This window comes from Solanum lycopersicum, chromosome 11, assembly GCF_036512215.1.
Source record: "Solanum lycopersicum chromosome 11, SLM_r2.1".
NCBI classification, from domain to species: domain Eukaryota; kingdom Viridiplantae; phylum Streptophyta; class Magnoliopsida; order Solanales; family Solanaceae; genus Solanum; species Solanum lycopersicum.
The window spans coordinates 15923414-15995502 of NC_090810.1; the positions used below are offsets into that span (position 1 = coordinate 15923414).

A 72089-nucleotide genomic window follows, 5' to 3' on the forward strand; every position below is an offset into this window, starting at 1 on the left:
TAAATATTTAGTAGTGTAACTAATACTTATTATACTTATTTTAGCATGATTTAGTACTTTTAAATTATGATTATTTTCATTATGACTTTATAATATTTATTTTATATGATGATTTCATAATTATTTTTTATTGAATATTCTTGTGTCATCAATACTCATCTCATATTCTGTGTTATTTTTTAAGAAACACCTTATATAATTGTATTTTGGTTGGACTAAAGAAATATTTAGAGCACGAGTTGATTATATATTTGTATGCGAACTTTACCAAAAAATCCAAAAATCAGAAGAAAAAAAAAACCCAAAATTTATTAGTTTGATTTGATTTATAGTTTTAAAAATTCTGCACAATTGTTTGGTATTTGAAAAATCCGAAAAAAAATTGAATTTTATTAGCTTAGTTTAGTTTATAAATTTAAAAATTCTACACGAATGGTTTGACTTGATATTTGAAAAACCCGAACCAATCCGATCATGTACACTTCTAGTCTGAACCATTCAGATTCAGACATTCATTAAGTGCAAATAAATTAGGCGTTAGTAGTCTATGATGCTTACCAGTATATAATGTTTTTACTTGTGCTACTCTTGCACTTTCTTTTTTCAGATCTAAGGGTGAGCTATTCCTATTCATGCCACTGATCATCTCATAACTAATGACTACTTTCTTCGAACATTGTTATTTATTTATCTAGTTTTATGACTATTCTCTGACACTTCGGTAAGAATCTTGTCTATGACGTTCGAATTTTAGAGATGGTATAGTTTAAACTTCGATACTTCTTATCTATTATATTTGCAACTATTATTTCTTCCTTTAACGCTTTAGATAATATGATTAATTATCTAGTTATAACATGCTTTAGTTAGTAAGATATGGTTAGCCCACCAAAAGTTAGTGTGAGTGCCGATGTATGCTGAGGGCGTGCTCAAACAAACCCAGTTTAAAATCTTCAATGGAGAAATGTGGTATAACATTATACTCGAGAGGCCATGAAAATTGTGTCTTCCACTTACCATCAAGTAATGGAAATTCCAAGGCCAGATTACTACACTAATACTCAAATTATGTGTCATAATGTGAACTTTTGAATACCAACTATTATAAAATTAGTTGCTAAAGGGAAGTAGAGGGTCTTTTCAAGGGAAGAAATAAACCTTGATAATGAGGAATGAATTACATAGGATAGCATAATTTGATACAACCTTTTTAATAGTAGCGTTATAGATAGAGAATTGTACTAAAAAATTCTAACAGAATAAGCTGCGTGTATCTCTAACAGCTTGATTTACCCTTACAAATAGTAACAAGAGAAAAATCAGAATGGTGCTGATACATACTTTCTCAACTACAGCATTGATTTTCAAAAAAATCAGTATTAGTGGCCTCCTCATAGCAACTCTATGGCAGCTTTTCTGAACGTCGCAGCAAATTAAAAATGGTGAGAAAATCACTCTTCTGATCCTTTGAGCTCAACCATAATATTCATGTATCCTCTACAACAGTACTCAAACTTCAGAAATCTTAATTTTATTTTCTTCAATCACAGAGACAGGTGTTTAAAAAGATATTCAACATGACTACATAAAAGTGGCCCTTTTATGTTTTAAGTTAATGTCAGTATTGTGGTGAGAGGTTTAGGCATGACCCCAACCTGTATATTAACAATATGAGAGTAACAACTTGTTCTGTCTCAAACATCTAATATCTAAATCAAAAATATTCTTCTTAATTTTTGATTCTGGAGTTCATTTATCCCCCACTATACACTTGAGTTGGGTGAAGGACAACAATCATCATAGTTCCCCAAGAATGGACAGATTCACTTCTACAGCATGATGGAATGAAGAGTTTAGATACATCAAGTAGTCTGCACTTCTAAGGATCGCATCCAGACAGAATGCCAAGGGGTAAATATAGATCGTACTTCAAATTTAAAAGTAGAAGGTTAGACATTCAAGGTTTTAAAGAGAGAATAAAAGAATGATGGGACTCCTTTATGGTGGCAGGTAAGGCTGATTTTACTCTTAAAAGAAACTGAATTCTTTAAAGCAAAGCAGGTCGAGTGTGATACCAACAACTTTGGCAGTCTAGAGAGAAGAAATCAAGAGTTACGAACGAAATGCTTAAGTAGGATAAAATACAGGAACAACTTACTAAAGAGGATTTGATCTGAAATGTTAATGTATTTATGGAAATTGAAGATGTACATAAATGTGATGAGATAGTATGGAGACAGAGATCTAGGAATCTTCAGCTGAAATAAGGTGACAAAGACACTAAGGGGTCATTTGGTAGAGTACAGAGATCTAGGAATCTTCAGCTGAAATAAGGTTGACAAAGACACTAAGGGGTCATTTGATAGAGTGTATAAGAATAATGCAAAACATGGTGTATTAGTAATGTTTGTATTAGTTATGATGAGATTTTTTATGCAATGCTCGGTTTGGTGTACTAAAAAGATTATACATTGCATAATTTTTGTTCAAAAAATATTTGTTTACAAAAATATCCTCCATAAATATAATGGAAAGGATGTAAAAGAAAATTGAGGGACAATTGTGTCTTTTAGCAATATGCTAATGCATGCATTAAAATCCATTGCATTACTAATGCATAGAACTCCATGGTATTAGTAATATGCTAATGCATGCATTAGAATCCATTGCACTACTAATGCATAGAACTCCATGGTATTAATAATACTCTTCAATACACAATAAATTGTATTACTAATACAAGCATTAGTTATGCATACGTTAGAAAAGTGTACTAAACAAGGTACTAGTAATAAGACCAAATTAATGCAAGCATTGTTTTCTCCAATACACTCTACCAAATGACCCCTAAGTTATTCAAATCAATGACTAATGCTATCGGAGATATAATATGATTGATAAGTTGGATATTGATGGAGAAACAGAGGAAGATCCAGACGCCATCAGAAGAGGGATCTTAACATTCTATCAGTACTTGTAGACTGAGAATGAAAAACAGAGACAAAGGTTCAACATGAACAAATGCATGTCCAAACAATCAGTAAAGAGGAAGACAGCTAATTACAAGGTCCTTTCAAGGAACAGGAAGTCGCGGAGACCATTAAAATCTGTGTAAATGATAAAGCCTGGGCTTTGTCAGTTACATTAGTTTCTATCGAACATACTGGCCAATAAAAGCATCATGAAGGCAGTGAAGTACACTCACAGACAAGGTACTTTTGAAATGAGCATAAACACCAAGTTGTACATCGAAAAAAATGTATGATGATTGTGTGAATTTGGGATTTTCTAATCAATGTTCTAAATGATATGGAATTCAGTAGGAAATGCCTAAAATGGATGTTCTTCGGTATCAGCATGGTCAGATACTCAATTTTGATTAATGGTTTTCTTGCGGGCTTCAGATGAGGATGTTGAGATGGATGTGCAGACATACTAGGAGCGAAAAGATTAAGAATGAGGTTATTCGGGAGAAGATAGGAGCCTGTGGCAGACAAAATGAGGAAAGTGAGACTGAGATGATTTGGGCATGTGCAAAGGAGGTGTGTAATGCCCTATTGAGGAGGCGTGAGAGACTGGTTGTAGGAGGTACCCACAGAGGTATGACGTAGGCCGATGAAGTATTGGGGAGAGGTGATTACATAGGATATGGTTCAACTTTATATTACCACGGACATGACTCTAAATAGGGAGTTGCGTATTAGGGCAGAAGGTTAGTAGGGGCGAAAGTGTTGTCTTGTTGTGCATAGGTTTAGACTTGTTAGTGCCCGGCATAGTGCTAGTCGTACCCTAGTAGTTCTTGCCATATGTCATGTATCCTATTTGGATTATCACACTATTTTGTTGTTGTTATTGTTCCTTTCTGCTAGATTTTACACTGCTTCTTCTTATTAACGGCTATGCTTTCTTTATTGTTTCCTTCTTATTTTACTTGGGTTTGATACAGTTGAGCCGAACGTCTTTTGAAAACAACCTTTCTACCTCCTCGTGGTAGTGGTAAGGTTCGCATACACTCTATCCTCCCACGCCCACTTAGTATGATTTCACTAGGTATATGATGTTAATTTTCCTATGAGCTTCTTTTCTTAAAAGAATGTGAAGGACAGCCAGTCATAGTGGATGGATAAGAGGCTTTAAAGTGGCTAGCATTGGGTTCAACAATACAGAAATACCCTACTTTTTACAGCATGATAATACACTAGTTTATTCTATTGGGGAGCACATAAGGCATTTAACGTTCACTATTAACTATATTTGAAGACTTACTGTGGCCAAAAAGTAAAATGGAGGAAGAGTATTATGTTCTCTGTGAATCAAATGCCCAATATTTCAATACTTCCTAGCATACAAGAATGTCAAGTTGGAAGCTGACTAAATAGAAACTTAAGGCATTTAGGTGAGAAGAAAATTGGCAAGGGGTGATAGCAAGATGGGAAAGAAGATTCGCAAGATTATGATAGTCACTATTCCTGTTACCAGCTAGTGTAGAGAAGATTAGATGCCCTATGAAGATACTCTGTCTGTCATATGGAGCTCTATTACTATTCGCCAGAATAAAAAAGATTGGTGATCAAGAATCTGAAGTAGCTGTAGCAGCATTTTGATGGAATGGCTATTGAGCGACAATAATAGAAGAACAAGCACTAGTCAGAGAAGTTATCACTAATCTGGGGGAAGAACATTTTGAGGCTAGGGGTAGCAGAGGGGGATTCTGATCATGTGGGATAAAAGGGAGTGGGCAGGGCAATGGTGGAGGTGATTGGTCAACTGATCTATTGTGATTTTTTAATTTTTTTGGGTATAAAACAGGGGATCTAACCTGGTACATCACTATCGTGTATGCAGATTGCAACAGGGTGACAGGAAGAGAGTTGTGGAGTGAGCTAGCAGTTACTAGAAGCAGATGTGAGGGACCATGGGTGGTGTATGGGGACTTTAATGTAACCACGTTTGTAGCAGAGAGAGTCAATGTTTGAATTCTGTAAGAGCGTAGACCTGGAGCTGGTAGATCCCCCTTCATTTGGAGGACCATTTACATGAAGGAGGGGGGAAATCACAACAGTGCATCTAGGACTGACAGGTTCCTCTATTTAGCAGATTGGGAGGACAACTTTCTCAAGTCACGCAAATTTTTGTGCAATGAAACTAGGGAGTTTTGCATTGCAAATTCATTGCCCAATAGTGGAATATGTATTTCAGTCTAACAAAGACTGTATGGACAAGGAATGAGCATACAACGGACCTCATGTACTGTTGGATTTGAAGAGGGGGAGGCAAAAGAGCTGATGGAGGACAATACATTCATGCGTTTGGTGGACAATTTGGAAAGAGAGGAATGAAAGATGTTTCAAAAATAAGATTAAGTCCATCCATGGAGTCAAATGTAATAGCTTAGAGACTTTACTGTCTGGTTATAGAAAATTGCATTGAGGAAATAGAAGTGTTGAATGATCTCCTAGGAGCACCGTAAAGCTAGATCTTACTATATCGTAACTTTTTTTGAGGGTGGCCAGCAGTCCCTAATTGCTGAGTTATACAAGAGCACTAATTATCAAACAAAAGAAAAAAGAAAAAAGAAAAAAGAGAAGTCATCACTATTCTCCATATGGCGTGGGAGTATAGAGGAATGTCAAAAATTTGTAGCCCTCTTTTATCACATATTGATATTAAAGTGGGTAATGGTGGGAGGGTATCCTTTGGAATAACAACTGATTAAGGCATGGTATCTTGAAAAAACAGTTTCCGTTACATACTCAACAATGTACAACAGCTAGAGACTACTTTGGGCTCCTACAAAGAACTTGGCTGGAACTTAAACTTTTGAAGAAGGTAATGACTAGAAAATAGGCCGGGGTGCAGATTTTTTGAAAGCACAAGAGCATTTTTACGGTTTAAACAACTATGAAGATAAAGTAAATTTGTGTTTCAGGATGTCTCTCTATGCCTCTCTTACCTCTGATGATCAACAAGCACTCTCTTGACTTAGAAGATGAAAGGAGGACAAACTACCAAAAGTTACATGTTTCTCTTGAATAGTAGTCAAAGAATCATGCTTGCCACATGAGAATTGTAGAAAAGGCGCTTCCACCTTTTGTTCCAGATGATACTTGTGTGGAGGTAAACTAGAGATAGTAAGGGTGCGCTCAGTATGGACGAAAATATTTTCCAATTATACAATGTTTGATTGGTGAATATTTTTGGATGATATTTTTTCTAGGAAAACAAGTTCCTTAAAAATGAGGAAAATGACTTCCCTAGTGAAAGTAAGTAAATTAAGTCCCACAAGTAGCATTCCACATAGGTTGTGTCCGCACACCCTCCAACGCACCTCATCTTCACCCCCGCTCCCTGTAACCCCCATCTCACCACCCCACCCCCACCACCCATAGTGTTTGTTTAAATTATATACAAATATTTTTAGGATAATATTTTTTGCTTACGTACCAAACACAAAAAAAAATAAGTAATAACCTCACTGATTTTCCTAGAAGCTTTTTCCTTCACACCGAACATACCCTATATCATCTTGTCCCTACATCGCCCTAATATGGATATTTGGTGTGTGGTGTGTGTGCGTGGAGGGGGGGGGGGGGGGGCTGAGTAAGTAGAGGAGACAAAACAAGCGGTGGAATCTCACTCTTGTGGTGAACTTTTTGGAGATAGAGGAATGCAATATGCTTTCAAGACAAAGTCATCTCTCTGCTGAATATCAAGATTAAGCCAAACATGTTCCACATTTTTATGTAAAAAGGGAATTGTAAATGAAGTTGAATCATTGAAAGATCTAATAGGGACTAATGCTTTGTACTATGTAATACCCTCTATATATTGCAGAACCTTTGAGCTAAAGCAATAACATACCTTTTCAACAAGGAAAAGAAAAGAAATGGATTGTACAGGGTTTGTGGCACAGACAGCCTAGTTTCTACACTACCATGACTGCTTTGAGACTACAAAAATGGAAAATGTCAAGTGATTTCCAGTTAGGAAAAAAGTATATCATATAGATTAAGGGTCAGTCATGCTAGAATGCTTAAACATACAAGTTGATTCATGAAGTATTTCAGAGGATACTTTAGGTTCTCTTTTACTTATACACTCATGATGGTACCAATTCTCCCAGGACAAGTACATCACTAAGACTCTTACGAGTCAATGGACATTTTAAGAGTTGTCAACAAAAGCCAAAAGATACCTACTGCATGTAGAGCATCACGCCCAGTTGCTCACACTTGACCAGGGTTGATAGAAGGTGCTCTTTCAAAATATAATGAAGATAGTTGACCCACTTACCTAGACAAGACAATAAAAGAAAATCTTCAAGCCAAAATTAGGTTGACAAGCAATATTGCCCTATCACAAAGATGTGAGATAAAGAAACTTCAGTTAAACGAGAACAAATATTGTCCTGATTGAGATAACCATTCAAATATCAATGTCATATAAATCGTCTGATTTCTATACTACTTGTCAATAAACAAGAACCATCAGTTGAATAGAAAATGAAATTGATATCAATTTCTAGTTTTTGTCACTCCGTAATCTTTTGAAAAGTCATTGTGCAACAATAGATCTCCAGCAATTCAAAGTAAACAAGCAGTAACATGCTTGACAAGAGCATGAAAAAGAATCAAAGATATTTTTAAGGAACTGAATAAACCTCTTTGCTCTGCAGCCATTGTCTCCACTGTAGGGATTTCTCTTCAGCTTCTACTTTTCATGTATAAATCATACATCTCGGGCATCTTTTCCCTGAAAGGAAGTACACATTTCTTTTGAAAATCTGATTCAGAAAATGACACAGCAGTGTAAAGACATAGCCTCCCTTTTAGCAGCTGGTTTTCTTTAAGAAATTTCAAGATTTCATTCCTTGGCACGATCCTCTTCTCCATGCTAAACTTTAAAAGCGGTGCACGAGAAGCCAGATAATTAGGTTCATACCCCAATTCGTTCATGAAAAACTTCAATGTAGTCTTTATCTTAGCTTCTGATGAAGCCAAACAGTAAGGAAGCTTTTGCACCATTAGGCAGATATCAGAATCAGACCATCCAAAACTGCGAAAAATATCTAATTTCCTTTCTAATTTAGATTCATCAAGCAACACAAGTACTTCAACGCCATGAAGAAACATCCCTGAAGTGAGAGGCATATGAAAATCATTTACTAGTCGATGTACTGCTCTCTCAAACCACTCAGGACGATTGAGGAGAAACCTAGGATGCCTGTGAAAAGCCTTGAGAATATGAGGCGTTGTAAAGCCAAAATTTTGCAACAATGATATATTGGGTGGCATAACTTTAGGAAGATTGTAGGAAAACAACCTAGGCTCTTTTATAAGAATCATAGCAACATGATGATGAGTAGGCAATAAATCTCTTAGATAAACAAGATTAGGCTGTATAATAGTATCTAAACCTCTTGTCAAAAAATTGCTTCTTCTCATAAATGTAGCAAGTTGAGGTACAGACAAGCCAAGTCCTTGTAAAACCTTGATCTTGGGTTTGAGATTTTCATCAACACGACAAAACAACAATTGAGGAGAAGAAGAAACAAGAGTTTTGATCTGTGATTTGTTCATACCCATTTCATCAAGGAGATCAAATAACAAATGCGGGTCATAGTGTCTGTGTTTAGTACGAGATAGCTTGGCGCTTGTAGAAATGGCTTCTTTTGTTGAGAAGTCAAGTGAGTTTACCAGGAACTCCGCCAATACATTAGCAGGTGCCGCCGCCGCCGCTGCAACTGTGGAATAAAGGCAGGAAAAAAGATGCTTTTGTGCGCCATTGCAACTAATTCTAAACATCAAAACAAGCACCACTTGTTATTTGTCGGCAGTATCCTTACTTCCCCTCTGCTGCTTCACCCGCCTTAGTAGAATGTAGATGAGTCTTTAGATTAGGGCTGGGCGTGTGGCCGTCCAGCTCAGTTTGTAAAATTGTTTTTCCATTTGCAGTCAGGTGATTATTTTTTTTTCGTCTATCTGTTTGGTTCAGCTTAAAAGCTGGTCAAATTGACTTAAAAGCTGGTTTTTGACTTATATAATTGTTTGGCAATACTTAAAATAACTTATTTTAAGTTAAAAAAACTTATTTTAAGCAAAAAGTTAAAAGGTGGGGTAGGGGTGTTTTATTTTTTTAAGCTTATAAGCTGTTTTAAGTTGATCACATTTTTTTCTTTTTGCCCTTATATTTTTATACAATCTCCAAATTACCCATATAACCCTAACATTTCTTTCTTCCATTTTTCCCTTTTCACGTTTGACATAGCAAATTCAGCACTTTTATCCAAACGCATAACTGCTTATTTTAAAAATAAGTTTCAGCACTTTCAAAAGTACTTTTTTAAAGCTGCTTTTATTAAGCTCATCCAAACGGGCCCTTAGAGTTTGACTATAGTGAATTTGTATCTATGCGGGTCATAAGTTATATTAGTTTTATTATGTTTGATTCAAGTTGTCTTAGGTATAAAAGTAACATATCTAATATCATGTTTGATTAGTAAGAATTTAATTGTTATATAAAAGTTATTCATATAGTAATTTATATGGTGTTTTGTTGCATTTTTTGTAGTCATACATAATTAATATCAATATAACTAATGAGAGAATCTATTAAAAAGTTATGCAAGATAAAATGTGGAATAGTTATGTGTGTATTAGTTATATATATATATATATATATATATATATATATATATATATATATTACAATGATAAATGACTGATACTGATTTATTTTATTCTTTTAATAGGAAACTTTACTGTTTTCTATTATATATAGATTACTTTTATTTCTTTTTACATATTTACAATTTTTATTAATTTAAGCAAATATAAATACTTTTAAATATAAAAATTTTAGTTATATATTTTTTAATTGTAGATATGCTAATCAAATATTAGCATTATATATTATTCGTTATATTCTACATTTTATTAGCATATATTATTATTTTGTAATTAATATATATTAATAATCTACAGCAAGTTTAATATTCAATAGTTAATAATTCATGTATTGTAATCTCTACATAACTAAATAAAAACTTACATAACTAATATCCGCATAGCTAATACCCACATAATTAAACTCAACATAACTAATATCTGCATAATTATGCCCTGCATAACTAATAATATCTACATAACTAATACCTCCATAACTTATACCTCCATAATTCTAACTAGTAACCAGACGACCCTTAGAGTCCCTATCAATGACAACTCAAGACCAAACATAAGTCTTTGGTAAAGAAAGGAACATTCTCATTTGAAAAAAGTTTGATTTAACATAAATTATTTTTTATGTTGTAAACATATGGATGTCACAATATTGTATATAAATAGTGTGAGCAAAAGTGTGATTTTTGTATGCAGCTTGTGCCAAGAGATGGATGACTTGTGTCTGCCATCCACTACCTCGTGCACATTGCCTATAAAAGGGGCATTGCACTTCATTTGAAAAGAACAACGAATGAAGAAATATACAGTACTTTACTCTCTCCATTTTTCTCCTTTTTAGTTTGTTAATTTTGGTTAGTTACTTTATAATACGTTATTAACACGAATTTCTGTCAATTTAAGTAAAGACTTTAAAAGCTTGAAGGTATAAATTTTCCTTTCTTAGATAATGTCGAATCTATTTAAATTTGAATTTCTTGTTTTAGACATATCGAAAAAAAAACTATCTATCATGGGTACTCAATCCAGAAATTCATCTTGATGTGATGGGTCTAGAAGACACCATACAAGAAAATAATCAGACATCGAATCAAAATCGTGCTAAGGTAATGATATTTCTCCGTCATCACCTTGATGAAGGTTTGAAAATGGAATATCTAACTGTTAAAGATCCTCTGGTGTTGCGGAACAATTTAAATCATAAATACGATCACCTGAAGTTGGTCGTCCCTCCACAGACACGTTATGACTGGAACCATTTTACACTTCAAGATTTTAAATCTATTAGTGAGTATAACTCTTCCGTGTTTTAAATTATCTCATAATTAAAATTATTCGGAGAACATAACACTCACCATGATATGCTAGAGAAAAACTTTTTCCACTTTTCCTGCCTCGAGTGTGCTCCTGCAACAACAATACCAAGAAATGGAATTTGAAAAATATCTAGAATTAGCTTCACATCTCGTTGTTGTTGAACAACATAATGACTTACTTACGAAAAACCATGAAAGTCGACCTACTGGCTCTATGCCATTTTCTGAAGTAAATACGATAAATTTTCACCAATCTAGGCGTGAAAAAGGTTGTGGCTCAAGTCATGGCCATGGTTGAGGAAGAAATTTCAATCATGGTGATCTTCATGCATTAAATAATAACCTTAACCAACAGTAATGTAAATAGAAATATAAAAAGCATGAAGTGGTATAAAAGAACAATTCAAGCCACACATGTTATCGATGTGGTGGAAAAGGGCATTGTTTACGAACCTTTCGTACACCAAGGCACCTAGTTGAGCTATATCAAGCTTCCCTCAAGGATGTGAAAAATAAAGCCAACTTTATCTCGAAAGATACAGTGAAATCATGCATCTAGATGTAGCGAATTTCTTTGACAATCTCGAAGGAAAAATAAATCACCTAATAAGTGATGGATCTGTAATAATGTATATATATTTTTTCTCTCCGTCGTTTGTATGAACTAGTATGAATATGTTTTCCTTGACTTGTAAATAACTAAAAGATTGTGCAATTTTTTTGTTTAGTAATAATATTATAATGTTTACTTCGTTTATATATTTTATCTTAAAGAGTATATGGATGCCTCTCAAATTTTGATCAATGATCAATCATGAAGATTTTTTTGTGTAATTGATAGTGAAACAACGGACACCATATTCAAAGATGAGAAATACTTCTCCTACTTGCTTAGAAGAAAAGAAAATGTTACTACAATTTCTGATAATTCAAACTTAATAGAAAGCTCCGGAAGAGATACTATATTTCTGCCTAAGGGTACAAAACTTGTTATAGAAGATGCATTGCTCTCTTCCAAATCCCTAAGAAACCTTTTAAATTTTACTGATATTCACCGAAATGGATATCACGTTGAGACAATAAATGAAATGAATGTTGAATACCTTGGTATTACCTAGATTGTCTCAGACTAGAAATATGTGTTGGAGAAATTCTCAACTTTATCTCCTAGCTTGTTTTATGCAAAAATAAGTACAATTGAAACTCTATCGTAAACCAGAAGTTTACTGACTTGAAAATTTTTGTGCTTTGGCATAACTGAATAGGTCATCCTAGATCAATAATGATGAGATGAATCATTGAAAACTCAAATGGACATCCATTAAGAAACCTGAAGATTCTTACGTGTGATAAGTTTTCATGTGTTGTTTGTTGTCAAGGGAAGTTGATTACTAAGTCATCACCAATGAAGGTTAACATTGAATTCCCTCAATTTTAAGAACGTATACATGAGATACATGTGGACCTATTCACTCATCTAGTGAGTTGTTTAGATATATGATCCTAATAGACGTATCTTCGAGATAGTCTCATGCCTCTTATCATCTCGTAACCAGGCTTTTGCAAAATTATTGGCACTAATGATACGATTAAGAACGCTATTTTCAGATTATCCCATTAAGGCAATTCGGCTTGATAATGCTCGCAAATTCACATCCCAAGCTTTTGATGCTTATTGCTTATCAGTAGGGATAAAAGTTGAATATCTTGTAGCTCGTGTTCATACTCAAAATGGCCTTGCTGATTCATTTATTAAGCGCTTACAATTGATACCAAGACATATACTCATGAAAACTGAGTTGCCCACTACTATTTAGGGTCATGCTATCTTACTTGCATCATCACTTGTTCATCTCAGGCCGACTCATTATAATAAATACTCTCCGTCACAATTAGTATTGGTTATGTTTAACCAAATATTGCTCATCTACAAACTTTTGATATGTTGTATGTGCTAGTAGCACCACCTCAGTGTACTAAGTTTGACCCCCAAAGAAGGTTAGACATATATGTTGAATTTTGATTCACCCTCCATAATGTGCTATCATGAGCCGTCGACAGAAGATTTATTAACTGCAAGATTTGCAGATTATCAATTTGATGAAACAAAATTTTCGCAATTAGAGGGAGAGAAAAAGAAACTTAAAAGTAAAATTGCATGGAAAGTTTTACCATTATCTCATTTTGATCCACGCTCCCCTGTGTGTGATCAAGGATCCCAAAGATCATCTATCTGCAAAACATAACAAATTAATTGCCAGACGCATTTACTGATATGAAAAGGATAAAAAAATTCACATATTCTTGTTGTTAATGTGCCTATCCGAATTGACGTCCCAAAAGGACCATCTACAAGTGTCATGACTTGTGAATCACAAACACCCAACATGGTAGACCATTGGGTTCAAAGGATAAAAATCCTAATAAAAAAAATGACACTACAAAAAAATCTCATGAAGAGATTCAAGCTCTGATTAATCATGATACTCCTGGAGAGATCAGTGAACCTGAGACTCAAGTGAATGAAGAACATTCAATAAGTTCTAAATGCGATGGGATAAGTTTAGATCGATCAAAAATTATAGTGGATAATGTTTTCACATATAATGTTGAACTTAACATTATGCAACACAATGAGGATCTTGAACCTCTATCTGTCGAAGAATGTCAACAAAGATGTGATTGTCCAAAATGACAAGAGGCAATTCAATCAGAATTGAATTCACTTGCTAAACATGAGGTTTTTAGACCATTAGTCCAAACGCCTAGTGATGTTAAATAAATTAGCTATAAATACGTCTTTGTACGAAAAAGAAAAGAGAGATGATTCTCTTTGTCGACTATGAAGAAACATATTCACCGGTTATAGATGCAATAACTTTTCGATATCTCATCATTTTAGTTGTACATGAAAATCTTGAAATTCATCTTATAGTTGTAGTTACAACTTACCTTTACGGTTCACTTGATAATGAAATTTATATGAACGGTCCAGAAGGACTTAATATACCTGAATCATATAGTTAAGAATATCGAGAAATGTTGTTTAATCATATTACATCATTCATTATATGACTTGAAACAATCAGGGCACAAGTGATATAATTGCCTCACTAGTACTTTATAAAACAAGATTATATAAACGATGTCATTTATTCTTGTATTTTTGTTCAGAAAATACCATCGGGATTTGTTAGTCTTGCTATTTATGTTGATTACATTTATCTCATTGAAAATCCATAAGAGATTTTTAAAGTCAATTATATATCTAAAGAGAGAATTTGAGATGAAAGACATCGGAAAGACAAAACTTTATCTTGGTCTACAAATTGAACATTTAGCAGACGGAGTCTTCATCCATCAATCTGCCTATACTGAGAAAATTATGTTGATGATATTAATCTCATTGGAAATCCAGAAGAGGTCCAAAAGTCAATTGAATATCTAAACAAAGAATTTGAGATGAAAGACCTCGGAAAGACAAAACTTATCTTGATCTACAAATTGAACATTTAGCAGACGGAGTCTTCATCCATCAATCTGCCTATACTGAAATTTTTTTGAAATTATATTACATGTACAAAGCACATCCATTAGGTACTCCAATGATTGTTCGATCACTTGAAGTGAGTAAAGATCTATTCCGACATCAAGAAGAGAATGAGGAACCTTTTGATCCTGAAGTACCATATCTTAGTGCAATTGGTTCACTTATGTATCTTGTTAATGCTACGAGACCTGGCATAGCATTTTTTGTTAATTTATTAGCAAGGTATAGTTCTTTTCAAACAAGAAAGACATAGCAATGGAGTTAAACATATATTACGATATTTAAAGGGGACTAGTGATTCGGGACTATTTTATACTAACAAAGATATTACAAATCTTATTGGTCATGCAGATGCAGGTTATTTATCTGACCCACAGAAATCTCGATCTCAAACAAGCTATCTACTCATATACAAAGGTATTGCTATATCATGGAAATCTACGAAGCAGTCCACTGTCGCTACCTCTTCGAATTATGCTAAGATAGTCATTTATGAAGAAAGTAGAGAATGTGTATGATTGATTTCAGTGATACATTTCATCAAAGAAAGATGTGGTTTGAAAAGTTCTCACGGTGCTCTTTGAAGATAATGTTGCATGCATAACTCAATTAAGAGAAGGCTTCACAAAAGGAGATAGAATGGAACATATTTCACCATAATTATTCTTCACTCGTGATCTCCAGAAGAATGGTGATGTTGACGTACAAAAATTTCGTTCAAGTGATAATCCAACAAATTTATTCTACCAGCATCAACTCTTGAGAAAATGGTACACAAAATTGGAATGTGAAAACTTAACAATATAAATCGTTGTCTTCATCAGGGAGAGTATAATACACATTGCACTCTTTTTTCCTGAGTCTAGGTTTTGTTCCATTGAGTTTTCCTAGCAATATTTTTAATGAGGCAACAAAAAAATGCGTATTTAAAGATATAGGTACTCATTTTCCCTTCCGTAAAATTCCTTTATTTAGGCGTAGACATCCAAGGGAGAGTGTTATAAATATGTAGATGTCACAATATTGTATATGGATAGTATGTGCAAAAGTGTTATTTTTGTATGCTGCTTGTTCCAAGAGATGGATGGTTGTCTTCCATCCACTACCTCGTGCACATTACCTATAAAAAGGGCATTGCACTTCATTTGAAAAGAACAACGAATAAAGAAATAAATACAGTACTTTACTCTCTCAGTTATTCTCCATTTTAGTTTATTAACTTTTGTTAGTTACTTTATAACATTTTATAATTTAGTTCCTTTTATTTATATTTGATTATTCGATTTGGTCATATATGGACTTTTATAAAACAACTTCCCAAATTCAATTTCAATTTTCGCACCTAACTTAAGTAATTCCTATTATTTCTCTCTTATGTATGAATAACTAATTTCAATTTTCTTTTCAGTCGAAGTTCAAGTGTTGTTACACTTAGGAGCATCATTTGAAGATCGAGGGAGAAAACAACAAATTGAGAGTATCGAATCATAATTTCATATTATCAAACCGGCTCTAGGAATCCAAAATCATTTGCAAAAGGAAACAATCAAAACGCTCTAAATAAAAAGCATTACGTTTGTTGATGAATTAGAACTAATCAATAGGCATCCTTCTTCTAAAATAATTCATTAATATCTTACAATTTTCAACAATAAAATATTCAAGTAATTTTATGAGTGGAGTGTAGGAAAGGTAATAAAAGGTAAGAGAAAAATTTAAAAAAAACAAATTTTTATGTTGTCAATCTCGGTTACATGCTTGAACCAAATAGCCTTGAAGTGAACCTCCTTAGTGATATCAATGAACATGTTATTAATTATCATAAACCTGAACTTTTAGAGGACCATTTTCTCTTTAAATTGGGATGTAAAATTTTTTGGCTTTGTGGCCTAGCTTAACAAGAATCTCACAACAAGGGGTAGCGATGTTCCTCTTTCATAATCCCGTAAAAGATACTACCGGCGTGAATTTGGATTTTCTCCTCCATTGTTGGTGGTTCTTCTTCATGGTGAAGGTATTTGCACCATAGTGCATGCCCAAAATAAGCTTTCCATAAAGTGGAGCATTATTGTCAATGGCTAACATCATATATACCTGAGTATACATCATATAAAGTCAACATCTAGTGGAGTAATAACAAATTATGTCATGAGTTCATCTAGTAGTCTCAACAAATAAAACAAGAAAAACAAATCAAGGGCATAAATCAAACAATTGTAAGTGTGGCTTCTCTCAATAACAACCATCATATGTGAGTGAATAAACATATCATGTTCATTACTAACATTCACAACATCAAATTAGGAAAACATCAGGATTACTAAAAGTACCTGCCACGTTGACCATCTCTTCACTCTCCTGTTCTTCATTCAAGAACTTACGTATTTTATGATATTGATCAGGAATGTAGTTTGATTTCACAGCTAGTGCCTCTAGGTTATTTCTAACATAAGTAAAGTCAGGTGTATCATATGATTTATTTCGTTCATTGTTCTCTCCAAAAGCATCATACCTCATCTTCAGGGTATTGTCACACCCAATCCTACACCTTGGGCGTAGACGGCACCTCGAGAATCATTGTTGGCCTCGATCAAACCCTTGCCTAGCTTACTTACTCAGCGAAAGACTTAAACACAAGATATAAAACTCATGAAAATAACTTAAAGGTAATAACTTAGCAAAAATGGCAACTCATGTCTTAAACGTTTACAACTGAAATGAATAAGACTAAAGAACTAATACTATCTTTCTATGAAGCCTCTAAAACGATGAGGGATGTTGGGACAGGACCCCCAATCATCCTAAAAACTGAAAACTAGAAAGCAAGTGATAAAAGATATCCTCTGGAATGCAAGGAAGCTCACCAATTGACTATTAGGTGCTCATAGGATCAATGGTGCACTAGATACCGATCCTAATTACCGGTCTCTACATCATAACACGATGCAGGCCCACTTACATCAATGCATTGAATGTACGAGTAGGCAAGTTGGAATGCTAAATAATATATAGGATGAAAGGAAAATCTGAAGAACTTACCTGGCTTAACTCAACTCTACAAGACTAAACTCATCACAATATGAAGAAATTTAAAACAAATGCAATATAAGGAAAAGTTGTTTAAACTATGTTGTCAATTGTGTATGTATGAAAAGATAACAATATAACTATAAGATGTATGTAAAAATACAAATAACCGTGTATATGAAACACATTTAACTTCTGTGGGAGTTTCTCGAATTGACAACCATAACTTAAGAGCTATAGTAATGATACAATGTTTTGCATCACGCTGTTAGGGCCGTCCTATACCTTGCCATCAGTTCAGAACCTGAACTTCTTAGTGAATCCAGTTGAATATGCTAAAAAGCACTAAAGAAATCATCCAAAAAGTATGATCCTTTTCTACCCATGATGGCTATATTGTTTTGTGGGAGCTATGAGTTGTCTGAATTGTCCCTCATATTGGTGCTCAATACTACTCCCAAAATATTATTATATTAGATCTTATGTTTTAAAAACATACTTCCATCTGTGATTTGATATTAGTTCTCAAAAACCTATCTCCAAATCTACCTCGGAAATCAAAGTTTCCACTCTTGCTTCATTTTAAAAGCGATTATATTCTGAAAACTAGCTTAAAGGCTCTTTGGAAATCTTATTTTCTATTCTTATTGAAATGTTAAAATATTTAAAACTCTTTGGGAATACTTCGTACCCGTAGACTATTTTGACGAAAATGAACTTTGCTCTTTACCTTTTACTCTTTACTCAACCTGATCTTTAAGTCTCAAAACAATGTTAAAAGCATTTGCGAAAGACTTCTTGAAAAGATCCTAAGGACTTCCTAGACTTGGCACTTAACTATCCTTGAATTTGAAGTTATGGAGTCAAGGTTGTAATTCATGCTTCTGGATAATTTCCATATGTTTAGGTATCATTTAGAGTAGTTAGAATCATTAGAAAGTGTTAATACACTTTAGAAAGTCTTAAACAGACCAAATACCAAAAACTAGGTGCGCATTCGATACGCGCCGTGCTAGCCTAAAAGTTCAAAGGCCCTATTCGGGCGCACTGCAGGCGCGTCGTCCAGGACCTCTGGTGCAGATGGGCACGCCACGCTTGACCCTCTCCATGTATGCCTGATGAACTTTTACTCTTGTTTTCTGACCTTAAATTGTTTTAATTCAATTTCTTTTCTCAAATTCACTTTAGATTCATGTACCCACATCATATACACAAGTGTGTAACCCAATGAACTCAAGAAACAACATGTTTACATCAAGAAATACATAAATCTCAACTCATGTTCAAGAACGAAAGCAATTAAAGAACAACCATCAAGAACATTCAAATTTCAATCTTTTAGACTAAATTCACGCTGAATCAAATATGCTTGGCACGTGGGTGAACAAATCCAATGTTATGTAAATCTCAAATATCATTTAGGGATCACCCCCGATAAAATCTACAAGTTAAACTTTAATGATCTTGGTGAATCTTGATTGCCTTTCTCCTTTCTCCTCTTCTTGTCTCTTCTCTCAAAAACTCTAACTCTATTGGTAAAAGTGTAAACTGATCTAATTTAGCTTAGACCCCTAACATAATTACTAAAAATTAAACAAATTAATACGCAAACTAGGCCTTCAAAATCCAGATTGGACTTTCTTATTCCAATGACCCAACTTCCAAAGGGGGTAACTCATTGATAGAACTCGGAATCAGACAAATTCGGCAGCTTTGGAGATATCATCCAGTATATTTTCAACCATATCTTGATCACCCCTAACTCATCATGAGTTCGAAGTTACAATTATTTGAAGTTGACTAAAAACTCACTTTTTCTAACTTAAGTAAACTTTCAGATTTTTAACTACTTCCAAAGATGATTTTTTTGAGTTCTTAGCTTCTTCATATATTATTTCGAGTTCCTATATTATTTCGAGTTTAGATATGTTACAATATCTCCCATTAGGAACATTCATCCTCGAATGAGATTAATCCATCTAGTTATGGATGGTAAAATCAAGTTCAAATACCCAACAAGCAAATGTAGCAACGAACATGCCCACTCATAAGTTTACGAGTACTAAGAAGAGAATTAGTACCTTAGTCTGCATTTTCTCTGGATTCAAAGAGATGAGTATATATATTCATCATATACTCTTCAGCTTCCCAAGTAGCTTCTTTGACAAATTGGTTCCTCAAAAGGACTTTGACTAATGCAACCTCCTTTATTCTCAATGTGCAAACTCGGTGATCTAGAATCTAAACCGGAATCTCCTTATAAAATAATCTATCATTGATCTCAATATTTTCAGTTGGTATAATACATGAAGAATCTCCCATGTACTTTTTCAACATGGAGATGTGAAATACCGGATGGACTGCTGCTAACTTTTGTGATAGAGCCAACTCATAAGCTACATTGTCAATCCTCTTGGATATTCTATAATGTCCAATATACCGGGGAATAATTTTTAACTTCTTAACTAACCTCATAACACCCTTCATGTTTGAAAATTTCAAGTAAACCTAATCATTTACTTCAAACTCTAACACCCACTTCCTTACGCCATTGTGGGACTTCTGACGAAATTCTGCACCACCTTCGACCTATCTTGAGTAACCTTTACCTTGTCCATGACATGATGTGCTATATCTGGTCCTATCAAACTATCTTCACTAACTTCAAACAACCCAATAGGAGATCTGCATCTTCCCCCATAAAGAGATTCATAGGAAGACATTTGAAAGCTAGAGTGGTAACTATTGTTGTAAGCAAACTCAATTAGAGGTAGGTGATCATCCGAATTGCATTTGAAGTCAATCACACATGCCCTCAAAATATCCTCTAAGGTATAAATAGTGTGCTCTGCTTGCTCATATTTTTGATAAGGATGAAACACAGTACTTAAGTTCACCTTTGAACCTAGGCCTTTCTAAAAGGATTTCTAGAACTGTGCAGTAAATTGTGCACCTCTATATAAAATAATGGAGACAGAATTCCATGAAGTCTTACCAATTCTTGAAAATACAACTTAGCATAACCTTCTACCAAAATGGGTAGTCTTTATCGGATGAAAGTAGGCTGATTTTGTCATTTTATTGAAAATCACCCAAATAAAATCATGATGCCTGCGAGACCATGGTAAACCTGTGATGAAATCCATATTAATAATCTCCCACTTCCATTACGGAAGTCGTATATTATGAGCCAAACCACTGAGTCGTTGATGCTCTTCTTTAACTTGTTTGGAATTCGGACACTTAGTAACGATTAACGAATTCTGCAATGCCCTTCTTCATGATACTCCACTAATACACTTCTCGTAAATTGCGATACATATTTGTGGAACACGAATGAATGAAGTATCTGGAGCTATGAGCTTTCTCCATGATTCTCTCTTGGAGTCCATCCACCATAGGCACACAGAATCTACCTTGATATCTCAATACACCATCTCCCCCTTCTTCAAAAGCTAATACTTTTGCTTGTGAACATTTGCCTTCAATTCAAGCAAAATGGGATCTTCATATTTCTTTTCTTTCAATTCTAATACTAAGGATGATTTAGTCCCATTCATCACCACTACTCGTCCTTGGTGCAATCCATTAATCGGACTCCCAATCGTACAAGTCTATGCACATCTTTGGCTAGTTTTTTTTCTCTTGCTCAAGATGGGTGGTACTACCCATATACAAGCTACTTAATACATTAGCAACAATATTGGCCTTACCTAGGTGGTAAAGTATACTCATATCATAATCCTTTTGAAATTCTAACCATCTCTTTTGTCTAAGATTAAGCTCCCTCTGAGTGAACACATATTGTAGGCTCTTGTGGTCAGTGAATACATAACCATGAACACCATACAAATAGTATGCCATATCTTCAAGGCAAATACTACTACAACCAACTCTAAGTCGCTAGTTGGATCATTATTCTCATGAACTTTGAACTGTCAGGACGCATAATCTATAACTTTGTCATTTTGCATTAATACACAACCTAAACTAACTTTAGATGCATCACAATACACCACAAAACCTTAAGTACATTATGGTAAGTTCACAACTTGGGTAATAGTCAACCTCTACTTCAATTCCTGAAAGCTTTCCTCACAAGCCTCAAACCATTGAAACTTTAGTGTTTTTTTGAGTCAACTTCTTCAAAGGGGATGAGATAGATGAGAATTCATCTACAAACCTTCTATAACAGCTAACTGAATCCAAGAAACTCATAATATAAGTTGGAGCTGTGGATCTAGGCCGATTCACACTGGCTCAATTTTCTTAATATCAACTCTAATCCCATCACAAGAAACTATGTAACCCAAGAACGCCATAGACTCAAGCCAAAACTCACATTTAAAGAACTTGGCATGCCACTCTCTATCTTTCAAAGTCTAAAGGATTATTCTGAGATGACTATTATTGTATTCTTCATATATTGAATAGATTAGTATATCATCAATTAAGATGATAACTAACATATCTAATAAGGTTTGAATATTCTATTCCTAAGATCCATGAATGCTGCAAGTACATTGATTAAATTCAAGTACATGACTGTCACGCCTCAAGCTACCCCTGAGATGCGGACACGAGACCTAGGACCACAAGTGATCCCAAGCTAACCATGCTAGCGTGATCATGAGCATACTAAAGATAATAAACTGAATGCAGAACCTAAATCATAATTTTAAATGATAAGATGGGGAATACCCATATACTATAACTGACATAAATAAAATACTGATGAGTTTAACATAAAAAAATTATTAACTCAATATTAAGCTGAAACTAACTATGTCAGAAAATAGCCTCTAAACTGACTAGAAATGCTGGGACAGGCCCTAGCTAAGTCTAAAAAAACTAAAACTAAAGGACTTAATACTGAAAAAAAACTCATGAATATTGTCCTCGGAGAATGAGGACTCACCACAGAATCTGTTGAACTGGAGATTGGAAATCGATCTAAGCGCAATCTAGATACGGAGAACCTCAACCTACAGCACGAGTAGATGTAGCCCACGCATGCGTCAGTATTTGAAGGTACTGAGCATGTAAGATAGAGTAAAGCTGAAATAAAACATAACTGAACAAGCACAAAAACAAGTTTAATATTTGGAACATGAGATGTATACTGAATTCTGAGTTAACTTGATGCAACGAACAAATTTATAACATGTTGAGATTGGATACTAACTGATATGTAAATATGGTCAATGCAAGAGAGTCTCATTAAACTGTGGGAGCTAATAATAACCGATAATAAAACCACATGAGCTAAATGTGAAGTTCGATGTATACGCCCCCATCATGAGGACCCAATATACCCTACTAGAGGTATAAAAGGCATGCTGATATTATCACTAAACTGATGGACCACAGAGGGGACTTACAACCTACTTGGATAGTAGTTCTGGTACTAATTCGGTACTTGGAAACCAACTCCAACTCGGTATTATGCTACTCCCAATGAATTATGTAATTAACTGATTATGACTGAGTTTCTGTAAATACTAGATAGCTTAAAACTGAACATGCAAACTGTGAATGCAACAATTAATTTGGTAATTATGAATTTATTCTTGAGCCATGTATATATGAAGTAACTGAAATATCTTACCTAGCATGTGTAATTCAAGAACTAAAGAAATACATAGCTAGGGTTCGTAATTTCATGCGATAAACTGAATAATAACATAGAAATCTGATTTGGAACATATAATAATTAATTCATGAAGTTGTATTGAAGTTCTAGAAACCCTAGGTCTAATCATGATAAGAAAATCAAGAATCTGACTGAAAATTATGGATCTAATGGGTGAAAGGAACCCACTAGTGAAATCTCACATACTTGGTGATGAAATCCACGAAGAAATACTTAGATTTTGCGGCTGGATCTGCTGGAACCTTGCTGTGTTCTTAAACTAGGGTTGTTGACCTTTTTCTCCTTTCTTGCTTCTAATTTTTAATTTTTTATTTATGATTTTGACTTAGGTAAGTTTTAGTTATGTTTCTAATCTTAAACTGACTAAAATATGATGATTTAGGGTCAAATCGATGTATGTTAGGGTTTAAACAAAGTGGAAAAAGACCAAAAGACCCCTTAGTTAATTGTTGTCATACCAAATGATGACCTGGACTGACTGTCCGTCGTTCAATAAATGGTCTATCATTTGGGTCCATAGGTTGGGTCTGTTCGACATGCCTTTACTATATGGCATAAATTTTTACTCGGAGGTTTGATTTTCTCAAACTCGGTAGCTATGGAAAGATAATTCAGTTACCTATCATTTAATAGGTTATGGGACACCTGATTCATTTTATGCTAAGAGTTATGATCAATTGAAGTTGACCCAACTGCATTTTCCCCTAACTGTCTCTGAATTTTCATCTACGGTCATACCTACGATCCATTGGTCCATCTACGGACCGTACTGGTCAATCGTGTTTCTTTTTAGAGAGTGGGTAATTGGGTCTTGATCACGGACACAGTCTACTGTTACGGTTGCACAGTAACAACAGTAGATCAGAATATGGTCCTTCAATAGTAACAGTCATTTATACTTGCAGATATCTGAAAAGCTAATTTTTGGTCTATTTTAGATATGTGGTGTTATATTATCTCCCCCTTGGGAACATTCGTTATTGAATGAAGAATAAACTAGCTGAAATAGAGGGAGAGAGTTGTAATCTCTACTACTAAACACTGAGGACTGAGTTTCTCACTTGATTAAGTTCCAAAAACATGCAAATACGCTGAAAATGCAAGTACAAGCTGAGGGAAGTCTAAAGCTGAATTCATGCATGAACAACTTAAAAACTGAAGAGAAACTATTACATCGAACTGTAGTGGAATCAAAATGAAAGAGGTGAGGATACTTGACTTTCATGGCTGTTTCTGCTTCCCAAGTAGCTCCATTTACGGATTGACTCCTTCATAAAACCTTGATTGAAACGACTTCTTTATTCCTCAACCTTTTAACCTGATGGTCAAGAATATCAACTGGTACATCCTCATAAGAAAGACTATGTTTCCTTGCCACACTCTCTAATGTCACTGCAGAGGTTGGATCACCCACACACTTCTTCAAGAGCGAGATGTGGAAGACCGGATGCACAACTGCTAATTCTGCTGGCAACTCTAACTCATATGCCACCTTGCCAACCCTTTTCAAGATCTTGTAAGGGCCTACATATCTAGGACTGAGTTTCCCTTTCTTGAAAAATCTCATCACTCGTTTCATAGGTGATACTTTCAGAAAAATCCAATCATCAACTTGGAACTCTAGTTCCCTTCTCCTTACATCTGCGTAACATTTCTAACGACTCTAGGCTATCTTAAGTCTATCTTAAGTCTATCTCTAATTAGTTGAACTTTATCCATAGTATAAAAGACTGAATCTGGCCCTATCAAAGCTGCTTCATCTACTTCAAACCAACCAACAAGAGATCTACGTCTACGCCCATACAGTGCCTCATAAGAGGCCATCTGAATGTTGGAATGGTAGCTATTGTTGTAGGCGAACTCAATAAGAGGAAGGTGATCATCCCAACTACCCTTAAAATGGATCACACAAGCTCTCAACATATCTTCTAGGGTCTGAATGGTACGCTTTGCCTGTCCATCCATTTATGGATGAAACTGTGCTAAGGTTAACTTGAGTACAAAGACCCTTCTGAAATGACTTCCAAAAATGAGAGGTTAACTGAGGTCCTCGATCTGATATGATAGACAAAGGAAACCCATGCAACCTCACACTTTCATTAATGTAAAACTTGGCATAGTCTTCTGCCAAATATGTCTGTCTACTATCACCCAAATGGAGTCATGTTGTGTGACAGTATGCGGTAACCCTATAATGAAATCCATATTGATCACTTCCCGCTTCCAAGTATGAATGTCAATCTCTTGAGTCATATATCCTGGTTTCTGATGTTCTACCTTGACTTGCTGGCAATTGGGGCTCTTAATCACAAAGTCTGCAATATCCCTCTTCATGCCATTCCACCATAGACTTAGGGAGATTGCGATACTTCTTAATGGCACCTAGATGAATAGAATACCTAGATTTATGGGCTTCTGCAAGAATATGCTGTTTGAACTCGCCCACATGGGGAATACACAATCTAACCTGGTAGAAAAGTACACCATCTCCTCATTGGGAGAAAACCTCCACTCTGTGATTGTGGACTGCACCCTTAAGTTCAAGCAAGATTGGATCATTTTCTTGCTTTTTCTTAACCTTTACTACCAAAGAAGATTCTGCCCCATTCTGAAATGTTACACCACTGTCTGATATGCGCCTAAGGCGAATTCCCAAGCGAGCAAGCCTGTGAACATCCTTCACTAGCTCCTTTCATTCTTCCTCAACATGGGATACACTACAAATAGGCAATCTGATAAGAGCATATGCTACTATATTCGCCTTACCAAGATGATAATGCACACTCATATTGTAATCCATAAGGAACTCAAGCCCTCTCCTCTGGTGAAGACTCAACTCTGTGAACACACATTGAAGACTCTTATGATCAGTAAACACATGTACATGAATACCATACAAGTAGTGTCTCTATATCTTGAATGCAAAGACCACTGCTGCAAAGCTCTGTAAAGTTTTTCTCACAATCATCTAACCATTGATACTTTAACATCTTCTAAGTTAACCTAGTTAATGGTGAGTCTATGGATGAGTATCCTTCCATGAACCTTCTGTAACAACCCGCTAGACCTAAGAAACTTCTGATATCTATAGCAGAGGTAGGTTAGAGCCATTGTTTCACTGCTTCTATGTTCTATGAATCCACTCGAATCCCTTCGCTAGATACAATGTGACCAAGGAAAGCAACGGATTGCAACCAGAAATCACGTTTGTTAAGCTTAGAAAATAATTTGCGATTCTTGAAAGTCTTTAGAACAATTCTCAAATCACTTGCATGTTCTTCCTCATTCCTAGAGTAAATGAGGATATCATCAATAAAGACAATAACGAACAAGTCCAAGTACTGCTTGAACACTTTGTTCATCAAATCCATGAAAGTTTCAGGAGCATTGGTTAGTCCAAACTACATAACTACAAATTCATAATGACCATACCGAGTTCTTAAGGCCATTTTCCGAATGTCACTATCTTTGACTCTAAGCTGATGATAACTCGATCTGAAGTCTATCTTTGAGAAGTGACTGGCACGCTGAAATTGGTTAAATAAGTCATCAATCCTGGGGATGGGATACTTATTCTTGATTGTGACCTTGTTCAACTGTCTATAGTCAATACACATTCTGAGAGAACTATCTTTCTTCTTTACGAACAACACTGGTGCACTCCGTTGTGAAATATTAGGTCTGATGAAGCCGTTATCTAGATGGTCTTCCAACTGCTCTTTCAATTCCCTAATCTCTGCTGGAGACATTTTGTAAGGAGGAATAAAATAAGTTGGGGATTTGGAAGGAGATCAATTCAAAAGTCAATTTCCCTTTTGGGAGGGACTCCCGGAAGATCTTCTGGAAATACTTATGGAAATTTATAGACTACTGGAACTGACTCAAGAGTTGGGGTTTCAGACCTTGTATCCTTAACTCAAACTAGATGATATAGATAACCCTTAGAGATCATTTTTCTGGCCTTAAGGTAAGAAACGAATCGACCCATAGGCGCTAAGCGACTACTCTTCCACTCTAAGATTGGTTCATTTGGAAACTGAAAACAAACAATCCTAGTTCAAGAATCGACTGAGGCATTATAGGAATCTAACCAACCCATGCCTAGAATGACATTGAAGTATACCATTTCTAACTCTACAAAATCTGCTGCGTTACTTTCTAAGAGATTGTGACAGGGCAATTTTTGTTTACCCATCTTGCTATAAAAGGATCACTGACTGGAGTAGAGACCGAGAAAGGTTTTGAGAGAGTTTCTTGACTGACATTGAATTGGACTGCTATGTAAGGAGTTACAAAATAAAGAGTAGCCCCTGGATCTAACAATGCATAAACATCAAGTTCAAAGACTCGTAACGTATCAGTGACTACATCAGGCGAACCTTCCTGATCCTGGCAAGCCTGAAGAGCATACAACCTATTCTGGTGCTGATCACTACCTATACCAGATGAGTTACCTTGTGGAGTAGGGTGACTTGTTGGTGCTGCTGAAGTTGTAGAGTGAAACTAACATTACCACCTCCATGATCTTATCTAGAAGGATAATCCCTCAACCTGTGACCAGACTGACCGCACCCAAAGCATTCTTCTTTTCCTGTGAGACACTCGCCCGGATGGTTCCTACCATACTTATGGAAAGTGGGGTAAGTCTTGTTGCCTAAAACACTTCCTTGATACTTAGAGTCTGGTGCTATATCTTTCTGGTTGTACATGTTCATGAAGGATGGAACACAAGTTGACGAAGAGTCTGGGGCTGAAAACTTCTGCTGACTCTGCGAGCCATTTCCACCACCCAATTTCTATTGAGAATAGTCGTAATTCCCAGTATTAGCCTTCTTTTTCTCCTTAGACTGTTCCCTAAGCTTATCACCCTCAATCCTTTGAGCATGAGTCATAAGCCTAAAGATGTTCATATCTCTCATTAACATAACATTTCTGCACTCTATTTTCACCGAATCTAACACTCCATACAAAAACTTATTCATATGAGCCCTGGAGTCAGCAACCATGTGAGAAACATACCTGGAGAGTTGGTTAAACTTGAGACCTTACTCTTGGACCATCATATTTCCCTGCTTTAAATTAATGAATTCCTGAGCCTTTGCTTCTCTCGACTCAATTTGGAAAAAACTGTCCAAAAAGGTCTCACTAAAGCATTCCCAAGTAATAGGAGCTGCATCTGTACCCCTATTTACCTCCACTAAGTGTACCAGATATGAGCAATATCCTTTAACTGGTATGATGCCAACTCAACCCAAGCATTCCATTGCATTACCTCAAAAATCTTCTTGATCTCATCCAAGAAATTGTGAGGATCCTTATTAGTTTGCGATCCTAATAACTCAGGTGGATTCATCATAACAAAGTCACGGACCCTTACTGCTGATGATCCTCTATTTGTATTCATAGGAGCATAAACCCGATTGTTCTGCTTGGTCATACTCTAAGCCAACATCAGTATGGAAATTCTGTACTCAACATTGAAGATTTCCTAATCTGGGACTGGAGGAGTTACGTTTGCATTCCTGGCGTTAGCACTACGAGGAGGTATGATTTGAAACGTAGAACGTCGAGCTGTAAAGGAATTAGATGAAACCTTATACATAATAAGACTAACAAGAAAGTGAAGTTTTCTTAAAACACTTTGTAGCCTCCCTCACATTAGATGTGGTGCACTTCACACCCATGAAAATAACTCTACTTAATTAGACTTTTTGGACATCCTAGGACACTTAAACCTAGTGCTCTGATACCAAGTTTTGTCACGCCCCAAGCTAGCCCAAGATGCGGACACGAGATCTAGGACCACAAGTGATCCCAAGCTAACCTTGCTGGCATGGTTATGAGCATACTAAAGATAATAAACTGAATGCGGAAGATAAATCATAATTTGAAATGATAAGATGGGGAATACCAATATAATATAACTACATAAATGAAATACTGATGACTTTAATACAAAGAAATTATTAAATCTATATTAAGCTGAGACTAAGTATGTTTGAAAATAGCCTCTAAACTGACTAGCAAAAACTAAAACTAAAGGACTAAATACTGAAAAGAAACACATGACTATTTTCCTCGGAGAATGAGGCTCACCACTGAATCTGCTGAACTGGAGATCAGAAATCGATCTAAGCGCGATCTAGATGCAAAAAACCTAAACCTATATCATGAGAAGATGTAGCGCACGTATGCGTCAGTACTTGAAGGTACCAAGCATGTAGGATAGAGTAAATCTTAAATAAAACATAATTGAACAAGTACAAAAGCAAGTATAATAATCAGAACATGATATATATACTAAGTTTTGAGCTAATTTGATGCAATGACCAAATTTATAATATGCTGAGACTGGATCCTAACTGATCTGTAAATATGGTCAGTGCAAGATAGTCTGATTGAAGTGTGGGAGCTACTAATAACCGATAATAAAATCACATGAGCTAAATGCGGAGTCCTATGTATACGCCCTATCAAGGGGACTTAATATACCCTACTAGAGGAATAAAGGCATTGCTGGCATGATCACTAAGTTATTTTCCCAAAGAGGGGACTTACAACCTACTTGGCTAGTAATTTTGGGACTAATTGGGTACACTGAATCCTAGTCCAACTCGGCATTATTCTACTTTCAATGAATTATGTAATTAACAAATTATGACTGAGTTTCTGTAAATACTGGATATCTCAAAACTGAACATACAAACTGAGAATGCAATAATTAATATGGTAATTATGCATTTATAACTGAGGCATATATATCTAAAGTAACTGAAATATCTGACCTAGCATGTGTAACTTAAAAACTAAAGGAATACATAGCTAGGAATCTGAAATTCATGCGATAAACTGAATAATAACATGGAAATCTGATTTGGAACATATAAGTAATTAATTCATGAAGTTTTATTGAAGTTCTAGAAATCCTAAGTCTAATCATGATATGGGAATCAAGAATCTGACTGAAAATGAGGGACCCATTGGGTGAAAGGAACCAACTGCTGGAACATTGATGCGTTCTTGAAATAGGGTTCTTGATGTTCTGCTCTTTTCTTAGCTTCTAGTTTTCTAAGTTTTGATTTATTGACTTAGGTAAGTTTTAGTTATGTTTTAGGCTTAAACTAACTAGAATATGATGATTTCGGGTAAAAATGACGTATCTTAGGGTTTAAACAAAGTGGAAAAATACCAAAAGACCCCTGAGCTAATTGTTGTCGGACCAAATGAGTCGTTCAATCGACGGTCCGTCGTTTGGGTCTTTTCAACAGGCCTTTACTATAATGGACATAACTTTTTACTTGGAGGTTTAATTTTAGCAAACTCGGTAGCTATGGAAAGATAATTCAATTATTTATCATTTAGTAGGTCATGGGACACCTAATTTAGTAGGTCATGGGTCACTTAATTAATTTTGTTCTAAGAGTTATGATCAATTAAAGTTGAACCAACTGTATTTCCCCCTAAATGTATGCTAATTTTCACCTATGGTCATTCATACCTACGATCCGTCGGTCCATCTACGAACAATACTGGTCAGTCTTGGTTCTTGTCAGAATGGGTAAATGGGGTCTTTATCGACAAACACAGACTACGGACCGTAGGTCCGTCCGTCGTTGGACACTTGGTCAAATTTTCTGGGCTGAGTTTTTTTGGGGCTTCAGATTCAAATGACAGATGCACAGTAAGGGCCATAAATTAGACTACGATCTGTTTATGGTAATCGTCATTTGCACCTGCAGATTTTTGAAAAGTTGATTTCTGGTCTGTTTTAGATACGGGGTGTTACTATGAAAAAAACTCGCAATGACCATATCAGGTTCTAAAAGCTGGCTTTGGAATATCATAATCCCTTACTCTTAACTGGTAGCAATGACACCCTGATGTTGATCGAATAAATCATCTATCCTTGGAAGAGATAGTTTTTCTTTATGGTGACGTTCTTCAACTGCCGGTAATCTACACACATCAAAAGGGAACTATCATTCTTTCTCACAAATGAGACTAAAGCTCCTCAAGGAGAGGCATTTGGTCAAATGAAGCCCTTATAAAAGATCTTTTAGCTGCTCTTTTTGTTTTTTCTACTATGTTGGTGTATTCTGTATGTAAAAATAGATATATGACGAGTATTAAGAAGAATATCTATATTAAAGTCAATATTTCTCAGGAGGACTCCAGGAAGATCATCTTGAAAGACTTATGGAAACACTTTTACTACTAGAATATACTGAATAGGAGGTACCTTAACACATGAGTCATTAACTCAGACCAAGTGATAGGCACACCCTTAGAAACTAACTTCCTTTCCTTAATGTACGAAATGAAATGACCCTTAGGCAGTGCTGAACTTCTTTTCCACTTTAAGACTGACTCATTTGGAAACTAAAACCTGACTAATCGAGTCCTACAATCAACTAAGGCATAACAGGCATGAAGCCAGTCAATACCAAGAATGCCATCAAAGTCTATCATATCTAACTCAATAAAAAAAACCATGGTACTCTTGTGATTGGCATAAATATGACAATTACTATAAACTCTCTTTTGTAGAATGGACTCACCACAAGTATAGAAACACTAAAGATTTCACTAAGTTTCTTGGGAAAAATGTCAAAGTTCATACTAACATATGGATTTAAAAATATAAACTTGCTCCTAGATCTAGCAAGTCATAAATAGTAAAGTCAAAGACTTGAATCATACTAGTGACAACATCTGGTGAATCCTCTTGCTCTTGGAGATTGTTGAGAGCATAAAAGTGGTTTGTTCCACTATCAGTACTGAAATAAACCGCTCTACGTGCAGCTCTAGCTGGTGAAGGAACTGAAGAAGACTAGATTCTGTTGCCCCCATTACTATTTCCCTGCTTGTTCTTTGGACACTCTCGCATGAAATGCCCATTCTGACCGCCCTTGAAAACACCAGTGGAGCCATCACAACAAGCACCAGAATGATTCCTACCACACATGGCGCATGGAGGAGGCTTACTACCCCCTTCTTCCAGGATATCTTGAGAATAAGCAAGTTTAGCTCTGAAGTTCTGGTTATTGTACTCACATTTGTTCTTAGGTGCAGGTGCACTAGCAGATGATGGAGTAGATCCCTTTTGCTTCTGTTAAAAATAAGACCAATTCACATTATTTGCCAGAACTCATTCCTTATGTCTTAGACCTCTTATTCTTGAACTCTTATCTATCCCTTAGCTTTTCCTCCTAAGTTTATTGTACATGGATCATCAATCTTGCTATTCCAAAGTCATCTATTAACATCACAACCTTACTTGATAGACGAGACAACCCAGCTATAAACAAGTTCGTCCTACTCCTCATGTCAACAACTATCTTTTATCTTTTATTATATCACGGGGGAAATAAATTCCTAATAAAGGCCTCCTCAAACAAAGCCCATCTCACAATCGGTTACGCGTAAGAAAGGTTACAAAGAAACTTTCTAGAGATATACTCTAACACAGGAAGTGAGTATGAAAGAAATGAGAAATTTCCTAAATGTTGAGGCCTGCTAATTATAGATGTGGCGGACTTCACACCGATAACTAGGACTATACATACACGACTTCATAGACTCCTAAGGACTTTCAAACTCTGTGCTCTGATAACAAATTTACCCCCAGAGCCTACATCCTAGGCGTGGTAGACACTCGAGAACCATTGTTGGAGGCAAGCCAACCTTTGCCTTGGATTTCTTACTCAGCGGAAGACTTAAACACAAGAGATAGAAGTCATGAAAATAACTTAGAGGTAATAACTTAACCAAAATGGAAACTCATGTCTTAACGTTTACAATGGAAATGAATAAGACTAAAAAACTAATAGTATCTATCTACAAAGCCTCTATAAAATGAGAGATGTTGGGACAACACCCCAATAATCCTAACCACTGAAAACTAGAAAGAAGGTTATAAAAAATGTCCTCTGGAATGTAATGAGGCTCACCAACTGACTCTGACCTGCTCACAGGATCAACGTTGCACCAGATGCTGATCCTAATTACATGTATCTACATCATAATACGATGCAGGCCAACTGGGATCAGTATGTTGAATTTAAGAGTATGGAGGTTGGAATGCTAAACAATACGTAGGCTTGAAACGAGAATTTGAAGATCTTACCTAGATTAACTTAAATCTACAAGACTAAAATGATTTTAATATATAACAATTTAAAACATGTGCAATATAACGAAAAGTTGTTAAACATGTTGTCAACTCTGTATATATGTAGAAATATAAAATAACTTTGAGATGTATGGAAAGATATAATATGTATATAATATATATTTAACTTCTGTGGGAGTTTCACTAACTGACAACCATCACTTAAGAGATATAGTGATGATACAAATTTTTGCCTCACGCTGTCAGGGTCATCCTATAACTTGCCATCAGTGTAGAACCCTAAATACTAAGTGAATCCACTAGTCTATGCTAATAAGCACTAAAGGAATCATCTAAAAATTATGATCCTTTTCTACCCATGATGACTACATGATTCATAGAAGTTGTTAAGTTGTCTGAACTCCCCTCATATTGGTGCTCAATACTACTCCAAAAATATTATTATGTTAGCTCTTAGGTTTTACAAACATACTTTCGTTTGTGATTTGAGATTACTGCTAAAAATCATTGCTCAAAGTCTACGTTGGCAATTAATATTTCCCCTCTTGCTTTATTTTTGAAAGAGATTACTTTTTCTGAAAACTCGCTTAAAGGCTCTTTGTAAATCTCAATTTCCGTTCTTATTTAAATGTGAAAACATTTATAACTCTTTGAGAATACTTAGTCTCTATATCTTACTTTGACGAAAATGAACTTCGCTTTTTACATGCACTACTCTCTCAACCTGATCTTTAAGTCTTAAAACAAAGTTACAAGCATTTGTAAAATACTTTTTGAAAAGACTCTAAGAAATTCCTAAACTTGGTTCTTATCTATCCTTGAATTTGAAGTTATGGATTCAAGGTTGTAATTCATTTTTTTGGATGATTTCTATATGCTTGATGAATTTTTCCTCTTGTGTTCTAGCCTTAAATCATTTTAATTTAATTCCTTTTTGCAAATTTACTTTATATTCATGTAACCGTATTATCTACACATGGATTTAATCCAATGAACTCAACAAACAACACTCTTTCATCAAGAAACTTCTAAATCTTAACTCATGTTCAAGAACGAAAGAAATTCAAGAATGACCATAAAAACATCCAAATTCCAATCTTTTAGAACAAATTCGCGCTGTATCAAACATGCTTGGCACGTGGGTGGAAAAACCCAACCTGATGGAAAGCTCACATACCATTTTAGGGATCACGATGAAATCCACAAGTTAATACAAAGATCTTGATGAATCTTGAACGTCTTTCTCTTTTCTCCCCTTTTCTCTTCTCTCAAAACCCTAACTCTTTTGGTAAAAGTGTAAATAATATAATTTATATTAGACCCGTCACTTGATTACAAAAAAGAAATAAATTAATAGGGTAAGGAAAAGACCAAACTATCCTTTTAAACTTATTGCGATTGCCCAACTTCCAAAGGGCGTAACTCACTCATATGTAACTCGAACTCGTGCAAATTTGGTAACATTAAAAAGATCATCCCAATTTTTCAAACTATATATGGGAGCGCCTTCAACTCATACTAAGCTCTAAGTTATAGTCATTTGGAGTTGAATAAAAACTCATTTCTTCTAACTTAAGTAAATTTCCTAATTTTTAATTATTCCCAAAGACTACTATTTCGAGTTCTCAACTTCTTCCTAGCTTATTTCAAATTCAGAGATGTTAAAATATATCTCCCTTGGAACATTCGTCCTCAAATTAGACTAATCCTACTAGTTAAGGGTGGTAACATCATGTTCAAACACCGAACAAACACATGCAACAACCAACATGCTACTCCTAATTTAAAGAGTTCTAAGAAAATAATTTGTACCTTGGTCTGCAATTTCTCTAGATCAAAAGAGATGTGGATATCGATTCTGCATATCCTCTTCAGCTTCCCATGTAGCTTCTTCGACAAATCGGTTCCTCCAAAGGACTTTGACTGATGTAACCTCATTTGTTCTCAATTTTCAAACTTGGAAATCTATAAACTGAACTGGAATCTCCTCATAAGATAAATTATCCTTGATATCAATATTTTCAGTTGGTAATCAATGAATGAGTGCCCATTCCCTTCTTCAACATAGAGATGTGAAATGCGAGATGAATCGTTGCTAAATCTTGTTATAGCTCTTACTCATAATATACATTGTGAATTCTCTTGGATATTATATAAGGTCCAATTAATCGGGAACTAAATTTCCCCTTCTTACTAAACCTCATATCATCATTAATGGGTGACACTTTCAAGTAAACCGAATCATGTACTTCATACTCCAACACCCTCTTCCTTGTATCAGTGTAGGATTTATGATGACTCTACACCGTTTTAAACCTCTCTTGAATCACCTTCACCTTCTTCATGTCTTGGTGAACTAAATGTGGTCCTATAAGCCTAGCTTCACCAACTTTAAACCATCCAATAAGAGATCTGCATCTTCTCCCATAAAGAGCTTCATATGGAGCTATTTTGATACTAGAGTAGTAACTTTGTTGTAAGCAAACTCAATTAGATATTTGTGATCATCCCAATTACCTTTGACATAATTAACACATGCCCTCAACATATCTTCTAAGGTTTAAGTAGTGCGCTCTTCTTGCCCATCTGTCTGAGGATGAAAGGCAGTACTTAAGTTCACATTTGAACCCAGTCCTTTATTAAAACATTTCTAGAACTATGCAATAAATTGTGCACCTCTATCTGAAATAATGGAGACTAAACCTCCATGAAGTCTTACCATCTGTTGAAGATACAACTTAGCATAATCTTCTACCAGATGGGTAGTGTTCACCAACAAAAAGTGGACTGATTTTCCTTCTATCGACAATCACCCAAATAGAGTCATGTTGCATGACAGGCCTTGGTATACCTGTAATGAAATCCATATGTCTCCCACTTCCATTCCAATAATTCTATATTCTAAGACAAACCACTTGGAATTTGATGCTCTATTTTAACTTGTTGGCAATTTTAACACTTAGCAACGAATTATGTGATGCCATTGTTCATGCTACTCCACCAATACACTTCCCTCAAATCACGATACATCTTTATGGAAACCAGATGAATGGAGTATCTGGAGGAATAGCTTTCTCTGTTATTCTCTTTTGGATTACATCCATCATAGACACACACAATATACCTTGATATCTCAATACACCATCTCCCCCTTATTTAAAAGCTAATACTTTTTGCTCATGCACATTTACCTCAATTCAAGCAAACTGGAATCTTGATCTTGCTTTTCTATCAATCCTGACAAAAAGGATGATTCAGCCTCATTCATCACCACTACTCCTTGGTGGAATTCGTTAATTGGACTCCGAATCGTGAAACTCTATGCATGTCTTTGGCTAGTGGGCGTTACTACGCATAGATAACACGATTAAAGCATCAACAACAACATTAGCCTTACCTGGGTGGTAATGAATACTCATATAATAATCCTTGAGCAATTCTATCCACCTCCTTTGTCTGAGACTAAGCTCTCTCTAAGTGAACACATATTGTAGGCTCTTGTGGTCAGCGAATACATTAACATGAACAACATACAAATAGTGACACCATATCTTCAAGGTGAATACTATGTCATCAAACTCTAAGTCATGAGTTGGGTAATTCTTTTCATAAACTTTAAACAGTTTGGAGGCAAAAACTATAACTTTGCCAATTTGCATAAACACACAACCCAAACCAACCCTAGATGCATCAGAATACACCACAAAACCTTGAGTACCTTCCAATAAACCCAAAGCTAGTCAACCTATTCTTCAATTTCTCAAAGCTTTTCTAAAAAGCTTCAGACAATCAAAAATTCTCTATTTTCTGAGTTAACTCGTAAAAGGGAATGAGGTAGTTGAGAGCCCCTATACAAACCTTCTATAATATCCATCACAATCCAAGAAACTCCTAATATCAGTTGGAGATGTTGGTCTAGGATAATTTTGCACTGCCTCAACATTCCAAGTATCAACTCTAATCCTATCACAAGAAACTATGTGGCCTAACAATGCCACATACTCTAGCCAAAACACATATTTAGAGAACTTTGCATAACAGTCTCTATCTTTCAAAGTCTGAAGAACTATTTTAATATTACTAGCATGATATTTGTCATTCCTTGAATAGACTAGTATTTCATCAATGAAGACGATAACAAACATATCTAAATAAGGTATTAATGCTCTATTAATAAGGTCCAATGATTTAAGCGCATTGGTCAAACCAAAGAACATGACCCAAAACTCCTATTGACCATATCGAGTTCTGAATTTTTCTGTGGAATATCACATTCCCTTACTCTTAACTGATGGTATCCAAATCTAAGATCTATTTGAGAAAAACTCATGACACCCTAAAATTGATAAAATGAGTCTTTAATCCTTGGAAGATGATACTTGTTCTTAATGGTAACATTGTTCAACTGACGGTAATCTATACACATCCTAAGAGAACCATCTTTATTTCTCACAAACAATATTGGAGTGCCCCAAGGATAAAAACTTGGCCGAATGAAGCCTTTTATCTAAAATATCTTTTTACTTCTCTTTTAGTTCTTTCAACTCTGTTGGTGCCATTATGTATGGCGGAATAGATATAGGACGAGTATCTGGAAGAAGATCTATATTGAAGTCTCTCTCTCTCTCTCTCCTCTTCATTTCTGTTCTCTCAAAACCCTAAATCTTTTGGTAAAAGTGTAAACTGATCTAATTCAGCATAGAACCCTAACTGAATTACCAAAAAAATACTACAAAGTTAAGGAAAAGACCAAACTACCTCTTCAAAATCTGGATTGGACTTTTCTTATTCCAGCAACCAACTTCTGAAGGACGTTACTCACTCATACAAACTCGGAATCACGCAAATTTGGCAGCGTTGGAAAGGTCATCTCAAGAGATTTCCAACCATATCTGCAAGTCCTTAACATATCCTGAGCTCGAAGTTATAGTTGTTTAAAGTTGACTAAAAACTCACTTTTCCTAACTTAAGTAAGTTTCCAAATTTTTAATTATTTCCAAAGATTACTATATTGAATTCTTAGATTTTTCGTAGATTATTTTGAATTGAGAGATGTTACATGTATATACAAGTATATAACAAATGTTCTTAGTGTGCCCATGCATCTTGCAATGTTCACAGAACAAATTCCAATTTACCTTCTTTTTACTATTAAAATTTACTCCTCTAGTATACTCTCCATTATTACCATCAGTTCGATATGTGTTTCTATAACCCTGGCTACCTTTGTTTGCATATAAAGTTGTGGCCTCATTCCTATTTTTCTCAATCATTCATGTAGTATTCCTTTCGATTTCAACTGAACTTATCATCACATCGCTTTGCCAACATTAGGCAAAGGAGAAATCATTAAGATTTGACTTCGGGCCATAGATCTCATTCAGCCCCATTAGAAAAGCAAATCGTCGTAGATAATGAATGTGATCGATATAAACACTACAGTGATCATAACTTCGTAAAATAAAGTTGAGATATTCATGTTACCTTAATGAATAATAGATATATCCCTGTGAAGTTTGTAAATTCTAGATCCATCCACTCTATCAAATCTCTCTTTTAGATTATCCCACACTGTTGCGGCATTTGAAGCGTACACAACCCCACTTAATAATTCCTTCGAAATTGTGTTCATTATTCAAGCTAAGACAAATGCATTGCACTTTTTCCTTTTTTCCACCAATTCAGGTGAGAAATTATGTTTTCGACAAGTATCAAGAACAAATCCTAGCTTACTTTTAGATCAAAGAGTAATCAACATCGATCTACTCCATTGTGAGTAATTTTCTGAACATGTGAGATGCACTGTGGTCAACATAGATCCAAGAGTGTCTGATGGATGGAGGTAAAAGGGGATGATTCCTCTTTGTCTCAATAGACTCAAGTGTTTTCGTTGTTGCTATAAAATTGGGACGTGCTACTGATGTTTTATCGTCAACCGCTATTATTAAAAAAATCTCTGTAACTGGATTATATTACTAATCTCTTCGTCAATGAAAATCTCCAAGTTCGAAGTTGAATAAAAGAATTATTGATTCAGTAGCTCTATGATATACTATGGTTTCACGGTATAATTAATACTTTTTCCTTAAGTTTAGTATGTCCGAAAGTCTTTTTGTGCTAGTTTTTATATGAGTTTCTCTTTGTTTTGCAGGAAATCTGTCCAAAGTTGAATGCGGGGATTTTGAGCAAAGAAATGCAGAAGAGACCACCTACGGAGCTGATGACGGTCCGTCGTGCTTGTGACGATCCGTAGGTGGCAGCGTAGAGAAGCTGCTGAAGGAAGATGGGGAAGTCTGACCAAGTGTGGGGTTACGTAGCTTGTAACGGTCCGTCCTGCAGGTTCGTCATGAAGTTCAGAGAAGTGATCCCAGTACCCAGATTCCAAGAGTTGAAGTGTTTTGAAACGAAGACCCTCGACAGACCGTTGGGCCTATGACGGTCCGTCATACTTGCCGTCGAGGGGAATGAAGAGAGCAGTAGAAGAAATTGCTAAGTATGGGACGACGGAGTCCATGACGGTCCGTCGTGACCACGACGGTCCGTCGCGAGGTCCGTCGACCCAGCCGCGTTTTGGCAGATTTCCAACAATTAGAATCCTTATTTAATTAGGTTTTTATTTTTTATAAATAGTTTGAAAAACCTCGTTTTTGAGGTTAGACTCCGTATTATTAGACTCCGTATTGTTAGGTTCCATATTATTAGACTTTTGGATTGTTGGATTATTGGAACTTTTGATTGTTGATTAGTGTTAGATTTTGAGATTCTTACAAGTGATTTTTGGTGATTAATCAAGCAAACTTTCGGACTTTATTCTTTCGCATTGAAGTAAGTACACGTATTCTTATTTAATATATTTGAATATTGTGTTTATGGCTGTGAGTAACTAAACTCCATAACTAGGGTTGTGGGAACCATAGGCAAATAATGAGATAAACCCTAATTAAAAGTACAATTCTAGAATAGTGTCTTGCATGTATTAGTAATTCTTTCGTTTAGAAGTATTTTTAACGGATGGCCAACGTTAGAACTCGCCTTAATGCTACTTGTCGGACCAAGGAGGTAGATAATAGGAAAAGAATTATTAACATAGATTTAGTGTATACTATCTAATAGGCTAGTATTGATTGGTACGAGGTAATAACTTAGTCAAATATCCAATACGATGCTTAATATGAGGTAAGGATAAGGGTTAGGATAGCAACACACGTAGCCGGACCAAGGTGCGGAGTGAGATTTACTAGATGCCGGACCAAGGATTTAGAAGTACATAAGTTATCACTTTGCATGCAAGATACTAGGAAAGAATTGTTATAGTTAGAGTTATCAAGTTATGAACCTGTGGGGAACACGTAAACCCTAGTTACTTCGATTAATTGATTAAAACCCAACATTAAAAGCTGTTCAGTGTCTCTTTCGAGTTCGTTGTTTATTTTCACTTATTTAGAGATAGAACCCCCCTTTTATAGTTTTACTTTCCAAGGAAGTTATTGACCAAACGATAGTAATAATATGTTGAAGTTAAGTCTAGACTATTTTCCTCGTGGGAACGATCCCAACCTCACTAGTTGTGTTATTTACTTGACATGACTGCTTTACTTCTTATTTGAGAAGTAAGTTTGAGCGTATTAAACTTTGGCGCCGTTGCCGGGGATTTAAGCTTTTACATTAACTTGAACTTATTACTATAGTTTAGTTGATATTTTCTTGATTTTACTTTGTTTTATTGTTTTTGATTTCTTTTCAGAACTATCCTCCTTGTATGCCAAATACACGGAGAGGAAGAGAACCATTGTTTCCCTACGATCGTGAGTTAGAGCGTACACTGCGCAATATGAATTGAAACTTGGGAATAAATTATGAGGATCCAAACCAGAACATCCCAGATCCAGTGGATGTTCACGGTTAGATGTTACCCGATGCTCCGGGTGAACATTAACAGAGGGAACAAAATCCCGTTGCACGGCCTCAAGCATACTACAGAGGGTATGATAACATAGCAGACTCGGATGGGCCACTTGTCTTGCCCTCTCTACCCACAGGACACACTTTTGTGGTAACTAGTAGCCCGATGCAAATGCTCACTGCCAGAGGTTTGTTTTCAGGGCTACCTTCTGAGGATCCACATGACCATATAGCTAAGGTAAGGGCAGTGTGTAAAAGTTGTGTGGGGAGGCCTGATTTGGATCTAGATGTAATAGGTCTCAAAGTGTTTCCTCTCTCACTGACGGGAGAGGCTGCTATGTGGTTCACTGAGCTCCCATACAACTCCATCTTCACTTGGAACCAACTAAGGGATGTCTTCTTAGCACGCTACTATGCGGTCTCCAAGAAATTAAACCACAAAGACAGGGTGAACAACTTTGTGGCACTACTAGGAGAGTCAGTTAGTAGTTCTTGGGATAGATTCACCTCATTCTTGAGAAGTGTTCCAAATCACCGTATAGATGATGAGTCACTAAAGGAATACTTCTATCGGGGACAGGATGATAACAATAAAGCGGTGTTGGACACTATAGCAGGTGGATCTTATGGAGAATGCCCTTATGCTGAGATTGCAGAAAAACAAGAGAAAATCTCCCGAAGTAACAAAGCTTGGAGTACTAGGAAGTCCGATACAGGGAGAAACACCTTGGCAGTGCAGTCCACCAACAACCCGACCACAGATGAGATTCGTGAAGAAATGGCTCAGATGAGAACTGAGCTTGGGTTGGTACTAAAACATGTCACAGGGGGTGCAGAAAAGATAAATGCAGTCAACTACTTGGCTAAACCACCCCCTCCTAATGATGAGTGCTATTATGCAGAGGACACTTATGCAGTGAATGAGCAGACGGGGTGTTTCCGACCAATCGCCCAAGGCTCAAATCAGGATAACTGGCGCCAAGGTCAAGGGAACCCAGGTCGGAACTATGGTAACTACAATCGTGAGGGTCATTATGTCCGTGATGGAAACTACAACCGCGACAACAACTTTAACAGGAGTAACTGTGCTAATAGAAATGACAGGAATGTGCCCTATATCCCTCCTCAAAATCGTGAAGTTACTCCTAGGAATGGTGGAGATAGTATGGCACAAGTTGAGGATGTAGTGCACAAAATGATGAGGAGGATCGAAACTAGTGATGAGCACATTAAAGAGTTGAGGTGTGATTTAGCTAGTATTGGGCAAAAAGTTGATACACATGCAATTTCGATTAAACAGATCGAATTGCAAGTGGCTCAATTATCTGCGACAGTGAACACACGGCAACCGGGCACTCTTCCTAGCAACACTGTCCAAAATCCAAAGAATGATGCGCACTGTATGGCTATCACTACTCGGGGTGGTAGGCAAACCATTGACCCACCTATGCCATCTACTGAGGAAAATGTGAGAAAGGATAATGATAATGTGGTAAAGGGTAGTGGTGAAGCATAGGGAAGTAATGGAAAAGATGCAGAAGTACCTATCAAGGTAATTCCCATGCCTAGGCCACCACCACCCTTCCCTCAGAGATTAGTGAAAAAGACTGAGGATGGTAAATACCGACGCTTCATAAAAATGTTGAAGCAGCTCTCTATCAATGTCCCTTTGGTAGAAGCTCTAGAACAAATGCCCGGTTATGCCAAATTTATGAAAGATCTGGACACCAAGAAAAGATCGGTCACTTTTGAGGATGATGATAGATTGCAGCATTGTAGTGCTATTGCTACAAGATCCCTAGTACAAAATAAAGAAGATCGGGTGCGTTCACTATTCCTTGTACAGTTGGGTCAGTACATTTTGTGAAAGAATTATGTGATCTGGGGGCAAGCCTAAATCTAATGCCCCTCTCAATTTACAAGAAGTTGGGTTTGGGGGATCCAAAATCCACTGCGATGCGGCTACTGATGGCCGATCGGACAATGAAAAGGCCCATAGGGATACTCCATGATGTGCTAGTAAAAGTGGAGTCATTCATCTTTCCAGCAGATTTTGTTATTCTTGATTGCGAAGTCGATTTTGAGGTGCCCATTATTCTTGGGAGGCCATTCGTTGCTACAGGTAGAGCATTAGTTGATATGGAGAAGGGACAGATGACATTTCGGTTGAATAATGAAGAAGAGACCTTCAACATTTGTAGGACGATGAGGCAGAGTGGTGAGATCCAATCGGTATCTGCCATATCCCACAAAGAAAAGAGGAAGAAGGAGACTGAATAGAAAAATGCAAAACAAGAGTTTATGGTTGGGGATTTGGTGCTTGTAGACAGTTCTGGGGTGCCTTGTCTTCCGGGCAAGCTCAAGTCCAAATGGACTAGCCCTTACCTGATTTCCCAAGTATTCCCTCATGGAGCAGTTGAGTTAAAATACAAGGAGGGAGTGCGGTTTAAGAGGAATAGAGATAGAATAAAACTCTATTTTAAGCATAAAGCATCGGGGAATGAAGTGATAGAGGCATACCATCTTGATGAAGTCTGAGTAATCAAGGGTCCCCAGTCGTGCCGCGACATTAAATCAGGCGCTTGTTCGGAGGCAACCCAATACTTATCGTCTTTTTAGTAATGATAGCATTTTTCTATTAATGGGTTTAAAATTTGCAGGCACATCACCAGGAAATTCTGCAGAAAATACTCTGCAGCAGTCACTGACGGACACATCGACGGACCGTTGCGCTTGCGACGGACCGTTGCATGCATCCATCATACCAGGTACGTTTTTCTGTCATTATAAAATTAGGGAACACACGACGGGTCATCACAACTGTGATGGACTGTCGTCGGGGAACCGTCGCGTGATTAATGAGGTTTACCCGACCCGACCCAGCTGGACCCTTTTCCAAAATCAGACCGTTTAAACTCCCTACCCATCCATATTTCACCCCATTACTTTCATTATTTCTCCCATTACTCTCTCTTTTCAACTTCCACATTCCCTCCCTCCGATCATTGCCCCTCTCACAATTCTCCAAAGCCCTAAACTGTTATCTACTAGTGGAAACTGCTGCTCTGAGTGTCTACCTTGCCACCGAGTACTTTTGCATCTGTATTTTCTCCATTTCTAAGGTATGTGTCTCTAATTTATACTCATTTATCTTGCATTTTTGTTACTAGTTAGTATTAAGCTTAGTTCCTCATAGTATTTTGTTTACTTTATACGATTCTGCCTGACCTAGGTTACAAATGTTCGAAATTACCATGTTTACCACCCCAGACATAGGTGCTGTTGCATTGCTAGTTCCCTAAGTAGTTGGGTTAGACACATGTAGGTCCAAAACACTACAAGGTTGATGTGGGTTCATCGGGGTTGCTTAGGGTACCTTTAGTTCTGTCACTGTCATTCAGAAGGAGACCCCGATGACGGACCGTTGTAGCCATGACGGACCGTCGTAGGGTCCGTTGCACAAGCCCTATCTCCCCTGTCCTATCGGACACATGTGATGGATCGTCGTCCTCGCGATGGTCCGTCCTGCACAACCGTCATGCTAGACAGAGACCCTGTTTCTAAGGGTCTCTCATTTTTTCAAAGTGTTCCCCAACGGACACATGTGACGGACCATTGTCTTCAAAACGGTCCGTCCTGGACAACCGTTCTGGTTGTCAGAGACCCTGTTTCTAAGGGTCTCTCATTTTTTCCAAGTGTCCTTCAACGGACACATGTGACGGACCGTCGTACCCACGACGGTCCGTCCTGCATGACCGTCATAACGGTCAGAGACCCCTCTCCTAAGGGTCTCCATATTTTTTCCAAGTGTCCTTCAACGGACACATGTGATGGACCGTCGTACCCACGACGGTCCGTCCTGTATGACCGTCATAACGGTCAGAGAACCCTCTCCTAAGGGTCTCAATATTTTTCCCAAGTGTCCTACGACGGACATCTACAACGGACCATCGTAACAGTGACGGTCCGTCTTGCACACACCGTCATGCTAGTCAGAGACTCTCCTTCAGGGTTCTCTATTTATACAGAGTCCAAGTACAACACGACGGACCTCACGACGGTCCGTCATAGTCATGACGAGCCGTCACCAGGACCGTCGTGTGTCACTGTTTCTACAACAATTACATATTATTTTCACTGTTTTATTTCTTATGGCTTCGCTTGTCTTGTTTGCCACTACTCGTACTAATAGGATCATTTGCAGGTACTAGCTACTATGGCACCCAAGAAAGACTGAACCTACGCACGCGGGCGATTAAAGTCTGTTGCCCCGTCTGTACGCTTAATCATCGGCTCTGATGATTAGTGGGACCCTGAGTATGTGCCCCCAACCATTTCCACAACTTCCCGTGCTGCACGTGCTCCCAGAGCCACACCCAAGACGGTGGCTTCCGCCGTAGTCACTGCCTCCCAGTCTGATGAGGAGCGCACACTGACCGGCACACCCTCTGGGTCAGCCACAAATGAGGAAGGAGTGTCTGGCTCCTTAGGAGTATCATGGTCCGAAGAAGCTTCTGGCTCTGCTGAGGTTCCCGCACCCGCCACTGCTGCAGCGTCGGCCTCGTCTGATGAGGCTGACAGTTCAAACTCTACATCCGGCGCACCAGCTCAGGTCCCCACCCTAGCCTCTTACCAGCAAAACCGGTGGTGTGTCGACGGCCAGTTTCAAGTTTACTCCGATGCCAAGTTCCTGACTGATAAAGGTGTAATGACTCGAACACTCACCTTGGAGCGACGGGTACTTACAGGGAGTCTCCCAATGATGCCGGAGATCCACAACCTCTTCACCAGGCATCGCTTAGAGTGGACAGCACGTCCGTTGGGACAATACATAAAGTAAATGGTCCGACAGTTCTACGCATCCTACGTAGCGACTCTCCGATCACAGATTGATAGGCGGGCTGCTCCCGCTAAACAGGCCCCACTGGAGCAGGTTCGAGTCCGGGGCGTGCAGGTTGACATTTCCCTGCCAGCCATCCGCCGCTTTTTATACGGCGAGAGTGCAGATGCTACTCGGACCCCCATCACTGCCGAGTTTGACTACCGCTGGCAGATAGTAAAGGATGGACAGTTCTTCCGCAAGCCAGCACTAAGAGAGACCACCACGAGGTGGATGGCCCTGCACCTGTCAGTAGATGGAGAGGGTGCCGATTGGGTCACGGGGCCATCAAGAAGGCCAACCTCACGTTCATAGCAAAGTTCTTGTGGCTGCTCGTCTGTCACTGCCTTTCCCCCACAGCTGCTGATAACATCGTTACCTGGGATCGAGCAGTGTTGATGGCGGCGATGATAGCCGGATTCGAGGTGGACTTCGCATGGCTTCTCCAGGCAGTCATGCACGAGAGGGTATTCAAGGTCACTACTACCTACCCCTTCTCGTGTATGATATTTGCCCTTTGCAGGTCCGCAGGTGTGCCTATATGGCACGTAGATCAGCTGAAGACCCCGCAGGGCACTGTTGACGTCGGCCTCATCAGAGACGAGGCCAATGAGTTTGCTCCACGCAGAGGGCCTCGTCTAGAGCTGCGCCCACTTGCTGATGATCTTGCGGATACGATAGGCCAGGCCCGCACAGCTACACAGGCGTCCACTAATACTACCCCGATCGAGTCTATTCCGGGTAGTAGCACAACCCCGAGCTCCTCTTGCACAGCCCCTCTACTTGTACTGGTCCCGCTTGCTAGGGTCCAAGAACTAGAGGCACAAATGGCCACTCTTCTGCATCATATCCAGCCGTGGATGCAGAAGTCGATTACTGAGTCTGAAGCGCGTTTAGAGAAGAAGATGCAGCAGTTTACAGAGCGGAAGATTGCTGAGGTCAACCAGCGCCTGGACGCCTTTGAGTTGAGAGTGTTAGCCCGACCAAACCCTCCGGTGGATGTGTCGACTCTTCAGGCTGCAGTCGACAGTCTTCGTGCAGACATCAACATGATCCTAGAGGCGAGGTTTCCAGAGTCTGAGGCCCGTTCTGTCAAGCCTGGTGAGGACACCGTGCTGGCGGCCCTGTTTACTACTTCAGAAATTCCACCACCTCCCCCTCGAGAGAGTGCCTAGAGGCGTAGGGGTCCAGCAGATGATGAGGCGCGAGTAAGGAAGAAGGAGCGCCGAGAGATGAAGGCTGCGAGGAGAGCCTCACTTGCTGAGGAGGAGGCGCACCAAATCAGAGCATCACAGTTAGCGGCTGGTGCGTCTAGCTCCCGCACTGTAGAGACAACAGGAGGCCCTACTGATGGTGCGGTTGTTGCTGAGGACACCACTGAGGGTTTCCAGATTGCAGAGGACGTGGATTATGGGGAACCGGACCCACCAGCTTGCTAATCGACGGCGCTTTGCTCCACAGGTTTTCTTCACGTACCACTCTAATATTTAGATTTTTTTTATGCATTGGGGGCAATTGCCTGCTTTTTTGTTGGGGGTGGCGTAAAGGGAAAGTGAGTGTTAGGGTGAAGTCTGAGTAGCCCAACTCACTATCCTCTTTTGGGGTTTTCTTGCCTGTGTTCTTTTTCCCCAAAAGACTGATTACTTTTTCTGTTGAACCGGCATGTTTATATCTTTTGTACATAGTTTAACTCTGAAGCATGATGGCTAAAATGATAGCCTTAGAAAACTGGAAAATGTTGCATGACTAGGCAGAGTAAATGATAATTGTGTGGCTCTAAGCATGAAATAGAATTACACCATTGCATTACCCTAAGTCTTCAATTCAAAATAGGTGTCTAATAATCTGGTATAGTGATGAGATGTCAAGTGAGTGTGAAGAAATTTGAATAGTCCACTATTGGTACTGAGCTAGAACTTGCCTGGTTAGTCCTACTAAAAGTAAGCTGTAACAGACAATTAGGAAAGGATCATAGGCCCTTATTCAAGATAGACCATTTCTAGCCTAAATAAAAGAAACCAAATGAAAGTTATCCTTCTTTGATCCAAATAATCTGAGCTTAATTAGACCTTTCTTTTTCACCCCAACTGATCTTCTCTGGGAACAATATGTTGGCCCTGGTCCCTCCTTGGACATGTGCACCTCAGCTTATGCCAAAAGCATAAGTTGAGGGTGGCTAATGCATAAACAACCTTCGTTATGGCCCTGACCCAACTTTTGGTATTGTGTACCTTGACTCATGGCAAAGCCATGAGTTGAGGGTCGCTGTTTTGAGGAATGCTCTGGAAAGTGGGGTTGAAAGAACAAAGAGAGAGAAAGAACAAAAGTAAAGTGACTCAAGAACTCGTTTAAAAAAAATTAAAAAAAAGAGAAAAAGGAAAAGAGTCACTTACACAAATGAAGAAAGAAGGGAAAATAGCAAGGTGAAAGAATAGGAGAAAATGGGCGAGATAAAGTGATAGAAAGTGGAAGGTTTAGCCGATATGTCAAGGAGGGCAAAAAGTCACTAAAGTATACCTAAATATACACTACCTGATTCTGAGCCTATGTTACAAGCTAAGAAAGTCCTATCGTGATCCTAAGGGTTGTATAGCGAACTTAAGGCAGTGAAAATAAGGGCAAGATTATGACAATAGGTATGAATGAGTGTGACTTTGTTTTGAGAGCGAGTGTTGAAAAGTAATCCTTATACTCAAGCTGAAATCATTGTGTGAAAAATGAGGATTTTGTTTTGAAGTGAGGACACTAATTGCAATACCAGAATTGTTAGCACCTCGGTGAGAAATTGAAGAGGATAGGTGTTAGTGCATGGTGAGTCTGTGTCATGTTCTAATCCCACAAAATTCAAGCCTAATAGTGATAACATGCATAGATTTGATGAGATTAATCGGGATTGATAGCCAAATGATTGCAAAGGATAAAACATGGATACTATTGTACAAAGATTGTGTAGTGAGTCATAGTGCGTCACTTGAGGACAAACAATGAATATAAGTTGAGGGTGTTGATATACCGTGGTTTCACGGTATAATTAATACTTTTTCCTTAAGTTTAGTGTGTCCAAAAGTATTTTTGTGCTAGTTTTTATATGAGTTTCTCTTTGTTTTGCAGGAAATTTGTCCAAAGTTGAATGCGGAGATTTTGAGAGAAGAAATGCAGAAGAGACCACCTACGGAGCTGATGACGGTCCGTCGTGCTTGTGACGGTCCATAGGTGGCAGCGTAGAGAAGCTGCTAAAGGAAGATGGGGAAGTCTGACCAAGTGTGGGGTTACGTAGCTTGTGACGGTCCGTCGTGGCTATGACGGTCCGTCCTGCAGGGTCGTCATGAAGTTCAGAGAAGTGATCCCAGTACCCATATTCCAAGAGTTGAAGTGTTTTGAAACAAAGACCCTCGATGGACCTTTGTACCTATGACGGTCCGTCATACTTGCCGTCGAGGGGAATGAAGAGAGCAGTAGAAGAAATTGCTAAGTATGGGACGACGGAGTCCATGACGGTCCGTAGTGACCAAGACGGTCCGTCGCGAGGTCCGTCCACCCAGCCGCGTTTTGGCAGATTTCCAGCAATTAGAATCCTTGTTTAATTAGGTTTTTATTTTTTATAAATAGTTCAAAAAACCTCGTTTTTGAGGTTAGACTCCGTATTGTTAGACTTCGTATTGTTAGCTTCCATATTATTAGACTTTTGGATTGTTGGATTATTGGAACTGTTGATTGTTGATTAGTGTTAGATTTTGAGATTCTTACAAGTGATTTTTGGTGATTAATCAAGCAAACTTTCAGACTTTATTCTTTCTCATTGAAGTAAGTACATGGAGTCTTATTTAATATATTTGAATATTGTGTTTATGGCTATGAGTAACTAAACTCCATAACTAGGGTTGTGGGAACCATAGGCAAATAATGAGATAAACCCTAATTAAAAGAACAATTCTAGAATAGTGTCTTGCATGTATTAATAATTCTTTCATTTAGAAGTCTTTTTAACTGATGGCCAACGTTAGAACTTGCCGGACCAAGGAGGTAGATAATAGGAAAAGAATTATTATCATAATTTAATGTATACTATCTAATAGGCTAGTATTGATTGGTACGAGGTAATAACTTAGTGAAATATCGAATACGATGCTTAATATGAGGTAAGGATAAGGGTTAGGATAGCAACACACGTAGCCGGACCAAGGTGCGGAGTGAGATTTTCTAGATGCCGACCAAGGATTTAGAAATACATAACTTATCACTTTGCATGCAAGATACTAGGAAAGAATTGTTATAGTTAGAGTTATCAAGTTATGAACCTGTGGGGAACACGTAAACCCTAGTTAATTTGATTAATTGATTAAAACCCAACATTAAAAGTTGTTAAGTGTCTCTTTCAAGTTCGTTGTTTATTTTCACTTATTTAGAGATAGAACCCCCCTTTTATAGTTTTACTTTCCAAGGAAGTTATTGACCAAACGATAGTAATAATAGGTTGAAATTAACTCTAGACTATTTTCCTCGTGGGAACAATCCCAACCACACTAGTTGGGTTATTTACTTGATACGACCGCTTTACTTCTTATTTGAGAAGTAAGTTTGAGCGTATCACTCTAATACCATATAGAATTTAGAGAGAAGAATTTGGAATTTTTATGTTGAATAAACTGATCTACAAGAAGAAATCATGTACCGTTATAACATTTTGTTCCTTTATATCTATGGATAATCTAAGAAACTAAAAATAATCACTTTTGGAAAGAACGGAAAAAATCTGGAATATTTCCTAAGTTAAAAAAGTGAATTTTGGTGATTTTAAAATGGTCATAACTCCTAGCTTAGGATGAGTTAGAGATAGTTTTTGATATGGTTGGGAATCCCTTCGATATATCTTTCCAACGCGGCCGAGTTTGCACATTTCTGATATGTTATGAGGGAGATACGCCTATCGGAACTTGGGCAATTGGATTAAGGAAGGTCCCAATCTGGATATAAGGAATGACAAACTAGTCTTTTCACCAATTAATTTCCTATTTGGTTTAGCGATTTACTTGGGGTAAAGAAAAGTTTATTTTATTTATAGAAAATTAAAATCATGCTTAGGGCTTGGAGAAGAGAAAAAAGAAGAAGGAACGGGAGAAAAGTAAAGAATTCACCAATAACGCCTAGGTTTTGTGAGTGGAATTTGTCGGGGGTGATTCCTATTAAGGTATGTGAGATATTTTCGTGTTTAGTTAGTTCACCCACCCACCAACTTGTTTAAATTCAGCGATTTGAGTAAGGTTGAATGATAAAAAGTGAAGTTCTTGAAGAACATTGTTGAATTCTTGTTGGTTGAGTTGTTACATGCCTAGTGTTGATTATTCATGTTTCCAGGTTGTCTTTTTGAATAAAATCTATTGGGTAGTGAGGTAAATAATGATCCTAAGTGCTTGAGGAAAAAAACGTAAAATTTTAGAGAGTTTAGAGATGAAAAATGAAGACGAAAAGTCGAAACGCCTGTCGGTAGGTCCCTGGGGCACCGCTTCTCCCATAGCCCCTTAGGACAATCTTTTTCCGTAGGGACTTAGGGCGGTTCTCAAGCTATAGTGCCCCAACATGGCCTATGAATTTTGGGGATTGACGCCCACGCCTCTCAGAGCGCCAAGGCCGCCAGTGCACCCTATTCATTTCCCACACTTTCGTACTATTTCCTAAGTGATGTACACAGGTTTCTTAGTTGATTCCAATACTCAAGATACATCTAAACATCATGAAATCATCCATAAACATGATATAATGCACCTTGAATCCATAATCCAATTTAAGGAAAGTTAAGATCAAAGTCAAAAAAGTTAAGAGTTAAGTCGATAGGTTAAGAAGTAAGTCAACGCAAAGTTTCAAGAATCTTTATTAAACGTTTAAATTTTCTTTTATGGTTCAAGTTTTAAGTTAAGTAAAGAGTAAAGATTTGAAATTCTTCCTTCAAAGAAATATATATTCTTCAAAGATTTATCATAGATATAATCACATTAGTTTGGTACAACTTCATCAAATGAAGAAGGAAGCTTAATTATCTTGGAAATTTCATCAAAAGAGATTGTCATATTAGTATAAAAATTTGGATGGTTTCGAAATATTTTGAACATTCATTATCGTATTATTTTGATATCAATTAATTTCACTCTATTTTTTTTAAAATTTTGATTAGATATCTACTAATATTGTTATTATGCGAATGAATGAAGAGGAAAAGTATAACATTTTTGTTTTTGTTTTTATTTGTCAATTTCTATTAATATTCTATAATTTTTTGTCATTGTTGAAAGATATAGTATTACCTATGTTACATTTCTCATAGCTATTATACATTGTCACCCCTAAAAATATATTATGGTCAATCATATTAGACATCAATCACAAAATAAATAAGTAAACCATCTTTTTAGTATTTTTAAAACTTTTAATTAATAAATTAATTATTTAATGAAATGAATGAATAAAAAATACACAAAATTTATTTTATTGTTATGTTATAATAAATATGCATTTGTAATTACTATCTATTTGAACTTATAATTATTTAATAAAAAATTATTTACCGTATTTTTAACATTAAAGAGGGAATTATATTTTGAATAACTATTATTATATATTTTTGGGATAATGCCCAAGTACCCCCTCAATCTATGCCCGAAATCTAAGAGACACACTTATACTATACTAAGGTCCTATTACCCCCCTGAACTTATTTTATTAATAATTTTTACCCCTTTTCGACCTACGTGGCACTATCTCGTGGACCCAACGATGGTTGACTTTTTTTTTTCTAACTAGTGCCAGTTGGCTAAAAAGGGGTAGAAAATTACTTATAAAATAAGTCCAGGGGGGTAATAGGACCTTAATATAGTATAAGTGTGTCTCTGGGATTTCGGGCATAGGTTGAGGGGGTACTTGTGCATTATCCCTATATTTTTTTAGTGATGACTACAATGATAATTAAATTAATGTAATAAAACTCTTCTACTCATTTATATGTGTGTATCTATTTTTAATTAACCTATGTTACATTTATCTAGCAATTATATAGTATTGCCCCTAAAAATGTATGATATTGTCTATCATATTAGAAATTAATCACAAAATAAAAAAATTAATAAACAAACAATTTTTAAATATTTTTAGAACTTTTAATTAAAATGTAAATTATTTAATAAAAAGAATGAAGAAAAAATTCTCTTTTATGTGTACATATGTGATAAAAAGTTATTTTATAGTTATACTATAATAAATGCACATTTGTGATCAATATGTATTTAACCTGTAATTATTTTAAATAAAAATTATCTATCTTATTTTGTCTCAGTAAAGGAGTTCTTTTTTGAATAGTTATTAATGTATTTTAATATTTTTTTAGTGATGAATACAATAAAAATTAGATTAATGTTATAAAACTCTTCCACTCATCTACATGTGTTAGGGACAATATTGATCCGACTCTTGGTATACCTTTATACAACTTGACACTTCATGTTCTCTAAAAAAATTAATATTTTGTCACTTTATGATAATTTTTTGTATAATCAAGTAGATAAGAACACATCAAATTACTAATGACATCATGACTTTTTTTAGATATACATTTTTGTCCAAATCCATTTAATATGGATGTTTCTTTTCATCAACCTAACATAATGCATGTATTAATTTAATGTAAGAATTAAAGGTTACTAACATATTTTAGTTAAGGTAGTAAAAGGATGATTTCTACCTCTTATTAAAGGGTCTTCTTCACCCTTAAGAAACATACAATTGAAGAGATTAAAATAAGTCCTCAACTTTATACTTTCCATCACACTTTGTCTCCCTTACTTTCTTGTTTAAGTAAGCTTGCATTTTATTCTGATTATACAACACGTTATCAATACGAGTCTCTAACCAATTAAGACCTACTTAATTTGGAAATTTTTTCTTCTAAAAGTTAATCAATTTTCTTTTCGAGTCAGGTATACATTTATATGTTTATGAAATATCTAACAGGAATTCCATAAATCTTTGATCTATAATTTGATAACTGTATATGTAACTTAATTTATCTATTAGTATGATACTTTATTAGGCATAATAATCAATACGTTTCAGGTTTATATTTTTATGTTATTTATATGCAACTAACTTATAACTCTAAATTAATTACTAAGTAATATGATGACATGCTAGTTAGAATAACTCATAAGTATTTTTCATACACTATGGTAAGTATATTAGTGTGTGTCATAAGAAGAATATTATTGTATTAAATGTGACTTGAAACTCTTAAAGAAATTGATGTTAATATCTATTGAAACGAATAATAAATATTGTGGAACAATTAAAATTACATAATAAATCTACTGTTTCAACACGTCATTAATTTATATGTTTTTGAGATATTCAATTTAAATGCATATAGCATATAATATATTATATAATCATATTATAATTTTAGAATTTGAACATTAATTTACCATTTATTATAAAGAAACCAAAATCATAATATTAACTCAATTATTTTATAATAGTTTTCATCATGTCGAATTTGTCAAAGCTCGAATTTGTGGCACATGAGATTTCTTAAAAGAACTATTTGTAATGGGTACTTGATGCGAAAATTCACCTTACCACTAAGGTCTTGGTGATTGTATAATTGATTAAAATATGGCATAAAGTTAGGATAGAGCAAAAGTTATAATTTTCTTTCGTTATCATCTTGATGAAAGCCCAAAGTTTGAATACTTAATCGTGAAAGATCTAGTTGAACTGTGGATAGGTTTGAAAGAGAGATAACCTCAAGGAAACTGTATTGCGAAGGGCTCATTATTAGTGAATGATTTACGATTTCAAAATATAAAATCATAATTAGTTATAACTTTGAAGTATTTAGAATAGCTTCCCAATTGAAATTATGTAGGAAACTGTAAAAGATTAGTATTGAAAAAGACATTAACTACTTTACATGCCTTTAGTATGAAATTACCACAACAATATCGTGAAAAAATTTCCAAAAATACTTTGAACTGATCTCATTTCTTTGGTGGCATAGCATCATAACGACCTTTTAATAAAAAATCATGAAGTTCATCCCGTTGAAAGTGCTCCATTACCGGAGGCACACAGGGTACAAGCACACACCAGTCTGAAATAAGAAAAAATAATCAGGGACATGAAAAAGTGTGTGGGTGTGTTAAAGGTAAAAGACAATATAATAATCATCGAGATGGTGGTCATAATAAAAAAGAGAACCAATGAGTTCCCAAAATAATCCTTCTAAAGAAAAGAGCGTTCATGGTCATCATTGTTGCTTTAAAGGTCATTGAAAAAGTGAACGTCGGGCACCTAAGCATTTTGTCAGGTGCTATCAGTATTTCTTCAAAAGAAAAGAAAGAAAGGTGATGCCTCCTATTCAAATGCCCGGGTGGAGACACATTTCACTCTAAATGATGATGCTTTGACAGGGTCTTCTAAAAAATATGATGAGAATGTTAAAGCGAATTTAGCGGTGAAATATGATGTGTTTGATGGGATCAACGGTGTTACTCATCTAGATGATGAAGACTAGCTTCTTTTGGGATCACAATTAAAGTTTGATAATAGAATTGGGAAATAAATAATGTTGTTATGTATGTTTTCATGTCTTATTTAAAGTTCATGTACTCTTTTGTTAAGTTTCATACTTCTTATTATGTATTTTTATTTTTGTGAAGATCAATAAAATTTCTGAATCTTCAGTTTGATTCAAGATGAGTAATGGAGATATGTGTCTTCGGGCAGTGTTGTAACGATCCAAAGTACAACATAGTCGTTACCGGCATCGTCGTCCTCGAAGAGGACTAAGAGAAGCCCTTAGCATACATCATAGCACATCATAGGTCATATTTAAAACTTTTCATCTCATGAGGTTTACATAGACCTCTCGCTTGCACATAACATATATACATAGGGAGCTTACATAGACTCCTCGCATATGAAGCATAATAAGGCTTCTCGCCTAGACAACATAACTGTCACGACCCAAAACGAGCCGCGAGTGGCACCCACACTTATCCTACAATGTGAGTGAACTAACCAATCTAAACCCTATCATTTCAACCATAATAAACAGAATATAATGCGGAAGACATAAAACTCATTAATGAAAATAAATTAATTAACTTCTAAAATTTATCAACTATTATTCCCAAAACCTGGAAGTCATCACATCAAGAACATCTATCCTCAAGTTTTTAAATCTAAGAGTATTAAGAAGCTAAAATAAGTAAAAGGATGTCCATGTCCGAACTTTGAGACATCAAGAAGTGAAGGAGAGAATCCAGTCCGAGCTAGAAATAGTAGCTCACCCTGAATTCTAATATACTGAAGTCTGGCTAGAGTTGCGGTTGAGTTGAAGTCGATGGCACGTTTGCTGCACTCCACAAATAACAAAGAAGAAAATTACAAGTAGGGGTTAGTACAAGGCACAAGTACTGAGTAGGTATCATCGTCCAACTCAAAATAGAAAGCAATATATATCGAATAATAACATAAAATCAACTACAATACTCAACAGGTGGCAACAACAAGTACAAGAACCATTGGCATCAACACCAAGCACACCTATGAGGACTCAAGCCTCCACACCATACTCATTTGGAAAAAAGGTTCTTTAAGTTTACGTATATTATCATAATTCCAGATTCATTCTCTTTATTCCTCTTGTGTCGGAACGTGACACTCTGATCCCCTAATACTACGTGTTGGTTCATGACACCCGATCCCCTAATACTACATGTCGGTTCGTGACACCCGATTCCCTAATACTACGTGTCGGTTCGTGACACCCGATCCCCTAATACTACGTGTCGGTTCGTGACACCCGATCCCCTAATACTATGTGTCGGTTCGTGACACCCGATCCCCTAATACTACGTGTCGGTTCGTGACACCCGATCCATTAACCTCATTCTTTTAGTTCATCAAGCCTTCTTTTATATCAAGGCATCATTATTAATATCGTGGATTTAAGGTTTTTAAGATTTCACAGTATCATCATTATAATCCATCACCATTTACATAATCACAACATGCAACAACATAATTAAGAATATAGAAGACTTTACAATACCACCCAATACATATCAATCGCTATTTAGAGTTTACTATGAAATAGCACAAACCATAACCTACCTCCACCGAAGAATCGTGATCAAGCAAGCTACTTCTCAAAGCCTTTGCTTTCCTCTTCACTTCTCCCTCTCTCATTCGTTCTCCCCTCTTCTCTCTGTTCTTTCTATTTTTCCTTATTCAAACTCTTTTTCTTTTACCCTAATTATCATATCATCAAGTATAAAATATGATAAAAGTAACCCACTATTTATTTCAAGGTTATCTCCTTTAACCCTCAAGTAAATAAGTTATTAAACTTACCCACTAATTTCTTACAGTTTATCATAAATAGTCCAAAATGCCCCTTAAAACTTTTAGCAGAAATCCGACCCAGTCGAGGTTACATCGCTCGTGACAGCCCGTCGTGCCTGCGACGATCCGTCCTGCAGGGTCGTCACAGAGTTCTGAGAGTCAAATTCATTAAAGATGTCTGTGACGGTCCGTCTGCCTACGACGGTTTGTGCTGCCATTTCGTTGCGATGTTCAGAGAGTTGATTCCCCGTACCCAAATTTCAAATTTTAAGTGTTTTGGCACGAAGACACTCGACGGTCCGTCGTGACCATGACGGTCCGTCGTGTGCTCCATCGACACAGTCAGTTATTATCAAAAGTAATTCTACTGCTCGAAACGACTAAACAGGTCGTTACAATAACCAACATCTAGATATTTAGTCTAATACTTTGTCTCACATTAAACCATCTATAAACTGAATCACAATGGTTTGGGCATAGCCCTTAGTCTATTTCAATATGCCCATATAGGCTACAAGAAAGTCTCAAAATGAGAATGAAATAATTGTCTCAAAACATAGACAAAACTAATAAGGCTTGATGAGTGGCTCTATTCTCGGAACTCATGAGGACTCATCAATTGACTAAGGAAAAATCCAAGTCTTCTTCTCCAATAGACACGAATCTACTGAATGGACCGAACCTAAAATGTTTGGGAAAAATAAAAAAATATGGGTAAGTACAAAACACATGTACTAAGTATGATCCCTATGCATAAAAATCATTAATGCATGAGAAAAGGAACAATTTAGTCAAAACTATGTATAATGTCCAACAGTTCAATATACGCATATGAAGAACATCATAATCCTATCAACATTTAAGTAACTCAAGCAACACTTGTGCAATGTCAAGAATAAAACCTCATAACCCTATCCAAAGCTAAACGTCTTATTAAGCAACCCATTTCACACTTACAACATATTCTCCTGTATAACATGCTTCATACATCAATACTACTCATAGATTATAAACATAGACATAATCATAATCATAATCATAATCATAAAAGAACACTACTAGAACCATCACTTAGGACCCCACATGTGCAATGTATAAGAAAAGTCTCATACCCTCCTTCACACCATGTAGCAACCTCTAAGACAACCCTAATAAGAGTTCACAAGCATAGATTATTCATTTACTTTTACATTAGAGAAAGTAGTGCAATAACTGACATGAGACCATGTGAGATACATGGAATTCGTTGTTATACTCCCACACCGAAAAGAGAGGGTTAGCACTTGCCTAAGGTGCAACCATTCATACATAGCTATTTTGATAGATCCACTAAGCTATAATCCTATGTGGACACATAGTTAAATGTCAAAGAGATTGTCACTAGAAACCTTGACTTACTAACATGGAGGTTTCCATATCATGAGACAACACAGTACTTGGGAATCCGGACTTACTAACGTGAGGAACCCATGTGGGAGTCCGGACTTGCTAAACGTGAGACCTCTACCTCATTTACATGCCTTTCAGTTCTAAGCAATTATTCCCTTTAGTAATCATATTATTTCATCATACAAGTTTACATTAGTCTCTTGTATACCCCTATGTAAACATCTTATCATATCTAGCTCATAGGTCATCACAAGTGAGAACAATTCTTTACTTTAGACACCATCTCATAAGTGACTAAACCCTTCAGTTAACACATTATAAAAATAATGAGAAACAAATTTCAATCATATAATAATCAATCATAACATACTTACATACTTCACAACCAATTCAATAGTCTAGTGTTAAGGATGAGGAATACTTATCATCAACATCATAACCACAAATTAGACCTAGAAGCATTAATATCTAAATAACTCATAATTCATAATTGAAATCAAGAAAAACCAATCAACATGCCTCATTGCCCTTCCAAGAACCTTAATACTTCCATTACCAAGAATACATAACCAATTACATAAACAAGGTAAATTTAAGAAGCAATTACATAATTAACAACAATGTAGTCAATAAACATGTTCATGATCTTCAAAATTCACCATATTAATTCAAGGTTTTCATGAAATTGGGGACAGGACATGGTCTAGGTAAAATCATAGGAAATCATCAAGTAACCATCAATATATACTTAAACAATATTAATTCATCATAATTGATTCACAATTTCATTTTTCAAAGATGACCCATGTGTAGAAAAAACCTAGATTTGGGGGATTTTGAAATCATCTTTTGGAGGGACCTTTTTCAGAAAAGGAACCCAAAAAAAAATCATACCTTAATGAAGCTTGATCCAAAAAAATCCAAGTTAAACCCTAGAGATATTGGTCTTCTTCTTCAAGCTTTCTTGCTTCTTTAATGGATGATTTTGTGAGAAAGAAAATAGAGAGAGATGAGAGCTTTTGGTTTTTATTTCGGTGATTTGATTGGAGTGGGTAAAAATGACATAAAACTGACCCTTAATCAATATATATTCAACCCCTAAATTATCCAAAATACCCCTCACTTAAATTGGTGTTTTTGTGAAGTCAAATTGGCAAAAATACGACATTAACAAATCTAGGAAGTGGTTACGATTGAGGTGTTGATTTCACATTTTATTTTTGGAATTCTGGTTGAGGCATTGCACCTTGTGTAGACCCCACGTCGCGAGGCATTTTTGGATCTCCCCATGTTGGCTTCCTGTCGCGCAACAACCTCCCATTCTTGGTTGAGCAGCCTACTCGCCCATGTTCGGGTCCTCCTCAAGGACCCTTCCGGTGGTCCTTTGTGAGTCGTGACTTTAAGTTTTAACCCTCTATAATACATTTTACCTATTTGAAGTCTACTAATTTTAGATTTAATATGACCCTATGTAACCTTCACCAACATAGGGTCGTCTACTAGTTCAATTTCACTAGTGTGCGAACGTTAAGGCCTTTCTTTGATGTCATGGCTCCAGTATTTCTCAAATAAGTTATTTATACTTATTTAGGTCTAAAATAATCATTATACAATATATGACCCTCTATTATAGGTCATGGAAATTACATGGTTTTACAAGTGCCACGAATCATACGATACAAAGAGAAAAGAAATATTTCTCTTATTTGATAATGAAAAAGGCATATCTTAATATAATATCTGATAGTACAAAATTCATTAAGAGCTCTGGAAGAGCGGCCTTTTACTACCTAGAGTAACATAATTGGTAACTGATACTGCATTGTATTGGTATTAACTCTCATAGAAACTTGTTAAAGTTTCAAAGTTATTTGCCAAAATGGATATCATGTTGAGATTGCGAATGAAGGAAAAGTTGAATACCTTTATATTAATACAATCAATATATTACTACAATCAATATGGAGATGAAAATTGTGCATGAAAATTTTTCATCACTTTCTTTAGGGTTGTGCGATACAAATATTGGTACAGTTGAATCACATGTTGTAAAAAACAAAAGATTTACTGGTTCTAATGATTTTATCATTTGACATGACTTATTGGGTCATCCTGGTTATAATACGATGCGCAGAGTATTGAGAATTCACATGAGCATACTTTGAAGAACCAAAATGTTCTTCAATCAAAGAAATTCTCTTGTGTTGCTTGTTCACAAGGAAACTTTGTTATCAAACCATCAGTGACTAATGTTTGGGTGAAATGCTTTGCATTTCTAGAACGGATACAAGGTAATATATTTGGACCTATTCACCCAACATGTGGACCATTTAAATATTATATGATCTTGATAGATGCATCTACAAGATAATCAATCACATGTGTGTTTGTTGTCAACTCGCATATGAATTTTACGAGGTTGTTGACTCAAATAATAAGGTTAAAAGCACAACTTTCAGATTTTGGAATAAAGACAATGTGCCTTGATAATGGTGGTGAGTTTACATCTCGGGCATTTAATTATTATTGTTTAACCATTGGAATAACAGTTGAAGATCTTGTTCTACATGTACACACTCAAAATGGCCTAGCAGAGTCATTGATTAAACGTCTCCAAATGTTTGCTAGACCAATGGTGATGAGGACAAAGCTAACTGTTACAATTTTGGGTATGCTATTTGTTTCATCCCTACTCTATTCAAATAGTGTGAAACATCACGATGACTCAAAAAATAATCAGTTGATTAAATTTTTTGAAAATTTAAGAAATCAACAATTATCAAAAGAGTTGCCACCTAATTTTAGGAAAAACTAGTAAACCAGTTAAATATCTGCAAAATCATTAGTTCTAGGTAACGGGTTCAAGTGATTTCGAAGGAAAGATGTTATACACCCTTTGAAATTCACAAATATGGGTCCAAACTGAATTCAATTTTTCAAATTGGGGAAGAAATAAATCAATATACAAGTATACTAAACATACAATATACACAAATAATAAAGTAAACAAGTAATATGAGAAACGACCTAATGTTTGCCTATCGTGGACGATATATAAATAACAAATAAAAAATAATAATTCGAATTTCATTGGAATACCTTTAATGGGTGTGAATCCAGGGTACTTGTAAACACAATTAGTAAAAGTATTAGTAATAAATAAATATGAAATAAAAATAAATGAATCAAATAATAACTTAAAAAATAAAGATTCGTTTTATTAACTATGGGAGGCCTTGAAAATTGGCGATAATTTCTTCATCGGCCAATTCTATCATACAAAAATATATAAACTTAAACTACAATTTCCGTCTTTTAAATTGGGGATACCTCCAAAACCGACGGAGAAATTTTATTATTAACCAATTTAATATTTATTTCAAAGCACAAGATTGCGTAAAACCAATAACAAATAATAGGGAAAATGTACAAGTAACCCCTCAACTTATGTCTAAAATCTCAGAAACACACTTATACTATACTAAGGTCCTATTACCCTCCTAAACTTATTTTGTAAGTAATTTTCTACCCCTTTTTGGCCTACGTCGCACTTGCTTGAAAAAAAAGTCAATCAACGTTGGGTCCACAACATAGTGACACGTAGAACAAAAAAGGAGGAAAATTATTAATTAAATAAGTTCAAGGAGGTAATGGGACCTTAGTATAGTATAAGTGTGTCTCTAAGATTTCGTGCATAGATTGAGGGGATACTTGTGTATTATCCCCAAATAATATTAAAATTGTAGCAAGTACATACACATAACATTCATATGAATCTAACAAAAAGAGTATAAAGTAACATAAAACATTTAAACAATAATTAACTAAACAAAATGAATACCCAAAGAAAATAAAATAACCAAATGATAATGACTAGCAACATAACAACAAAACAGTATAGGAAATAAACAATTACTGCCTAATTTTTTATTCACTCACAAGTCACAGTATGGCGACATAGCAAATAAATAAGCTCGGATATCAATAAACAAAGTAAAATTATAATAAATACAACCCAATAAAGTTTAAATATTATAGCTATATATATGGAAAAGAAAAGATATCAACAAATATGAATTGTACTTTTAGACACTTAGTTAAGTATTAGTAATAAATAAAATATGAACCAATCAAATAATAACTTGAAAATTAAATTCCGTTTTATAAATATGGACGGTTTTGGAAATCGACGGTAATTTATTAATCGACCAAATTTAACAAGTATATAATATAAATTTAGCTAAATTTTCGTCTTTTAAAATAGGAAGGCCTCTAAAATTAATTTTTTCAGTGGCCATTTTTAGCATGTATCTTTTAAACACAAAATAACATAAAACTTGACAAAAAACACAATATAAAATGATACTCAATAACCTGAAAATAATGACACACTATAACAATACAATTCACTAAAAAATATTATAAATCCCAAGCCAGTGATTCTAACAAAAACACCACAACATTTTGAACAAAGTCAAATAAACCAAACAAGTATATGTCAAATCGGAAAACTAAAATACCAAATAACTGTAATGCTTTAAGAAATTAGAACAAATAAAGTATTGACAAAAATTAAGTATAAAACTAAATCAAGAAATAAATACAATTAGCTTATCTGGAAGCTAAACAACACTATTGACAAAAGAACATATTAATAGGCCAAAAGTTCAATATTAATACCAAGTACTACAATGTGAAGGTTAGATAATATAATAAAATATTGAGCTAAATAAACGTGAGAACAACTTGAAATAAAGTAAATAACAGCGAGAGCAATTGTTTTTTTTAAAAAGAAAGTAGATAAAAAAATTAAAAACAAATTTTAAAGTTAATCTTAATAACCAATGGTAATCAGAAATAAAGAAAGAAATAGTGAATCTGTCATGACCAAAAAACGGATGTGATGGCACTCATTTTATTCTACCAAGATAAGTCAGCCTAAAACTCAACTATTAGAATAAAATGTGGAATCTATATGATAAACTCTAAATCACCCCCAAAATTTGATTGTCACGTTTACAAGCCTCTAACGTATTACAATTGAATTTTAAAAAAAAATATAAGTCTCATATGACATTGTTTCTAGAGTAGAACAAAATCATAAACAGGAGTAAGAAGGTCTCCTGAGATAACAAACAACTACCTCACAAATCTCCAGGAAGCCTCGAATTATAAGAGAATATATCACAAAGGTCCGGGCTTGTAACCTACAAAAAGATTGTAGAAGCAAGGGGTGAGTACCAAACCATACGATACTCAACAAGCAAACCTCTAAACACAAGTTAAGGGGACGAATTACGGGTACTCCTACCACCCCAACCGAACCTCCACAATGCATAAAAACCAGCCCACCCTAACAACTCACAATTTACATAGCACATATCTCAACAACAATACTTTGACAATTTACATATCCTCAACAACAACACTTCAACAAATTACATATCCTCAACAACAACACTTAAAAAAAAATTACATATCATCAACAACAACATTTCAACAAACGACATATCCTCAACAAGAAATTAAATATTCATCAATCAAAAGTTCCACAAAAATTCATTTATAAGATCAGCAAAACACAATATCAAGTTCACTAATGATAAGTATGTGCAGCATAATTGAATGTAATGTCAAGTATAATAATGCCGGTCTGATCTAGTGATACACACTCGTTGTGTCTCATTCCAGGACCCATGGGGACATATCTGTCCATGCATCTGTCACAGAGAATGACACGACCCTCGATAAATAGTAACCATCGCAGCGCGCGATACGTCCCTCGAAATATAGTATCCATCGCGATGCGTGATACGTCCCTCGAAATAGTTCATACTCTTTAAGTTCTCATTCTTTCTCAATGCACATATCACTTGTCACAACCATGTCTTAAAATAATGCAAATGACTTGTTCACACAAATTAAGAGGATATGACCATTTTCATAACATTGCACAATTCACAACAACATCAACAATGATTCAACAAGTCTTTCAAACTATTATCCATTATCAACACATCACACACAAGCAATTATTCACATTGGCTTTTATTACCCTTTGTTTTCATCATTAGATTAATCAATGTGGACAAGTCAACTCATCACCACGTCTCATTACTCCCACACATATATGTCACGACCCAAAACCGGGCCGCGACTGGCACCCACACTTACCCTCCTATGTGAGCGAACCAACCAATCCAAACTCTAACATTTCAATGTAATATCAACAGAAAGTAATGCGGAAGACTTAAACTCATAATTAAAAACCAATTCAATAACTTCAAAAATTCAACCTCTATTATTTCCCAAAATCTGGAAGTCATCACCACAAGAACATCTATGATCAAATGACTAAACTAAGAGTATTCTAAAAACTAAAATAAGTAAAAGCTAGTCCATGCCGGAACTTCAAGGCATCAAGACATGAGGAAGAAAGTCCAGTCCAAGCTAGAAGCGTTAGCTCACCCTGAAGATCCGATGTGACGAAGACTGGCTAGAATTGCGGTTGAGTTGAAGATGACAGCACGTTTGCTGCACTCCACAAATAACAAGAAGAAAACATAAAAGTAGGGGTCAGTACAAAACACGGGTACTGAGTAGATATCATCTGTCAACTCAAAATAGAAAACAGTATATACCAAGTAATATCATAAACTCAACTACGATACTCAACATGTAGCAACAAGAAGTACTATATCATTAACAATTACCGTCAAGTTCACACATGAGGACTCAAGCCTCAATAGAAGACTCATTTCGGAATTAGATTCATTAGATTGAGTATATTAACATCTTTTCAAGATTCATTATCTTTATTTCTCTTGTGTCGGTACGTGACACTCCGCTCCCTCATATTCTTTAATCCTCTTGTGTCGGTACGTGACACTCCGATCCCCTACTACTATGTGTCAGAACGTGACACTCCGATCCCCTAAATCTACGTGTCGGTTCGTGACACCCGATCTCCTAAATCTACGTGTCGGTTCGTGACACCCGATCTCCTAAATCTACGTGTCAGTTCGTGACACCCGATCCCCTAAATCTACGTGTCAGTTCGTGACACCCGATCCCTTAATTCTATGTGTCGGAACGTGACACTCCGATCCCCTAATCTCTTTCTATCAATTCATCAAGCCTTCTCTTATACCAAGGCATCATCAATCTCATTACTTTAGTTAATCAAGCCTTCTTTTATACCAAGGCATCATCATTAACAAGAGATTAGAGTTTTTTTTATCAAGATTTGGGATTCAATAGCTTCATCATGCTTAATATATCACAATTATATCATCACATTCATCAAGTATACAATTAAGCACATAGCAGGGTTTACAATACTATCAATAAATACCATTCGCTATTAAGAGTTTACTACGAATATTGTAAGATGACCATAACCTACCTCCACCGAAGATTCGTTATCAAGCAAGCAATTTCCCAAGCTTTGTGTTTTTCCTCTCGTTCGATCCTCTCTCTATCGTTTCTCTTTCCTTCTCTTTGTTCTTTCTATTTTCTTTATTCAAACCCTCTTTCTTTTACCCTAATTAGTATATAATTAAGAATAAAAGATGACAATAATAACCCACTAATTAACTTAAGGTTACCTCTTTTAACCCCCAAGTAATTAGACATATTAACATTAACCCACTAACTTTATAATTAAGGCAGGAATAGTAAAAAACGTCCCTTAAAACAATTAAGGAAATCCGACTTAGACTGGGATTACGCAGCCTGTGACGGCCCGTCGTGCCTCCGACGGTCCGTCCTGCAGGTTGTCGTAATGTTCAGAGACTGGATTTCCACTGAAGAATCCTTGACGGTGCGTCACGCCTGTGACGGTCCGTCCTGCCATTCCGTCACGAAGTTCAGAGAGTCGATTTTCAGTACCCAATTTTAGAATTTCTAAGTGTTTTGAAACGAGACCCTGCGACGGTCCGTCGTGCCCATGACGGTCCGTCGTGGGGTCCGTCGTCTCAGCCAATTTTCCAAAATTAAAAATCTGCTGCTCAAAACGACTAAACAGGTCGTTACAATAGATACCAATTTACCCATCGTTCGTCCTCGAACGATCACAAGAAGAAAAACAAGGGCGAGAAGGAGTACCTGAATCTTTAAACAGGTGTGGGTATCTTTCTCTCATATCAGCCTCCTTCTCCCAAGTAGCCTCTTCAACTGGTCGATTCTTCCATTTAATCTTGATGGATGCAATCTCCCTCGACCTCAACTTGCGGACTTCTCTGTCTAAAATACCAACAGGTTCCTCCTCATAAGACAAATTCTCATCAAGCAGGACCGAATCCCAACGGATAATGTAGTTTCCATCCCCATGATATCTTTTCAACATAGACACATGGAATACCAGATGCACTCCGGACAGCCCAGGAGGCAAGGCTAACTCATAAGCCACCTCCCCTACTCGCCTAAGTACTTCAAAGGGACCAATAAACCTTGGGCTTAGTTTACATCGCTTACAAAACCGCATCACCCCTTTCATTGGTGAAACCTTCAACAAGACTTGTTCACCCTCCATGAACTCTAAGTCTCTAACCTTTCAATCTGCATATTCTTTTTGCCTACTTTGCGCCGCTAAAATCTTTTCTTGAATAGACTTCACTTTCTCTAATGAATCCCTCAAAAGGTCAGTACCCCAAGGTCTAACCTCAAATGCATCAAACCACCCAATGGGAGACCTACATCTCCTACCATACAATGCTTCAAATGGGGTAATGTCAATACATGAGTGATAGCTATTATTGTATGAAAACTCCGCTAAGGGTAAGAAGTTATCCCAATGGCCACCAAACTCTATCACACATGCACGAAGCATATCCTCCAACACTTGAATCGTTCTCTCAGACTGACCATCGGTCTGAGGATGGAACGCAGTACTAAGGTACAACCTAGTACCCAATTCCGCATGCAATGTTTTCCAAAATTTAGAAGTAAACTGCGTACCTCTATCTGATATGATGGAGAGCGGAACTCCATGCAATAGAACGATTTTTGAGATATAGATTTTGGCTAACTTCTCTGCATTGTAAGTCACCTTGACCGGAATGAAATGAGCAGATTTAGTTAACCTATCAACAATCACCCAAATAGAGTCATACTTACCCATTGTCTTTGGAAGACCAACCACAAAATCCATTGCAATTCTCTCCCACTTCCATTCAGGAATGGGCATTCTCTGAAGTGTTCCTCCGGGCCTCTGGTGTTCATACTTTACTTGTTGACAGTTTGTACATTTCGCAATAAAATCAACAATATCACGCTTCATTCTACTCCACCAAAAGTGTTGCTTTAGGTCACGGTACATCTTGGTTGCACCCGGATGTATAGAATACCTTGAACTATGAGCTTCTGTCAGGATAGTGTTGATAAAATCATCGACGCGGGGTACACATACCCTTCCCTTAATCCTCAAAACACCTTCCTCATTGATTGCTGCTTCTTTAGCCTCTCCTTGCAACACTTTTTCTCGGATCTGGATCAATTTCTCATCATTAAACTGCTTTTCCTTAATCTTCTCAAGGAAGGAAGATCTTGCCTCCGCACAAGCCAACAATCCTCCCTTCTCATTTACTTCTAACCTCATAAGGTCATTAGCCAGAATCTGAACCTCTCTAGCCAATGGGCGTCTAGAAGCTTGCAAGTGAGCTAGACTTCCCATGCTTCCCGCCTTTCTACTTAAAGCATCTGCCACAACATTCGCCTTCCCCGGATGATACAAAATAGTGATGTCGTAGTCCTTCAGTAGTTCCATCCATCTCCTCTGTCTCAAGTTCAAATCTTTCTGAGTAAAGACATACTGTAGGCTACGATGATCTGTGTATACTTCACACTTAACCCCATATAGATAGTGCCTCCATTGCTTTAATGCAAACACTACCGCAGCCAATTCCAAATCGTGGGTCGGATAGTTACGTTCATGCACCTTTAATTGACTTGAAGCATAAGCAATCACACTCTTCTCTTGCATTAGCACTGCACCCAAACCAGAATAGAATGCATCACAATAAACAATGAGGTTCTTACCCTCTACTGGCAAGGTAAGGATAGGTGCGGTAGTCAACAAAGTCTTGAGCTTCTGAAAGCTTTCCTCACATTCGTCCAACCATACAAATGGAACATTCTTCTTAGTCAAGTTCGTCAATTGGGAAGCAATAGAAGAGAATCCCTTGACAAATCGACGGTAGTAGCTAGCTAACCCAACAAAGCTCCTTATTTCTGACACATTAGTGGGTCTTACCCAATTCTTTACTGTCTCAATCTTAGAAGGATCCACCATCACTCCTTCCTTAGAAACCACGTGCCCCAAGAAGGACACTATATCTAGCCAAAGCTCACACTTAGAGAACTTGGCATAAAGCTTTTTCTCCCTCAACATTTCCAATACAATTCTCAAATGCTCCTCATGTTCCTTCTTACTTTTAGAGTATATCAGTATATCATCAATAAACATGATCACAAAGAGATCCAAATATGGCTTAAAAATCTCGTTCATCAAGCTCATGAACGGAGCAGGGGCATTCGTAAGACCAAAAGACATCACTGCAAATTTGTAATGCCCATACCTGGTTCTAAAAGCAGTCTTTGGCACATCCGTTGCCCGTATTTTCAATTGATGATAACCGGATCTCAAGTCAATCTTAGAGAAGACACAAGCACCTTGTAACTGATCGAACAAGTCATCAATGCGAGGAAGATGATACTTGTTCTTAATAGTTACCTTATTCAGTTGTCTGTAGTCTATGCACATCCGAAAACTCCCATTTTTCTTCTTCACAAACAAAACCGGAGCACCCCAAGGAGATGCACTTGGTCTAATGAAGCTTTTGCTCAACAACTCTTGAAGTTGGGCCTTTAACTCTCTTAACTCCGCGGGAGCCATTCTATAAGGGGGTATAGAAATGGGGCGAGTACCCGGTTCAAGATCGATGCAGAAGTCAATATCCCTATCTGGTTGCATACAGGAAGATCTGCAGGGAACACATCCAAAAACTCACGGACTATCGAAACCGACTCAATCGAAGGTACTTGAGTAGTGTCATCCTTGAGATGTGCCAAGAAAGCTAAACACCCTTTACTAACCATTTTCTTAGCACGAAGAAAGGAGATGATACACACTGGATTGGAAGTGTAGTCCCCCTCCCACACTAACGGATCTATCCCAGGTTTGGCTAACGTCACAGTCTTAGCATTACAATCCAAGATTGCAAAATTCGGAGAAAGCCAAGTCATACCCAGAATTACATCAAAGTCAACCATTTCTAAGATAACCAAATCTACATAAGTGTTGCTCCCCACAAAATTCACCAAACAGGACCTATATACTTTTTCAACTATCACAGACTCACCCACCGGAGTAGAAACACGAATAGGCATGTCAAGTAATTCACAATGTAAATTAAGACCATTAGCAAATGAGGAAGATACATAAGAAAATGTGGATCCGGGATCAAACAATACAGAAGCCATGCAATCACAAACCGAAAGATTACCTGTGATGACAGCATCAGATGTCTCCGCCTCAGATCTCCCAGGGAAAGCGTAACAATGGGCCCTATCGTTTGTCTGTCCGTTGCCCCTACCATGTTGTGATGTAATGGCTCCAGTTTTCCCATCACCCCGGCCGTTTTGGTGACCAACATTACCTCGACCACCACGTCCTCCAGAATAACGGCCTTTACCATGACCACCTCTACCTCTAGCTATTGGGGGTCTGTAACTCTGTTTTGGAAAATTCCTCCTAATATGTCCAGTCTCCCACATCCATAACACTCTCTAGAGTCAAGCATAGGCCTCTCAGAGAAGTGTTGACCGTTCTGAGGTGGACCCCCAACTACAGTCTGTAGTGAAGACTGAATTGGTTGAACTGAGTAACCTCCGGAACCCTGTCCTCTAGATTAGGAACCATTAAACTCACCTCCCTTTCGAAACCTTTTTGATGTCGATGACATGGTGAATTCATATGGCTTCACTCCTTCCACCTCTACCACGAAATCTACCACTTCTTGGAAGGATTTTGCCGTAGCCGCTACCTGTAAGGCTGAAATCCGCAACTCTGACCTCAACCCCTTCACAAAACGACGAATCCTATCTTGTGGACTGAAACAAAGTTGGGTGGCATATCTGGATAGTGCGCAAAACTTAGCCTCATATGCAGTAACCGACATCCTACCTTGCTCTAGACTTATGAATTCATCTCTTTTCCTATCCCTCAAAGTCCGTGGGATATACTTCTCCATAAACAAGCTAGAGAATTATGCCCAAGTCATAGGTGTTGCCTCTGTCGGTTGACACTCTACATGTAACCGCCACCACATTTTGGCGTTTCCTTGGAACTGATAAGTCACAAACTCAACACCAAACCGTTCTACTATACCCATCTTGTGTAGTAGCTCATGACAATCAACCAGAAAATTGTAGGCATCCTCAGATTCAGTACCCTTGAAGACTGGAGGTTTCAATTTTAAGAACTTACTGAAAAGTTCATGCTGATCATTTATCATTATGGGCCCCGTAGTCAGACGAGGAAATGTGCCTATCTCCAATGAGGCATCCATGCGGGGAGCCATAGTAGCCGCATGTTGTACCTCCGGAACCGGAGGTGTTGGTGCAGAAAACACTGGAGGTGCCTGATCCTGATCAGATAACCCGCTAAGATAAGCAAGAACCTGATTGATCATCTCTGGGGTAGGTTGGGGTGGCAATTCCTCATTTTGCACTTGTTCATTCTCCCCTTCCTCACCCTCTCTTACTAATTCCTCAGTCAGTGGAGGAGTCACCGCCCTAGCATCAGATGGTCTAGGTACTTGTCCTCTTCCTCTAGAGGACGTCCTCCCACGACCTCAACCACGACCTCTTGCCGCTGCTCTTCCTCGAGCCACAGCCCCAGTGGCTGGCTCAGACGTTTCTTGTCTTGCCGGTGTCAGTGTTGGCGCAGTCGTTGCTCTAGTTCTAACCATCTGCTAAATAGAGTGAAGATGGTCAGATACCAATTTGTATCACCTAGATACCAATTGGATTCAAGTAGTAGCATGAAAGAAAGAATGAAAGAATGGAATTTTCCTAAAGTGTTATAGCCTCTCAAAGAAAAGTAAAGGCGTCCCCCTACCGTTCCTTAAGACTCTACTAGACCTGTTCTTGTGTAATGAGACCAACGAA

The 72089-nt window shown here is 36.7% G+C and overlaps 3 protein-coding genes across 9 annotated transcripts; all 3 read right to left on the reverse strand.

The window, feature by feature from the left end:
• Positions 1 to 1137: 1137 nt before the first annotated feature.
• LOC101258025 (transcription termination factor MTERF9, chloroplastic) lies at positions 1138 to 8964 on the reverse strand. 7 transcript variants are annotated; one of them, XR_002026163.3, is made up of 3 exons: positions 7661 to 8964; positions 7196 to 7293; positions 1138 to 1497 (listed from the first exon to the last, which is right to left on the reverse strand). XR_002026163.3 is itself a non-coding variant. In XM_010314580.4 (2 exons), exon 1 carries the CDS (start codon positions 8802 to 8804, stop codon positions 7704 to 7706), a length of 1101 nt encoding a protein of 366 aa, XP_010312882.1. In that variant the 5' UTR covers positions 8805 to 8937; the 3' UTR covers positions 1138 to 1416; positions 7661 to 7703. The 7 variants fall into 7 exon arrangements, 3 of the variants coding, with proteins under 3 accessions (XP_010312882.1, XP_010312881.1, XP_004250434.1); XR_002026166.3 differs by having other exon boundaries at positions 1138 to 1416; positions 7200 to 7293; positions 7661 to 8937; XR_002026164.3 differs by having other exon boundaries at positions 7200 to 7293; positions 7661 to 8937.
• A 15930-nt stretch (positions 8965 to 24894) lies between these two features.
• Positions 24895 to 26975, reverse strand: LOC138339272 (uncharacterized). Its single transcript, XM_069290859.1, has 3 exons — positions 26659 to 26975; positions 25733 to 25892; positions 24895 to 25179 (listed from the first exon to the last, which is right to left on the reverse strand). Exons 1-3 carry the CDS (start codon positions 26973 to 26975, stop codon positions 24895 to 24897), a joined length of 762 nt encoding a protein of 253 aa, XP_069146960.1.
• Positions 26976 to 27384: 409 nt separating this feature from the next.
• LOC138339273 (uncharacterized) lies at positions 27385 to 28663 on the reverse strand. Its single transcript, XM_069290860.1, has 4 exons — positions 28434 to 28663; positions 28176 to 28245; positions 27794 to 28022; positions 27385 to 27710 (listed from the first exon to the last, which is right to left on the reverse strand). Exons 1-4 carry the CDS (start codon positions 28661 to 28663, stop codon positions 27385 to 27387), a joined length of 855 nt encoding a protein of 284 aa, XP_069146961.1.
• Positions 28664 to 72089: the final 43426 nt, after the last annotated feature.

Excerpts from the sequence above, each read along its gene's own strand:
- LOC101258025 (XM_010314580.4), bottom strand. The coding sequence starts at position 8,804 with ATGTTTAGAATTAGTTGCAATGGCGCACAAAAGCATCTTTTTTCCTGC.
- LOC138339272 (XM_069290859.1), bottom strand. The coding sequence starts at position 26,975 with ATGTCTCCAGCAGAGATTAGGGAATTGAAAGAGCAGTTGGAAGACCAT. Across the intron at positions 25,893-26,658 it reads AAAATGGCCTTAAGAACTCG|GCTTGCTCGCTTGGGAATTC; the intron begins GTATGGTCATTA and ends GGATGTTCACAG. Across the intron at positions 25,180-25,732 it reads TCCACAATCACAGAGTGGAG|GCAAAGCGTACCATTCAGAC; the intron begins GTTTTCTCCCAA and ends ATGGATGGACAG.
- LOC138339273 (XM_069290860.1), bottom strand. The coding sequence starts at position 28,663 with ATGACCAAGCAGAACAATCGGGTTTATGCTCCTATGAATACAAATAGA. Across the intron at positions 28,246-28,433 it reads AAGGATATTGCTCATATCTG|GTATGTTTCTCACATGGTTG; the intron begins GTACACTTAGTG and ends CCAACTCTCCAG. Across the intron at positions 28,023-28,175 it reads TGTATGGAGTGTTAGATTCG|AAATTGGGTGGTGGAAATGG; the intron begins GTGAAAATAGAG and ends TATTCTCAATAG.